At 41.4% G+C, this 60948-nt stretch overlaps 1 protein-coding gene across 3 annotated transcripts; it reads right to left on the reverse strand.

The window, feature by feature from the left end:
* Nucleotides 1–49117: 49117 nt before the first annotated feature.
* si:dkey-1j5.4 (leucine-rich repeat-containing protein 15) lies at nucleotides 49118–60108 on the reverse strand. 3 transcript variants are annotated; one of them, XM_047388388.1, is made up of 8 exons: nucleotides 59719–60108; nucleotides 57806–57861; nucleotides 54769–54957; nucleotides 54459–54643; nucleotides 54121–54377; nucleotides 51085–51205; nucleotides 50770–50905; nucleotides 49118–50686 (listed from the first exon to the last, which is right to left on the reverse strand). In XM_047388388.1, exons 3-8 carry the CDS (start codon nucleotides 54950–54952, stop codon nucleotides 50496–50498), a joined length of 1074 nt encoding a protein of 357 aa, XP_047244344.1. In that variant the 5' UTR covers nucleotides 54953–54957; nucleotides 57806–57861; nucleotides 59719–60108; the 3' UTR covers nucleotides 49118–50495. The 3 variants fall into 3 exon arrangements, with proteins under 3 accessions (XP_047244344.1, XP_047244343.1, XP_047244342.1); XM_047388387.1 differs by lacking the exon at nucleotides 57806–57861; XM_047388386.1 differs by lacking the exons at nucleotides 57806–57861; nucleotides 59719–60108 and adding an exon at nucleotides 57171–57445.
* Nucleotides 60109–60948: the final 840 nt, after the last annotated feature.

Below are 60948 nucleotides of genomic sequence, written 5' to 3' on the forward strand. Positions count from 1 at the left end.
GCTACAGGTGCTGCATTCCCCAGAAGCGCCTGACCTGGGCTACAGAAAAGCAGCACTGGACTGTTGCTCAGTGGTCCAAAGTACTTTTTTCGGATGAAAGCAAATTCTGCATGTCATTCGGAAATCAAGGTGCCAGAGTCTGGAGGAAGACTGGGGAGAAGGAAATGCCAAAATGCCAGAAGTCCAGTGTCAAGTACCCACAGTCAATGATGGTCTGGGGTGCCGTGTCAGCTGCAGGTGTTGGTCCCCTGTGTTTTATCAAGGGCAGGGTCAATGCAGCTAGCTATCAGGAGATTTTGGAGCACTTCATGCTTCCATCTACTGAAAAGCTTTATGGAGATGAAGATTTCATTTTTCAGCACGACCTGGCACCTGCTCACAGTGCCAAAACCACTGGTAAATGGTTTACTGACCATGGTATCACTGTGCTCAATTGGCCTGCCAACTCTCCTGACCTGAACCCCATAGAGAATCTGTGGGATATTGTGAAGAGAACGTTGAGACACTCAAGACCCAACACTCTGGATGAGCTAAAGGCCGCTATCGAAGCATCCTGGGCCTCCATAAGACCTCAGCAGTGCCGCAGGCTGATTGCCTCCATGCCACGCCGCATTGAACCAGTCATTTCTGCAAAAGGATTCCCGACCAAGTATTGAGTGCATGACTGTACATGATTATTTGAAGGTTGACGTTTTTTGTATTAAAAACACTTTTCTTTTATTGGTTGGATGAAATATGCTAATTTTGTGAGATAGGAATTTTGGGTTTTCATGAGCTGTATGCCAAAATCATCCGTATTAAGACAATAAAGGACCTGAAATATTTCAGTTAGTGTGCAATGAATCTAAAATATATGAATGTTAAATTTTCATCATGACATTATGGAAAATAATTAACTTTATCACAATATGCTAATATTTTGAGAAGGACCTGTAGATGAGAAAACATGAGGTGTTAGATATCTCACTAAAGCCAATATGCGAGTAGTACCAAACTGATATGGTATTTTTGAGAAAAATGTTTTTTATGTCTTTTAACAGTTGTTTAGTTTCAGCTGAGGAAAGATTGGATGTATCCAGGACCAGTGGTGACAGGGGTGGAAAAATAACAAGTAGCAGCACAGAGTTGAGCTGTGCAATAGTACAGCTTGACTTGGGGCATCCTAGCCTCCCTAGGTCATAGGCCAGATACAGAAGAGAGAGGCGCTTATAATATAAAATTGGAAAAAGGTTTTCTATATGGAGGAAAAAGAGGCTGGAATGTGTAGAGGATTGGACTGGAAAAGGTATAGGAACTATACATTTTAATAATATTAATGAGAATAATAATAATCATTGAAATTGGCATCTCACCCCCTTTCTGTAACTATTCTAACACCTTTTGCGCTAAAGGATCATAATTAGTAAAAACCATTTTCTTAATATCTGGATTACTTTAAATTCCCAGGTAAATAAAACCTTTATATGTACATGTAAACTGTGTTTGTGTTCGGGCATTATTTCTGTTCAGTAACTATTCTTTTGATTACTTTTGTACCCTGAGAATTCTCTATATATCGTCAGAATTTCACCCTGGACAGATTTGCCTAGATTAAACAACATCGGGGTGCAGCGATGGCGAAGGGGTAAAACGTACAAACCATATTTAGAGGCTTCAGTCCTCAAAATAGCCCGTCGTGGGTTTGACCCACAGCCCAGGCGACCTTTCTGCATGTCTTCCCCCTCTCTCCGCCCCCTTCCTGTCAGTTTACTGTCAAATAAATAAGAAAAGCAAGGCCACTAGTGCTGAAAAAAAAAAAAAAAAAAGAACAACGTCATCTGCAAAAAGAGATAAGTGATGCTGTATATCTCCGATTTGAATGCCGTTACTTTCTGGAGATTTCCATATTGCCATAGTGGCTTGATGGCAAACAAGAACAGAAGGGGGAAAGCGGGCATCCCTGTTGTGTCAATCTACATAGGTTTATAGGTCTTGACAACTGGTTGTTTGTTACAACTTTAGCTATTTTAAGTAAGTAATATAATCCATTTCAAATATTCTTATCCCAGGCCCAAACTCTTAAGGGGAGTATTCAGTGCTGGTAAAAGCCTTGTCGGCATCTAATGATTGAAAGGCTTGGTCCATGGCAAACTGTTTTTCATATAATATATTTAATAATCATTGGGTATTGTGAAAGGCTTGATGGATGAGAACAAATACATTTTAGACATTTAAAATTTCCTTAGGAATATGTAAATCAGTCATCCAAGCCAGAGCTTTGCCTAATATTTTGGTGTCACATTACATCAAAGATATGAGTCTTCTGTTAAAGCCAGGGGTTTACAGAAGAGAGATGGCTGCCAACCTTAACGATGGGGATAGGTTGCCCCTTTCATAAGTCTGATTTTATGTTGTAAGTAAACAGTTATCTGAAAATCTTTTTTAAAGATCAACTGGTAAGCCATCGGGGCAGGGGGCTTTACCAGGATTAATGTGGCTGAGTGCAGCTTTAAGTTCTTGAATGCTCAGATTTTCATCTTGATTATTTCTAGTCTCTTCTGAAAAAATTGTAAATTTGATTTGTTCCAGAAACTGATCCTGTCCATTTGTGTTGTCTGGGTACAGGGGTTCATATAACGTTTTTAAATGTTCGTCAAAAGAATCATTTTTACTTTTTGGACTCACTAAATTCTCATCTTTATCAAGTGCAGCTGAATTAACGGCCCTATTTGTTGGTACTTTTTAAGCCTCCAAGCTATGAGTTTTCCTGCTTTCTCACCCTGATCATAATAGGATTGTTTCAACCAGAGCAGATTAGTTGCTATTTTGTTCGTAGTGAGTTCATTATATTAAGGTTTTAATATAAAAAGCCTCTTATGTTTGTCAGTGTCATCTCAGTGATACAGCTGGTCATGCAGTTTTTAATTTGCTTTTCAGTGTCTTTCAATGAGTAGCTCATTGTTTACCTCCTTATGTAGGCTATAACTGCTTTCCATTTTATTGATGCTCTGGTTTGGTTTGGTTTGTATTCAAATAAAATACTCACTTATTTCCTCAAATTCAGCAAAATTCAGTCATTCACCTTGAAATCAAAATGGATGTGGAGATAAACAGTAATTGGGATATTTAACTGATAAAATGAATGGGGTATGGTCAGAGAGTAGAATAGCTTCATACCAACATTTATTGGCCAAAGATAGCAGACCAGAGGAGATCAGAAAAAAAACAACTTTTCGTGAGTATGTTTTATAGGTGCTAGAAAACAAGCTAATAAAGAAGGCAGGCTCTGTTCTGGGGACTCCTCTGGAAATCATTGTACAATGAAGGATTCTTCATAAAATTAAAAACATTATGGAGAACCCTGAGCATCTACTTCATTAGACTGTCATACAACAGCAGAGTGTCTTTAGTCAGAGGCTTTTTTAGGTTTGCTGTAAGACAGCCTGCTAGAGGAGATCCTTCCTGCTCACAGCCATCAGCATCTACAACGGCTCTTTGAAGAAACCTTCATAGTGAGCTACAACAACATTTAATTTCCCTTTGGGATGAATAAAGTATTTTTGAATTGAATTGAATTTAATTGAATTGAGAAAAACATAAGAAATCAGTATTATATGCATAAAGTTGTCTTCAAATCTCCACTAAATTAAGATCCTTCCTAAATTTTCCAATAGTTTACCTGGCTTGTTTGTAGGGAGTATAAGAGCTATTGCAGGATTTACACTATTTAAATCTCCATGGCCATCATTGCTATAATCTGCCTGTTCCTCCCTGCTTATGTTCTTTTGGCAGTCTCATTGTTTACTTATTTCAGTTCATTTAGATGTTTTCTGTTACCTCACAGCACTCCTTGCTCATCAGTGTTAATTAGTCATTCTCCCTCAGTTACCTTCAGTCTCTCTCCCACCAGCTGATCCTGATTCCTCTCTGATTAACTCCCTGTGTTCATTGGTCCATTTTCCACCCTACCTCAGTATTTATACTCACTGGTTTCATTATTCTCCACTGGTTCCTCCTGTATACTACCCTGTTTGCTACCTGGCTCAGTTACACAGTCTGGCTTACCCTTGTATGTTGTTTCAGTTTCTTCCATTTCTTATTAAAGTAAAACTTTGCAACTCACCATGCTACTCCCAAGCGTTGATCTGCACATTGGTCCGACAAATACACAGCCTTATACGACAATTTAAGCTGACGGTCAAAAAGAGACGTTGGTAAAAGGCAGAATCCCCCCTTGGAGGTATATAAATATACCAAGTTGATCATTGTAGAGATTGTCAAGTGAGTTGTAAAACTAGAGAACACCTGACCAGGCCACCTTGGTCTAATTTTATTCACATCTTTATCTACTAAGTGTGTCTCTTGCCAGATACACACTTGTAGTCTTCATCTGTTTAATTCTGCCCAGCACTTGTTTCAGCTTGACAGTTTTGTTCAGGTGTCTAACTTTCCAATTAGACACATTTACAACAGAGCTATAAGATAAAATAATATGTTATTGAATATGTTGCAAAATATGAAAGAGGTTGACCCCTTCTTATTTGAATGTTCAGGGCATGTAAAGTGATCAAAAACAGAGTACCCAGACAGGGCCCCTAATCCCAAGACCCCACACATTTCTCCAAACGAAATGTTAGGTTAAACCTAACAACATGGGTTAAATAAAACGATTCATCCACAAAGTGGGTAACATGTAAATCTGCACACACCAGTAGCCACACGTGGGCTAGATGACAAAAAAAATAACCCAACCATCAAAAGAGTTGAAGCAAATAAGCTTAATATGCAACACAGCGCATAATGTCAGGATCTGTCGCCTTTTGGACTCTGTGGTGGCTTTGTGTTATTTTGAGTGTTTGGTTGTTTTTTCCCCCTTGTTCATAGCTCCCTTAGTTACTGTTGTTTTTCTTATGACTTAATATGGTTTTCTCTTTGTTGTAATTGTTGCCATTATTATTACGATTGTTCTCTGTTTTCCTTGGGTTCTTTAATTAGTTCTCCATCTGGTTTCTCTGTGTTTTTATTTGTGGTTATGTATTTGTTTCTTCCCCCTTGCACTCTTCTGCTTATTAGTTTCTTTTTCTGTTACTTTTCAGTTATACCGTATTCGGTCTTTGTTTCCTAGTCCTCCCAGTCTGGTTCTCTTTATCTTAATTCTCCAGTCCCTCTTTATAGGTTAGCTTTTGTTATTGTTTATTTTTATTCTTGTCCCCGCTTCCTCTGCCTCATTCACAGTTTGTTCTTTCAGTATTGGTTTTTAGTTTCTTTTAGGGTCGGCTCACTATCTTGTCTAAACTTGCCTAATAGAACTAAATGAGTCCTTTTCCTCATTTAGTTCTATTAGGTTCACCTGCTCCCTCTGCCTTCCTGCCTCCTTGTCTCACCTGTTCTTTGTTCCTTTGATTACCTGCCTTTGTTGTTTTTGTTTCTTTGTCCTTTGCTGGTTCCTCCAATCACATTACCTGATTTTGCTCAGTGTTTGCTACGTTCCTACAGTACAACGCAGAAGTTTCGATTGTACTCATGCCTTGCACCTGCGGTGAGTTCTGCTATGTTTTGCTTGTTCATGACTTGTGAAATAAACTTAAGATCATGATGAAGATGCTGCTGCCAAGCTCTTGCCTGCGCTTCAGTCCACCCCAAAACCACAATGTGACAAATAAACACATAACAGTACTGTATATAAAATAAAGCAAAATATATTTTAATCACTCAGTTACTTTTAAAACCATCATGCCACCAAATAATTTGGATATAAGAAGGCAAATCCTCTGCTTGGGGGGTGATGTGTCCCGGGGTCTTGGGTCTCTGGGTCTGTGCCTGGATGTGCCCCGGCCTACACGGCTGCCAGCAGGACCTGTGGACTTGTCACTTCAGCTCCCTGATGCATCTGCACTGTAGCTGCTGGGTGGTTTCCCTGGGGCTCTCTTCTGCTCTTGACTGGGGGGTTGTGGTAGTCCTGCCGGTGGTTCTCCCGGGGTTCCCGTGTTCTGGTGGGCCTTTGGATGTCTGTGGCTCAGATCTTCTCCGTGTCTGTCCCAGGTCCAGGGGGGCAGGTCTGAGGCTCCTCACACTCACTGTTGCATATTTTTATGGAGAAACCTTGTATACACAAGCACGCTCACAAAACACCCACAGATGTTTAGATTCAGGTGTTACCAGATACATAAATGTTCTATATTAAGCTGCAGTTACCACTAAATAAATCTTGCATTCATTAGTACCGTGCATGTGTAGAAGTGTAGAAGCAGTCTTCTAGTATCCTCTTCATCCTTCTCTCTCTCCTCTATTCTTCTCTCCCTTTTTCCTTTTGCTCCACCTCTCTCTCTTTCTTGTTTCTTTTTTTCCATTTTCGTTTAGTTCTCCGTGTCCATTGAAATTGAAATAATCCCAAAGTGCAGGGGTTGGACAATGAAACTGAAACACCTGTAATTTTAGTGTGGGAGGTTTCATGGCTAAATTGGACCAGCCTGGCAGCCAGTCTTCATTGATTGCACATTGCACCAGTAAGAGCAGAGTGTGAAGGTTCATTTAGCAGGGTAACAGCAGAGTTTTGCTCAAAATATTGAAATGCACACAACATTATGGGTGACATACCAGAGTTCAAAAGAGGACAAATTGTTGGTGCACGTCTTGCTGGTGCATCTGTGACCAAGACAGCAAGTCTTTGTGATGTATCAAGAGCCACGGTATCCAGGGTAATGTCAGCATACCACCAAGAAGGACGAACCACATCCAACAGGATTAACTGTGGACGCAAGAGGAAGCTGTCAGAAAGGGATGTTCGGGTGCTAACCCGGATTGTATCCAAAAAACATAAAACCATGGCGGCCCAAATCACGGCAGAATTAAATGTGCACCTCAACTCTCCTGTTTCCACCAGAACTGTCCATCTGGAGCTCCACAGGGTCAATATACACGGCCAGGCTGCTATAGCCAAACCTTTGGTCATTCATGCCAATGCCAAACGTTGGTTTCAATGGTGCAAGGAGTGCAAATCTTGGGCTGTGGACAATGTGAAACATGTATTGTTCTCTGATGAGTCCACCTTTACTGTTTTCCCCACATCCGGGAGAGTTATGGTGTGGAGAAGTCCCAAAGAAGCGTACCACCCAGACTGTTGCATGCACAGAATGAAGCATGGGGGTGGATCAGTGATGGTTTGGGCTGCCTTATCATGGCATTCCCTTGGCCCAATACTTGTTGAACATCTCCCATGGCCTGCACAGTCACCAGATCTAAATATTATTGAACCACTTTGGGGTGTTTTGGAGGAGCGAGTCAGGAAACGTTTTCCTCCACCAGTATCACGTATTGACCTGGCCACTATCCTGCAAGAAGAATGGCTTAAAATCCCTCTGACCACTGTGCGTCACTTGTATATGTCATTCCCAAGATGAATTGATGCTGTATTGGCCGCAAAAGGTGGCCCTACACCATACTAATAAATTATTGTGGTCTAAAACCAGGTGTTTCAGTTTCATTGTCCAACCCCTGTAGTTTCTAATAAAGTTTTTATATATATATATCAAGCAGAGCATTTTAGCACCAGCCATAATGCTTCACTTGTGAAAGTAAGTCTGTTTGGCTTCTTCTTGGCACTCAGACAACAATTCTGAGTGTTACTGTGCCGGACAGGACACGGTAAAAAATAAAAATAAAATAATTCCAAATTCATTTAATCTTTAGATTGTTATCAAGACTACTGGAATGTTCTGTTTATGCTTTCTTCATTTATATACTATGTTGCCAAAAGTATTGGTCCAACAACTAAATCAATGAATTCCAGTGTTACAGTCAGTTCCATGGCTGCAGGTGTTTACAGTTTGGTCTGAAGAAACTTGGCCTGCAGAGTCCTGACCTCAACCTTGATTTTTATTCAGCAGTGGAGTATTGAACAGTGAGTGGGCATAGAGGCCATTACATTTGAATGCATTTTTATTATTTCCATGAGGAAAAACTGAACTTGTTATTTCCAGATCCATCTGAAGATGTCTGCGAGTTGTCCTTGGCTCCTGGACTCTTTTGATTTATTATTTCATTTTCTCTGTTTCAGTGGAACCTTTAACATAAGTATGTTTTCCATCGTAAAACTGTTTTGGCCAGGTTTCATTGCTTTTACCTCTTTTTATGCTTTTATGCAATACTTAGCTTTATTTATGGAGTAATTTGTTTTCATTTCTTTGTATGTGTGGATTACTTGGGTTATGTGGTGTGAATTTCTTGCCAACAAATATGTTTGCAATATGTTTACTGAGAAAAATGTTTATGTGTTCAATACTTATTTTAGCAGTTGTACCAGTTTGATTAATCAGATCAAATAAAATGTATCTTACTAATACCTTTTATTCTTTATAGAATACCAAGAAAAAACGAGGTCTGACATCTTGTCAGTGTTTGGTTACTTTAAATTGCAATAGACACATACTGTTGTCATGATGTGTTAGAGGAAGGACCCAAGTGCATAGCGTAATTGGCAAAAATAAAATTTAACAGTAACAATAAAATACACAACTTACAAGCAGGCTTGGGGAGATCAGAGCATGGAGAGAGGAAAAATTGGATAAAGTAACGAACCATAAGGCTATGGAAGGATCCAGTGAGAAATTAAGGTAAGCCTAAATATACTGAATCAGGGGTAGATAAATAACAGGTACACCAGATGAACTAATTAGAGGAAATGAGTTGCAGCTGAGGCAGAGAGACAAAAGGCAGAGAAGTTGAGGCTAATTAACACGAATAGAGCAGAAACACGAAGAAACCCTCAAACAGAAATCTAACAGGAAAATAACGTCTAGATATATAAAGAACACTAAGCAAAAAAACACGAACTAATAACAAAAATGCCTAACAATATTAAGAATATGGAAATAACGTAAGAAAGACCTAAAGAACATAATAAACAGCAAAGAGTCAAAATGTCAAAATACATACACAAAAGAAAATCAAAACCCAACACCTCAGTATCATGACAATTATTTTGATATTTTACCTGACCAGCTTTTAACAAGCCGTCAGAAGGTTGATCATTAATAATTTAAAGCTATTGATAATAAATCTTTAACTTGAAAACTACAGTAATAGATGGGTTGCATTCTCCTCAAATGTAGAGGACCTAACTTGTATTTGCAGACCTTTAGTTAGAACTCCCATCCTGACAGGCAGTGTGATTACCTAACAGCCTCTGACTTCAGGAGTTGCATGTTTCCTCAGTGCTTTAACCCAAAGGTATGCAGGGCGTGATGCGAATGCAAACACAGACAACAGTGACTGATTGTAGCTGTGCCAGATCAGCAGGTCTGTGTTAAACCACAGTCTGCTGGAATCTCTAAGCAGATGTTCATTGCTGTATGCCTCTGTCAACACTTTTACTTAGCTTAGCATGTTGCATCTCACACTTTATGGGAAAGCTGGTTTTCTGCTGCTGCAAAGGTTGATGTCGAGTTTACTTAGGCATACCTTTCTGTTAACTTGACCTAAAGGACATCAAACACAGACAATAAAACTTGCAAATCTTTATCGCAGCAATAACTCCTGCAAGACCAGAATCCCTGCCTAAAATTATAGGCTGCGATTCTGTGCACATATTCTATTATACTAACAGAACAGAGATCTCAATCTAAGTAATACAGTTAAATTGTAATGGGAACAGCCAAGGTATTTCAGTGTTTTACAGGAAAAACAAATGAAAAGAGGTAAAAAATCTAAATTTATTAAAGACTATTTATCCATTAGAATTAAAGAAAAATTTAAGCATTACATAAACCAAAAACCTTTTTGATGCAAGGTAATACATGATAAAAATGAACTGGTGAAGGACGGCGTAAATGTAGCCTTAAAGGAAGGGCAGTGTCCCGTGTACTATTTGTGCCAGTCCCAAGCCCGGATAAATGCAGAGGGGGTATCCAGAGTACACATTTGCCACATTTACCATGCAAGTCAAGAACTCTATCTTACCAGATCTGTCAAGGCAACTAAATGCTGTCTTCCTTATTTAGTTTTGGTCCTATTTAGCATTTAGTCTTTGATGACCTGAAGGTCTACATGATTGATACCTGATCATCAAATCGGAAACATATTTAGGCCTGACAGCAATCATTGCTCTATAGTCCAGTAACCTACACATACAAGTTTAAAATCCATCATTTTCTAAATAAGAAGCCCTTGCAGTTATTTAAGGACTGTTTCAACATGATCCCTTTTGGTGGTTTTGGTCAGGACTCTGGCAGCAACATTTTGGATGAGGTACAGCTGCCTGATTGTTTTTTGTTTGTTTGTTTGTTTTAAGCAGGTTAGATTATTTAAATGTAGGTCTCTGTAGTGAAAAACAAACAAAGGTTTGACCCAATATTTCTGTGAACTGTTTGAGTTCTCTCTGCCTTCATTGTTCTCAGCTGCTGCTCATTTCCACCTGACTATGTGTTTTGCCATGCCTTTGTCCACTTTTCCACATGTTTATAAGCTGTCTTGTTGTCATTGTTCTTGGTTTCTTCCGTTACACTGCTCCATGCAGATGTTTCTTTATCTGTCTACCTGCTTTTTCCATGCCACATTTCCTGGTTACTGTTGCGCTACCATCGGTACGTTTTTCTGTTTCATTTTAATAAAACTGCCGAGATGCTTTTCCCAAGTACCTGTCAGCAGGTTGGTCTAAAACTTAACATGCATAACTTGACAATTGCAATCGTACTGTGAATTTTGGGGAATTGCAAACTTCATTATCCATATTTTGTCATTGCCATAATATATCAAAACTCTTATCAAAATCTATTTTCCCTTGTAATGATAAACAACTGTCAGGATGTGAGATTTTGGACTTTGTTTGTGGTTTGGTGTTTTTGTTTTACTAGATGCTCTTGTTTGAAGTTTTGTATTCTTGTTCATCACTTTGTGTTCTGAAAATTCTGGTTTCCTTTTGCCTCCCTGTCTGTTCTCCTCTCATCATTAGTTTTCCTCTTTTAGTTGTTAATTACTCAGTTTCTGTTCCCTTTACATTCATTGTCCCTCTTAGCTCTGTTTCTTCTGTTTATCTTATTCTCCAATTCCTCCTTTAACAGTTTAGCTTTAGTTACTGTTTACTTTTATTCTAGTCATCATTTCTCCTGTTCTGCTTGGGTCTGTTTCTCCTTATTTGTTAATCTGTTTCACCTGCTCCCTCTGCCTCCCAGCCTCCTTGTGTCACCTGTTCCCTGTTCCTCTGATTACCTGCCCTATTGTTTCTTGTCCACCTTTGTCTGTATTTACGTTTGCCTTCGTCCTTTGTTCCACGCGGTGTCGTTATGTCTCTTTGGATTTTGTTCTTGCTGCGGATCCTGTTAAGTTCTGTTTTGAAGATGCCTTGTAATCAGGATCATCCTGTCATCCAGAACCTCGCCTGCATGTAAGTGGACTCGCTTTAAATTAAAGGAGTTTTTGACCACCTCTCTGCTTTTCTCCGTGCTTGTCTGCCTTTTGGTCCACCGCTAAATAGAATTATGACAACAACATGATAATTCTAATTCCTTTAACATAGTAACTACCCATCCCTAGTCACTATCATACATATGGTAACCAATGTGGCCTCGACATGGAGTCCTGAGAAAAGATGTATGGTAAGATTTGTACTTATTAAATTACAAGATCCTGGTCTGCCAAGCAAGATCTGATCCAATCTAGCAAAGTACCACTGAATTCCTTCCACCTTTCCAGTCTATTAGTCAGTATGTTATGATCAGCTGTGTCAAAGGAAGTGCTGAGAAGCAGTAAAAGCAAGACAGATGTTTTTTTAAAGGTTTCCTTAATGAGACGTGTAATTTATAACAAAATGTAGTTTTCGTGTTGTGGTGTAGTTAAATGAAATAAAGCTTTTTAACAAAATGCAGCCTGAAAAACATCAAATGTTTAATATGATGCAAAAATAAGAAAAATTAACTGCAAGCATCTTTTCTGGGTCAAGAAGAGGGTGGCATTGTCCTCCAAACATCCCACAGTGTGTCCTAGTTACCTATACTGCATAGCTAAGGAGATGGCTCTGTGGGCAGACACAGAGGAAATATTATCACAGGAAATAGTGGTGTAAAATTTCAGACTCCCCACAAATTTAAAAAACATCTCACAATTCCACTTTTACATTGTTAAAACAGTTTGGCAGTACGAGTTAGAAATAGCTTTTATTTTCTTTATAGTTTATCCCAAAAAGAGATGTTGTCCTGTTCTTTTTTAATTGCTTTACTGTTTTGGAGGAAATGCGCACATCAGAATTTACTTTTATATCTTTTCTCTGGCATAGAGTCATAACTATACATGGTGATAAGCAGCAAATTTATTTCCTATATTCTGTGCCAGTGGCTAAAACGTATTGATATATTTTTAATATTACACACTAAGGCCCTGATACATCAAGATGTGGTAATGGTGCCGTGGTTAAGTCTATTGTAGGAGGGCTTACGCTGCCATAAAATGTTCCTAAGCTCCTCTATAATTTTAGCAATAATAATATCTATTCAAACAATAAATAAATGTAGCTGTGTACCTTATAGAAAAATTGTATAAATCTAAATTAATAACAAATTATACAAATTATTTGAACAGATTACATCATTATTAATCATTAGCACAAGCGCTGTATTTATTTTAGAGCTGGGCTGTCAAAATGTGGGTTTCTGTTGGACCAATATGTGGGGAAGAGCTCTTGAAGCTCGAAGTTTGCAGGTAAGACGACACTTTATTGCTCATGGCTGGACACGGACAGGGTACCAGGCGAGCACACAAACACAAACAACACATAAGGAACCAGCCAGGACCAAAGGGAACAAACGGGCTTAAATACAAAACTGGACAGCAGGGGGAACCAATGACAAACGTGACCAGACAATCAGGGGAAAACACAGGTGTGGGCTTGGGGTGCAGGGAGACAGAAAACAAAGGACCAGACAAGGTAAAATAACAAAACACAAGCAGGTATGACATGGGGGGGCTATGAAGGGGTTGCATCGCCTTGCACTTGAATGACTGTCAGGCGTGTACACTCAGTTTTGTCATATGGTTATATCATATGTTGGTGGATACTTTTAATTCAAATCATCAGTGTGGAAAAGTAGCTTACAACAAGAGCCTGTTTGTTGAAAACCAAAAAAATGTATGTAGCGAACTGCAGCACTCATTAATATTAGATACTCTTTATCCACAGAGAGGAGTAGATAGGTATTTCTCTGTGTTTATCAGTGGTAAATATGTTATTAGTGAAATAAAAAGTTTCTCTCTGTATGTTGTTCTCTCATCACAACAGCTACTTTTCACCTGTCATTTATTTTTGTCAAGCCATTTAGGAATTATGATCATTGGTAAAACCAAGTGCTTTATAAATGCTGCAGGTTCTGACCACGTAAAAAGTGAACACAAGTGAATAATATACACCAGCAGGAGAACATGTGGTGACACAGTTTGGCTCAGCGCTGCAGAAGTAAACTTGTGCCCTAAACCCTTTCTTTTTACATGGGAGATAGTGAGTAAAGAAAACAATTCAAGTAATGTAGCTAACAATAAACTTTACTTTGAGGGGAAAAAACAAGGAAATGGACACAAAGAACATTGGCTCATTTAAATAACAGTTCAATCCTGTAAAGACTCACAATAAAAAGACAAAGATGCTGATTAGAGAAGTTAAATAGCAGATGTTTTTTTCCCCAGAGGAAGACATGAATGCTATGAATGACATGAGCATGAATGAATGATTTAGGATTAGGATTAGAGATGTCTTCCCCCCCGTGATCCGATACTGGTGATGGAGTGGAGGCCCGATAATAAGGGAGTTGGAAGGAGCTAGAAAGCCAGATGGTGGTGATGGGGTGGAGGAGGGTCAAAGCTCGGCGGGTGAGCAGGGAGATCCATGGTTGGAGGTCCTTAAAAGCGAAACCTTGAAGGGTGATTGGCTGAGGAGGAATGCAGACTTGACGCTGATTGGTTGGAGCGGAAACGCATGATGGGGTTATAGTACGGAGCCAGTGGTGGAGGTGAGTCTCCCAGATTGAATTTTTGTCAAAACTCCATTTCAATCCTATAAAGACTAGAGAATAGATTAGAGAAGTTCAATAGCAGATATTTATTTCTTTGGTGCTCGGACATGAATGCTATGAATGACATGAGCTTGAATGAATGATTTAGGATTAGGATTCGAGATGTCTTTTCCCCAAAAAAGGGCAGAGGCTGGGCCGAGGCTGAAATAAATGATATGCTGTTCTGGTAGTTTTGGTCTGACAACTGGGGATGTATAAGATGAATCGAGTTGAATAGATGAAGGACAGAGTTACAAAGGTGGACAGGGGATGATGTTGAGCCGCGAAGGTATTGAGGAAAATGAGACAGCAGAGGCACAAGAATGATAGGTTGAGGCATGAAGGCGTTGAGGATGATGAATGAATTGTGCCGCGAAGGCAGGAGAGTGCTGAATGGATGCTGATGAGTGAGCCTGCGAAGGCAAGAGAATGATAGATGAATCTACATAGGCAAGAGAGTGGTGACAGAGTCTGTGTAGGCGTGAAATGATAGATTATGCAGCGATGAGGAATGTACTGAGCCACGAAGGCATGAAAATGATGAATGGATGCGGGTGCTGACGTGGCGGAGTTGGAAGCGAACTCCCGAAGAAGCTGAGTAATGGTGTCAAGTAATGGATGATATTGAGTGCTGGAGAGAATCTATGCACGGAATGAACGAAGCAGGGAGGATTGAGGGACAACCGGAGTAGAAGAAGACGTGGAAGCCTGGGGTGCTAGATGATCGCTAGGAAGAGAAGCTGCTGCCAGAGACAGCCGGGTGATGTGGTGGCAGGAGCCAGGTTACAGGCAGGACTATCTCATTGATGCTTAGAAGGAGAATCGAATCGGCAGGAGAGCAGGGACATCCATGGTTGGAGGTCCCTTAAAAGCGAAGCCATGAAAGGTAATTGGCTGAGGAGGAATGCAGACTTGACGCTGATTGGTTGGAGCGGAGAGGCATGATGGAGGCAGAGCCGGTGGTGGAGGTGAGTCTTCCAGGTTGAATTTTCGTCAAAACTCCATATTTCCTACATAAATCAGGGCCTGTATTCACAAATATTCTCAGAGAGCTCCTATATTTATGGAAGCAAATGTGTCCCAATATTCAAATTAAAAAGTATTATTAAAATGCTTTTTTATTTTCAAAATGAAGCTGCATGTTTTGACTCATAATTAAAATTAAAAATAAATCATTCAAACTGCTTTTTCATTTTCTTCTCCAAGACTGCTCAATTTTTAAATTAATTAAAATGATAAATAAAATAGCATTTAACATTTCATTTTCAAAAGATGTCTCAGCAAAAAGTGACCAAAAATTATTTTGAAATGTCAGATTTGAAAATTAAAATATATTAACAGAAATGCTTTTTTCATTTTAAAGTCATAGCTGCATTTTTTGACTTGTAAATGAAATTGCTAATAAATAATCCAAACTGCATTTTCATATTCTTCTTCAAGACTGCTTATTCTGTTACTGTCATAGTTTGGTTTTTTGATGGACCAATATGCGGGGAAGAACTCCTGAAGCTCTAGGTTTGAAGGTAAGACGAGTCTTTATTTTCCATGGCAGGACCCACACAAAGTAACCAACACACGAGATCGTACATACTCATAACATAACATAACATACGGAAACAAACGGGCTTAAATACACAAACTGAACAGCAGGGGGAACCAATGACAAACGTGACAAGACAATCAGGGGAAAACACAGAACAGGTGTGGGCTTGCAGGGAGACAAAAAACAAAGGACCAGACCAGGTAATAACAAAACACAAGCAGGTATGACAGTTACTTGTCCCACCAAAAAGTGACCCAAATTCATTTTAAAATGTCAAATTTGAAAATTAAAATGTATTAAAACAAATGCTTTTTCATTTTAGATAGTTTGCTGTATCCTGTTGACTCTAATTGAGAGGACACTCCAGTTAAGAGGAAGTCACGTTTTTGGACGCGCTTTCAAAATAAAAGCATGACTCAATGACGGACTGCTTTCACAATCTAGCCGGGGGAAACATTACAAGAACTTCAACGTTAAATGTCGATGTGCCCCTGGGCAAGGCACTCAACCTCAAGTTGCCTACCGATCTGCGTTTCGGTGTATAAATGTGTGAGTGTTAGCGAGTGCGATTGGGTGAATGTGGCTCTAGTGTAAAGTGCTTTGAGCGGTCTGTATGACTGGAAAAGCGCTATATAAATTCAGTCCATTTACCATTTAAATTAGCATCTTTAAACATTTATGATGATGCTTCCTGAACAATATTAAGATGTACATTTTTCAAAAATAAAGCCTGGTAAATATGGCCAATATGATTCAACATAAAGTAAACTGTCAGGATGATTTCTGTTCTGATTAAGAGTTTATCTTAATTTATATTTCATGTGGGATTCCTAAATTAAAGCCTCATAAATATGGGACAATTACCCAAATCAGCATTTTTTCTAATAAATTAAAACTGTTTTTTATTCCAGGAAGATTTTTGTCTCAATTAAGAGTAAAAAGTTCACACGTTACTCAAAAGTATTATTCAAATATGATGTGGAATTTCACAATGAAATCTCTGGATGAGGACATTAACTATGAGTCACTATATTAATAATATTCTTTAAAGAAAATTGTTCATTATCACAGGGCAATTTCTGTCCAGATTAAAAGTTTAACATCCACAGATGTCACTCGGTGAGTTTCATCCACACCTGATGCGGAATTTAAAAAGAAAGTCCCTCAACATGGGAAATTTATGTATTCCCCGCCATATCTATAATCCTTTTAAAATGAATCTGTCTGATGTCCAGGGCTGATTCCTCCATGTATTAACATTAAATTATGTGTTATCAACATCTACTGTGGGATTTCAGAATTAAAGCAATACTAATATGGCTTCTAATATTTTAGTGTATTCATAATGCCATTAAATGAAGACTGTACCTTTGTAGAATCAAGCTACATCATCTCTATATGTCACTTCATTCATATCTGATGTGGAAATTCAAAATTACACCTCCCACATTCATTCATTCAGAAATTATTGGTTTTGTAATAAATGTTTTTTGCTCACTGATTTGATTGAAAACAGTAAAATATGCTATCTGATATTCAGAAAAATATAAATGGATATTAATGGATATCTAAAGAAGTTACACAAGAAAAACAAAAACAAAAATTCCCAGGTAAGTTATTCCTCTTCGCCATTAACATTTGTCTTCTCACAGTGAAAGCAAATTTTGGAGATTGAAAACAGTTGCATCATCTTTATAGCCTTTTATGAAGTGAGAACAAACAGCAGCTTTCATTCATGTAGACATACAATATAGACCAGACGCCTGAACACTGCTGGTGGATGTCTGCCATCATCGAATGTTTACGTCTTTTACTGTCGCTCAGAAACGGACCTCATTCTTCATTAGGATTTTTTTCAATTAACTAATTTGCCATTTTATAGCTTCAGATGACAAACACAAATAGATCTCAAAGTGTTTCTTTTCCATGAAATATCGTTAAGGACTAAGTATGTTCACACCTTTATGGCAAATACACCACAGGAGGCTCCATCAGGCCTCATGATGGGGGTGAGCAAGTGGATCACTGTTCCAGCGTTACACATTCATACCAAGTATCCTAATTAGAGCTCTAAAGAGAACAATGAAAAACCTCTACGTTAAACCGGCATTGATCTATGTTTTTTATAGAGTGTCAACAACTGAACAGTACAAGACAATCCAAACACATAGAAAGAAAGGTGGAAATCTGTAAAAGACCTCCATGTTGTGTTTAAACCTTGGTCACATGCAGCAGTGCAATGACATTAGACAGCCTGTAACTTTTCAGGCTTATTGCACAGGCCATTTAGCCCAATAAACACCCAATCCGTTAATTTTCACTCCGTGTCTCCCATAAAATATAGTTTGTGATCATGACAACTTTTATTTTATGGAAGACACTGAGTGAACCATGAATGTTCACTCAGTGTCTCCCATAAAATATATTCAATTCTTTGTCTTCTTCTTCTTCAAATAGCTTTGTGGCGCGTCACAGCCACCTCCCGGCGTGGTGCCGTAAATGCTGGCTCACAAATTTAACTTCACAGTGGAAAATGCACTTTCTAAAAATGGATCTTTGGTTATATGAATCGATCTTTAGGAATTAATCTGAGAATTGATTGAGAATTAGAAAATAGATTTTATAAACAGCCCAATTCACGAGCATAAAAAAATCAAAACAAAACAGCCTGAACCGAAGTTCAGGTGTTTACAAGTCTGTGTGCTATGCTAAAATATGTGCTTAGGACTAATCATTGATCATATATTAATCATATATTACTAGATTAGACATCGCCTATTAGGCGGTAGACATAGTGAGGTGCGCACGCAGGCGCCCCTATGCATTGAGTCATGTCAACAAACCATGTTGATCTGATGCAGGACGAGCATGCATTTGTCACAAAAATGGTCATTACGCTCTTCTCTCTTATCTGATTTTTATTAAATATGGCTCAAATTAAACTCTCGTAAACATAACTCTATAAGCAGTGTGCGAACTGTGCATTATAGTGTTGTCAGGTATACCCACTGTGCTTTAAAGATCACCATGAGGGCAATTGATTTTTAACAGCTCAAGTTGCATAGTTATGATTATTGTATCACAGTTTGTTGTTTCTGTCCTTGATGCTGGAATTTCTAAACTGATATATTAAAAGAAGGTACATGTGACCTAGGCCATTGGTAGCAAAAGGACATTTCCTGGTGGCCTGGTCGCTGGCCTGGCCCACTCAATTATCCCCAACAGGCAGGATCAAATGCTCGGTTCAGGCCACGCTAGATTTTTTTAAATAAACAGTCCATGCTGTTTGTGCGGCTCGCTCAGATATCTGCCTTGATAAGGCTCTCAGACGCCCTCTCCTTTCTTTTTCTGAGGTTGTCACACAGAGACAGCAAAAGAGGAAAGGAGGAGCAGGGAGGGAGAGGATAAAAAATACGAAAGAACTTGCCGCCAATGCAGCAAAGTGCTGTAAATTAATATTTGTTTGTAAGGGAGCAAGTTAGACATCAACACTAGTGGCAAAGAGTAAAGCATATCCAACAGAACTAGCTTAATGATGAGGTTAGTTCCACTTTGATGAACCAAAGGGGGCCAAAACAAACTTAATACAACAAATCTTTTACAAAGGACATTGCAAATGTTTTAATATGTTAACAAACAGAATCCGGGGAGAGAAATGTGTTTAATGCTAAAATGTCCAGGAATTCAGATTATGTGTACCCTTCATAACCTCCACTTAAAAAAAAATTGTATATGAATATTGAAATCCTTTTATTATTTTATTGCATTTAAGCTTTTATGTAACCAGTTAAAATGTTTTGTTTTAGTATTTTAAACACTGCACTACCTTTCATGGCATACCTGTGTACATGGCTTATTTTTTCTAGAGATTTTCGCAAATTACATTTCATATCAATTACATCTCAATTAAATTCAAGTCAAACTGTCAAAGCAATGTGTCATTGTACTCCTAGAACTGTATTGGCATTTTAAAAAACTGTTTTGTGTACTTCTGACGCTGTTTCTGCAGCAGCCCCTACTCAATGCATTGCAATGGCGCATGTGTCTCATGGATAATCACGTGATATCCAATCCAGTCATATATATCAGTAGAACTAATGCTATGCTGTATTTTGCCCAGTTAGCTTCTCTGTAACCAGTCTGAGAGATGTGTGTTTCTCCTGTTACAAACCTGTTTTGCTCATAAAGGATAATGTTGAAAACTTCACCTGTCCAGTGTGCATCTGATCAGTTCGCTTCTTTGTGTTCTTTGAAGAAGGAACCCAGTCGCTTTGATGAAGACTCGAGCTCTGGGTAAAATTTGTTTTTCTTTGTGTCCAGGGCCAATTTGTAGAAGGAGCTGTCTGGCTTCTGAGGAAACGTAACTCAAACTGGTAAAATAGGAAATGGTGTCACGGCTTAACTGTTGCAGGCTAAAAGTGGTTAGTGAAAGCTTTACAGGAAACTGAAGGCTTGCAGCAAAGTAAAGATTGCTCTTACTCCCCCACCACCACCTTAGGGTATGAATGCTAAACACATATGATGTCCACGCCAACGACTTGAAGAGGTTGGCTCACACTAAAAAGGAAATGAATTTTACCATGGTTGTTATGACATGAATTCCCCTTTAACTGAACAAGTCAAATGAAAAAAAATAAATAAATAATAATAATATATATATATATATACTGTACTACTATATACTGTACTGTAATGCACTTCGTGTCTTTATTGTTAAAGCTGTAGTCTAACCTGGAGGATAGGAGAGAGAATAAGTATTTTTGTAAAGCAAAATACCAACTGTAATTTTCACTAACTTGGGATCTTTTGAAGCAGTTCATTAATAATCTTAAATTTCACTTCTTTCAAATTACCCTGCAGAGCACTTTGCAAGAAAGATGGATTAATGGATTAGGCTAATAAAGTTATTGTTAGTTGCATAATATGTCTTAATATTTTAGAGACATTTATATCAGAGAATTTAAGTGCACCCTTCCATCAAACATTTTGACAGGTGGGCGGGACTTCCGGTGAGGGCGGGACTTCCGGTGGGGGGCATATGGGCGCCATGTGGTTGCCATGTGGGCAGGGGGGGTGTGTCCAAGGGGCGTAACAGTGGATGTTGATTGGTTGTCGTCATTAGGGGCGATACCTTAAATGAGTCAATTAAAACACAGGGGTGTGTTTAAGGGTGTTACGGGGAAGGCCTTAAATGAGCCAATTAAAACACACAGGGGTGTGTTTAAGGGTGTTATTAATAATCTGTATGTTTTTTCAGGCGTTAATACATCTAAAAAACAAAACAATAAAAAAAAGACATGCATCCTTTTATATTTTTAAAGGTATAATCAACTTAATGTTGACCTATCACGTGAAATCCTAATAAAGGAACTGTGTAACCTGACAGAATTGTAAGTTAATTTTGCTTTACAGCAGGACCTATTTGTTGAATATATGAGCCAGTCTAAATCCGTTCAAAATAGAAAAGACCTAAAAAAGTAAATAAATAAAAAATTGTGCTTCACTACATCGATGGAACGAGAAAAACCTTCAGCTTCTGCGTCAACATACTGGAAAAGCAGCTGAAAATAGGTAAGACGAATATCAGATTAACAGAAAAAAAAAGAACATCAGTATACTGTTTCCAAGTTACAAATTGACTAGCAATGATGTGTTTGTTTTTGAATCATGAGAGACTCCATTTTAGGAAAAAAAAAAAAAAAAAAAGGAATGATAATTTAAGTTACCTGTAGCTTTTCTAAAAAACATTTTTACTTTTTCATCTTAGAGTTACAGGGTTACAACTGTTAGGCGCAATGTCAGGAAAGGGGCAGTTACGTCTGTTTCTTAGATAACATATCACCTTTGAACTCAAGAAGGGTTTTGGTCTTAAAAACATAGGCAGCTGAAATAGGTAAGACGAATATCAGATTAACAGAAAAAAAAAGAACATCAGTATACTGTTTCCAAGTTACAAATTGACTAGCAATGATGTGTTTGTTTTTTGAATCATGAGAGACTCCATTTTTAGGAAAAAGGAATGATAATTTTAGTTACCTGTAGCTTTTCTAAAACATTTTACTTTTTCATCTTAGAGTTACAGGGTTACAGTTATTCTATATCCCAACTGTTAGGGGCGATGTCAGGAAGGGGCAGTTACGTCTGTTTCTTAGATAACATATCACCTTTGAACTCAAGAAGGGTTTTGGTCTTAAAAACATAGTCTTTGCAGTTGAGATAACACTGTCATGTTCTGGTATAAATACTGTGTGTAAATGTTGGGGCTCTGTTTCATTGGTTAACCTCAGTGTCAGGGTCTTCAAATGCTGAATGTCTTTGAACCATAACACTTGTTACATTGAAAAATACCAGTACTGACAAGAAAAAATGTCGGTAAATATTTCAGGAAACCCGGAAATTGTGGCTTCTTCTTCTGATAATTCACAAAAGCACAATGACATCTTAAAACGTAAGTAAGTAAGTAAGTATCATTAAATGCATGTGAATGTTCTCAAATTTTGTTTATATATATTGTTTATATATATATATATATATATATATATATATTTGTTTCTTTGTCATAGAACCCACCGCTGATGACCTTGATGATTTCATCTTGACACAATCAGATTATGGTAAGTAAATGTTAAATGCAATAATATATATATATATATATATATATATATATATATATTATAGTTAACCCTTGACAATGTTTCAATTTATAGATTTGATGAGAGAGGTAAACCCGAATGATCAAGTTGGAGGGTTCAGCGGCTGGAATCGACACTCCAAATTAAGAAGGCGAATTATCTCCAAACAAGAAAAACTCCCAACTACATCTGAACTTTCTTCTAACACAGAAATTACGACAGATTCTTTGAATACTCCTCCGCCAATTATCATCATTTCCCCTGAAGACACACCGGATAAGTTACCGGCACCTCCAGAAAGTAAGTCCTAAGAACTAACTGTTTTTCTTTGAGAGTGAATGTATTTTATTTATGTGTTATTAGAGACTTTTGTTTTAAACCTCAGATAAAACTGTTTACAGATTCAACTGAGAGCTCTGTGGAAGACATAGTTGTCGAGCAGGAGCAAGGTAAGGAAATAAAAATTAAATAAAAACAATATATATATATATATATGTATTTTAAGCATAGTTCAATAAAAATGTCATATAAACCTGTTTACAGATACATCCAAAGATGCCACATTAAATCCGCCCACCAGAAGGTCGCTTTTCAAAGATCAAGACAGCTTTCAGCAGAACGGCACAGTTTCAGTCCAACAAGAAGTGAAATCTGGAGGTTTTACCGCAAAGAATCGGAGTAAGATTTAAAAAAAAACTTGTGTATTTTAAAAACTATTTTCGTTTTATTTATGAACGCTGTGCTGCGCAGCGTAAGATAACTTTTTATTGTCTTCTGTTTTTACAGAATATTTAACCCCGGCCAAAAGACAGCGACTCTTTGCGCTACAAACCCGAGCAACGCTAGTGAGTGGTTTAATGAACGGTACGTTTTAATTCATACATACATACTGAATTAATTTTAATTCCCTTTTTTTTTTTTTTTTTTTTTTCAGCTTTAATGTGATTATTTCAATATATATATATATATATATATATATATATATTTATTATCTATTTATTTATTTTTTGTTCATTCTCCTTACAGAGGTTACGTTGATGGTAGGACAGATTGGTCACAGAAACGGACAGCGCAGGAAGACAGTCTCTACAGCCTCACGGAATCTTCGTAATAAGACCTCATCGTTAACGCTTCTGGCTGCATGTCAGATTCTGTTAAAGAAGCATTTTGGTGACATCAAGGTGATTTTAAACTGAACTGATCACTGTGTTTTTGTTTTTTTTTTTGTTTTTTGTTTTTTCTGTAGGTTAGTTTTTTTTTTATTTTCGTTTCTTATGTTCATAGAAAATGGATAACCGAATCAGACTTGCCCTGGATGAAATAAGAAATTTAGTTAATGAACTTAACGAAATTCCCGTTAATGCAGAAGAAAATAGCACACCGTCTCCACACAGCATTGAGCAAAATGATCCACCTGACACTCATCATAACCCCTCTACGACACACTCCGCAGATCATCACGGGGGTCATTTCAATACGGGAGTAGCGGTTAGTTCTGATCAAGTAATCAGACTTGCCCTGGATGAAATAAGAAATTTAGTTAATGAACTTAACGAAATCCCCGTTAATGCATCTCCTGCTAACAGTGAAAATTTAATAAATGAACATCAGCACGGTGACGTTTTAAACGTAATCAATCAGGCTCTTTCCGATTTGAACAGCGAACCGTCTCCACACAGCAGCATTGAGGAAAATGATTCACCTGCACACGCCGCAGATCGGCACGGTGACGTTTTAAACGTAATCAATCAGGCTCTTTCCGATTTGAACAGCGAACCGTCTCCACACAGCAGCAGCATTGAGGAAAATGATCCACCTGACACCCATCAGAATCCTTCTACGTCACACTCCGCAGATCATCACGGGGGTAATTTCAATACGGGAGTAGCGGTTAGTTCTGATCAAATAGAGCGAGATCCTCCAGCTGTGGTTGAACGTGAACATTTTAATAACCATGAAATAAGGAGACCTTTTACCATGCCGCCGCCCTGTCCAAGTAACGTTCCAGATTTAGCAGCATTCTATACAGACATCATGCGTATTATAATTGAATTAGCCGACGCTGCGAGATCGTTAACCAGACGTAACGACGTTGTGCAGCTGGAATTAGTGGGTGAAAATCTCAATCGTCACATCACATTTACTGTTACAGATGATGGAAATATGATCCTGCCTGCTTTCGAAAACTTCCTCGACGATTTAGTACAATCGAATGCAAATATACCTGTAGATAATAACATGGAATTTGTTCTTCAGGTTGTTAATGACCCAGCAAGAGGTTCTAAGCGTAAAGCTGCAGGAACGTTAGACTGTGAACTGTTTAATAAGAAAATGCGTCATTTGTATATTATAAACAATACCGGTAATCAGTTATGTTTTGCAATCAGCCTCGCACACGTCTCTGACCCTGAGCTCACGGATCACCGTGCTGTAGAACTGGGGAGGAGATGGCACCATCAGGCAGGCCTTGACGAGCAAACAGCAGTTACTTTTAGTGATATTGGTAAATTTGAAACCATTCTGAAGAGAAAAATTGTAGTGTTTCACAGAACCACGGGCTCTACTGCTCTGTGTAAATTTGAGACCAGTTTCCCCGATCGTTCAAACCCTCTGTTTTTGCTGTTATTTCAAGGTCATTACTATGGGATAAAAAATCTCAAAGGTTTTATGGGGTGCAGATATATTTGTAATTACTGTTACGCCAGCTATCAGAATGCCAATACACACCATTGTGAAGGTTATTGTCCAGTGTGTCGAACATATAAATGTATGCAAGAGATTAGCAATCCTGTAAGCTGTGCAGGCTGTCAAAGAATCTGTCGTAATTCTTCATGTTTCAGCAGACACAGGGAACCGCGCATCAGAAATAGTGCTGAAAGGCCTATGAGTGACTGTGAGTTGGTAAAACTCTGTAAAGTATGCAAACGGATATACGTTATTCCAATCAGTAAACCGAATAAACCACACGTGTGTAATGTAAAATGCAGTATTTGCGGTGAAAATGTACCCCCCAGCCTAGACATTACATGCGATGATGCAATTAATCAGCTTGATGATAAACTGATTTTTTATGATTTCGAATGCCTCGTCAATGAGAGCGGCGTGCATACCCCCTTTCTGGTCTGTGCTAAAACATTGAAAGGTGATGAATGGTACGCTTATGGACTGAATTGCACCCAAAAATTTCTCCTGCATTTCAGGAGGCCAATGTACAAAGGTTACACCTTAATAGCGCACAATGCGCGGGGGTACGATGGTTACCTGATTCTCACAGCAATGCTGCAGTTAGGCATTAAACCACATATCGTCATGGTAGGGAGTAAAGTTCTCTGTTTAACCGACCCTGATTACAGGTTAAAATACATTGATAGCCTGTCCTTCATGTGCATGAAGCTTAGTGCCATGCCGAAAGCGTTAGGCTTTACCGATCAAAGCAAGGGTTTTTTTCCCCACCTATTTTCCTCTGAACAACATCTCCAGTATGTAGGGGCTTTTCCTCCTCCATCCTGCTACGCTGTAGAACGCATGAGTCTTCAAGAACAACAGGTGTTTAGCAGCTGGTACAGAGAAGCGAGCAAAGAGGTCTTTGACTTTAAGAAAGAAGCAATTCGTTATTGTAAAAATGACGTTGAAATTCTTTTTCAAGGATGCTTAAAATTCAGAGACGAGTTCTTTAAGGAGACAAGTGTGGATCCGTTTAAAAGTATCACAATAGCATCAGCCTGCATGAAGGTTTTTGTAACCAATTTCCTTCCTCCTCAAACCTTAGCCATTCCATCACCTCTGGACTACAGACGTAGCAGTAAAACGTTCTCCAGCGCGTCCATTCAATGGCTCGGCTGGATTGCAGACAGCAGAGCCATATTTATCGAGCATGCATTAAATAGGGGTGAAAAGAAAATCGGGCCATATTCAGTGGATGGGTATGCAGAGATTAACGGTGTCAAAGTTGCGTTTGAATTTTATGGCTGTTTTTTCCACGGCTGTAAAAAGTGTTACATGCCTCATGACAAGTGTCCGTTGAGAGGGGTCGCATTTGAACAGTTTTACGCAGCCACTGTTGAGAGAAGCAAGGTGTTACAAACTGTGTACGGCCTTCGTCTCGAAGTCATATGGGAGCATGAGTGGATTGAAATGAAAAAATCAGACCCAGGGGTGATCAGCTTTCTTGAGAAAGTTAATGCACCCGAACCGCTATCCCCCCGGGATGCGCTGTATGGTGGACGCACCTGTCCTATGAAGTTGAGGTACACAGCGGAACCGGATTAAACTGTACACTATGTGGATTACACATCTCTGTACCCTTATGTAAACGCCAACTGCGTTTTTCCCCTCGGACACCCCACCATCATTTACAAAGATTTTGATGACCCCAGCAGCTACTTCGGTATAATCAAAGCTGTGGTCTACCCACCACGTAACCTGTTGTTCCCTGTTTTACCTTACAGAACATCCCAAGGTAAACTTGTGTTCACTCTCTGCCGCTCATGCGCTGAATTAAATTACCAGTCAGGCCCCTGCATGCATAATGATCAAGAAAGAGCTCTGACGGGAGTTTGGGTGACTGCAGAACTATGTAAAGCTTTGGAGTGTAGTTATCGTCTTGCTAAAATCACAGAGGTGTGGCATTTTGAAAAGAGAAGTGATACAATCTTTAAAGGTTACATTCATTGCTTTTTAAAGGGTAAGCAGGAGGCTTCAGGCTATCCGTCTGAAGCAGTGGATCAGGAGAGTAAGTCAAAGTATATAAGCGACTACAAACTGCATCAGGGCATCCAATTAGACCCTGAGAAAATCGAGATGAATCCTGCCAAAAGGCAGGTTGCAAAATTGTGTTTAAACAGTTTTTGGGGGAAATTTGCGCAAAGAAGTGATCTGTCTCAGACCACAGTCATCACTAACCCTGAAGACTTTTTCAGCTTCATGTTCTCGAGTAAATACAGGGTTAACTATTTTCATTTTTTCAACCCTGAAATGTGTGTAGTGCAGTGGAATTTCAATAAACATGTCATATATCCACCAAGTAAGACAAATAATGTGTTTATAGCAGCATTCACCACCGCTTATGCACGTTTAAAACTTCTCAGCAGCATGGAGAAGTTACAGGACAGATTGATTTATATTGACACGGACAGTTTGATTTGTGACAAAAAGTGGTGAAACTCCTCTGGAATTGGGGAATTATCTGGGTGATCTTACTGACGAGTTAGATGGTGACAGCATTTCGGAGTTTGCATCGACAGGACCCAAGAGTTATGCATACCAGACCAAAAACCGTAAAAATGTAATGATACGTGCTAAAGGCATCACTCAGACGCATGAATGCAGCGAGAGGGTCAATTTTGACAGCATCAAAGGGCTGGTCGAGGGCTACTTACAGGGGTCAAGTGAGGGTGTCATTGAAATCCCTCAGCACACGATCAGGAGGGATAAAAAGAGATTCCGTTTGACAAACGCGACATTTCTTAAAAAGTTTCGACTGGTGTATGATAAGAGACGTCTTTTTTCTGACGGGACAACTCTGCCTTTCGGTTATTAGAGTTGAAGAAGAAATAAAATAAAAAGTCACATGGATTTACAGGAGATTGATTTTGATCCTAGATTTAGAGTCCCTTTCTCATGTATGATAGTTGGACCCAGCGGCTGCGGGAAAACTTTCTTTGTAAAAAGTATTTTACAAAACTGTAATCATGTCATGGATATTGTTCCAGAAAATATTGTATGGATTTACACATCTTTTCAACCCATGTATGCTGAATTGCAGAAGATGAATAAAAATATTACCTTTGTGGAAGGATTGCCTCATTCTTTTGAAGATGAAAACCTGTTTCCTCCTGATCAGAATCATTTGATCATTCTAGACAATGTTATTGCTCAAGCCTCAGATGATGAAAACGTGATGAAAGTCTTTACCCAGTTTCGTCACCATCGTAATATGAGTGTTATGATGTTGACTCAGAATGTATTTCATCAGGGAAAGTTCAGTCGCACTATTAGTTTGAACTGTAATTATATGGTGTTGTTTAAGAACCCGAGAGATAAGCTGCAGCTGAACATATTGGCCCGCCAAATGTTTCCATCTCAAAAGGGTCTCTTCTTGGAGAGTTTTGAAGACGCAACGAGAGAAGCTCATGGATATTTAATCATCGATTTTACGCCTACCTGCCCAGAACATTTCAGACTGAGAACGGGGATACTTCCTCAGCAGTGGCCTGCTGTGTACGTACCCAGAACAAAGTAAGTCATCATGTCAGCGCGTATAAAAAGGAATTTACCATTATTCAGAGCTTTGTACCAGGCCTGTCCACAGAAACGTAAAGATATTCTCGCACACTGCTCTCCCGACTTTATTCAGGCTCTGTGCGAGATTGCACTGAATATCCTAAAAGGTAACATTAAACTATCACCCTCTCAACACCGACAATTGAAGAAACAAAGAAATATCATCAGATTGTTGGGTGATAAAAGAACCGGGATAAAAACTAAACAGTTGGCTCTCAAAAAGCAACGAGGTGGTTTTATTCTGCCCATCTTAACAGCTCTTGCACCCTTGATCGGTGATCTAGTGGGTGGAATCATCAGGAGATAATGTCTCTCAGAACATCGCAGAAGATGTTTCTCATTTCCCCTCATCAATTCAAGCGTCTGACCCAGTCAGACACGTCCATCAGACAGACGGCGGAGGAGAATTTGGATGCTGAAATGAGAGCGATATTAAACGAGCCGGGTTTGACTTCTTATGAAAAAATCAAGAGATACGATGCTCTTCTCCAGAGGTATCTGACTTTACTTAAGCAAGGTGTCAAAGAAGAAAAACAGCGGGTCAGTTTAACGCTGCAGCGTGACACAGAGGTTCCTGAACATGAGCGGTCCCAAGAAAAACAAGGCCCAGGGCAGGACGAGGCCCCTAAGGATCAGGTTCTTACGGAAGTACTGAAAAGCCTTCCTAAACACAATCGTAAAAATGCCGAGTACATTTTGAAGAAATTATCCGAAAGAAGTGAGAGTTGGACTTCGCGAGGTGAATTTGTATTTAACGGAAATATTATAAAGGGGTCCCACATGATTGATTTGTTGAAAAATCTCATGCTTCCGTTTAAAAAATCTGGAGCATCACAAACCCGAGGATGGTCTGACTTTCTACACACCTTGTCAGAGGTAAACATACCTATATCTTCAGTCATTAACCCTTATGCTCGTGAAGAATATAGACGTTTCAAAACAGAGGGTACATCGATTGAAAATGGGGGTACACCACCCAGCGTTAAGCAGAGAAGAAAAAGAAGAAGAAGGCAGATAACTCATTCTCCCCACTGGTCGAGATCTGAGCTGGAAGATCCAAAAAATGCTGATGGGAGATCAAAAAAGTCTCTTCGTAAGACGACACTACCACCCCGATGGATTACATTTTCACCATAAACCGTTATAAGAAAATGAAACATGTAGCCTATTTCTTTTATTCAATAAAATATTTATTGATTATATTTTTCAAGTCTAACTTCGTTCTCTACTTCACACACTAACATATGATATCATTACACAAATATTAAATCATAAGAAGAAAAAAAAAACAATGAAAAAAAAATAAGACATTTTAAATTCCATAACAATCCAGAAACATCTCCAAAGAGCATGTTCCGTGAGTATAAAATGTACAACTTTGATTAATGACACATTTCTGATATTTGTTCACAAAGTTAGATACCATTAAATCATTCTTAATCACATCTCCGGTGTATTTCGACAACACTTGCTGCATTGATAATCCGCACGCTCTATGACATAGATAAAAAATGCAATGGTGACCGCACACAGTGGACAGAGTGTTTTGAAGCTGATTATTATGATACAATATTTTTGAGGATCTGTCTTCTAAAAATGTTACGATGCTTGACGGGTAGAACTCGAAATCCGGAGAGAATCCATAAGAGTCAAAAAAGCTGGATTGACCATTCTCATCCAATGTCAGAGCTAGCCAGTGTTCCCCCGGCATGTGTGAAGGATGTGTATTCACGATAAAGTAGGCCGGCCCTGGGAATTTGTCAGCTAGCAGCGGCAGCTGGTCGCACGGCCACACACCGCAAAACAAATCTCCCAGCAGATGACGCATCAGGCTCTCAATTTCATGATTATTCATGCCTGATTAGATTAATAATAATCCACCAGCACACGCCTCTTTGAATCAATCTCTAAAATAGAATCATAACAAGCGTAGATGATCAGCGTGGTGGTATATGGCAACGGGTTTCTGAAGCGCATTTCCAATCTTAAATTCCCACTGGAAACTGGAGATAGAGCATCTGTGTCCTCACCCGGGTTAAGATTAAATGTGAATAGAGAGTATCCTTGATTAAATTCCTGACGTGATATACTCAGTGGAAGATCTTTTAGATGTCGTCCTGTAGCCGTAAACAAGTTGTAATACTCTCTCACTGAATGACCTTGGTTAAAATTTGGCTGGAAGGCTTTAGCAGGAATTTGTCTGCCATCCTTACACAAAGCTAAATATTCCATATCAAAATGATTAAAGTCAAACGGATTGAGATTGCGTGTTCCTGTAAAAGCGTCATGATCCAGTAACGCAATCACCACATACTTGGGAAAGATGCCTAAGAAAAGATTCTCTTGGTTGCATACCCTTGAATTTTCAGGGATGGAATATGTTTTTACATTCACACGTGAAAGTGGATACAGAGCATTTGCTTTCATTAAAGCTGAAGCGTGCCCCAGTCGTACAGCTGGAGAGACAGTAACTTTTTTGATAAAAAGAGATGCTCCTAATATCCTGAGTTTGTAAGTGGAGTCTCTTGCGGCCATGAGACAAAAGGCATCGTTGGCTCTTGTAAGTTTAATTTTAAGGTCAACAGAGTTTAAAAGAAGTCTCTCGCAGAAAAATATGTCGGCATGCAGGGGGCCTAGGAGATGTACCTCCCTGGAATTTGCCGTAAAGCCTGCTCTGCTGTTAAGACCTTGGTTAGGGCCGATAGTTGTAACAATAGAGTTCAGAGCACCTGCAGTGTCTTTATAAAAAAGACCGGAGCTAAACTGGGTTTTTAAAGAATCCTCAGAAAAGTTTAACAATGTCTCAATCATGGCTCTATATGGATGTGTAGCGCTGGATTGTGAAATCATTCGATCTCCGAGAGTGACGTCACACTGACTGAAGATGGTGTTTAACGGGTAGTTGATGAGCCCTACAGGTGCATCATCTGGCAGGTTTGTTCCATTCTCGTTAGTAATTTTCACTCTGAGATGCAACAGCGTATCGTTGAGATCCAGATACTTTTCTCCGTCTCCCGGAATGAAAAACTCGATCGGCCCTCCATCAGTGATTGCTGATAAAGGCTGGATCTCGGTGTAAATTTTATCTTCGATCGATAGCTGCGTCATCGGGGCAGAAAATAAGTCCAACTCTGCCAGCGTGCACTCTGATGATTTGTTATGTAAAAGAGCCATTATTTAAATATATCAAAACTTGCGGATGACTTCCTTCCTCTTCGTTTGTCAGCTGCGACTGATCTCCTTTTTCGCGTTTGTCGTTGTTTTTTAACCGTCCTTAAACGATCACCAGGGGGTCTTGTTCTGGGTCTTTTGGATAAAACCATAATTCCTGAACCTTCTTGACCGTCGATGTGTGCAGAACCACTCATTTTACTCACGGCTCTACCGATGACATCCGAAGCGATATTTGATGCAGCCGTTTTAAGATGGGGTTTTGCAATTGCAAATCCTTTTTTAACCAGAGGGGATACGAAGCGGAATAATTTTGAAAATAATGATCCAATTCCGCGTCCGTACATGACCGGGGCCCCATAAAACCCTGGCAGATTACCGCCTGATTGACTTACATAGTAATTTACAAAGCGATTTGGATCACGTCTCAGACTTAGATGTGCCATGTTCTCTCTTGCCTGCTTGATGCAGTGTTGAATGACCAGCGTAATATGAATGATAACCAATCAATCTTAGAGGTTATATACATATCTCTGGAATAGTTTATACAAATAAAATTTATCTCAGGCTACGTTGTGATATCACCGGTCTGAAGTGTAGTCTTATGACGGTCTTTCCATAGACGAAATTTACAGGAACGTTTTGGTCCGATTTAATTTCTATATTGATATTTTCAATATGTCTTCTGGAGACTGGAAGGTAGTGGGCGGGGTTAAACGTCTGAGTAATCATATCACTGAATGTGCCTTGTACTTTGACGGTCCGCAGTAAAGGTGCAAAAGTGTCGCCTACTATTTGTGGGCTGACCACGTCGCTGTAACAGTATAGGTGATAGAAACCAGCCTTTATATCCGCCGGAAAAGGAGCCAGTTTTGGTTCAGAAACATGAATCCATTCCCCTGGTTTCACGCCAATCATATAAGCTAGAGTGCTGAAGAAGCGTATTTCATACGGACTATTTGCTTGAAATGCAAATCTCTTTTGAACTTTGCTGAATTTAATGCGTAAACCCGATTTCAATTTTTTGAAAAACATTTCCATCTCTGTCTCGAGTTGAACAACGCTGTTATAGTAGCCACTTCTGATCCTTTGCGTATTGATCTCCACATCACCAACCTTCCTCCATTCAAAGTAGGCATCATAATCCGGTAAATTATGCCATGTATGAGGGTATGAAATCTCGGCTAATGCAACCATCCATTGGCCTTCTAAATCAATATGTTGAGCTAAATTTACACGGAAACTTGAACTGGTATTATTTTTAAACACTTCCATGCTAGCATTAGATGGAAGAGTAACGTAAAAGCCATCATCCTCTACCTGACGGTTCATGATGCTGTGTCAACTGTGAGGTTTAGTGCAAACCTTTTTTATACGTTTCGAAGTTAATCAAACTTGATCCAACTGTTGAATTTCTCAGGCCAGTTTTTCCAGCTTACAAAAACCTGTTTGACTCCCTTGACCGTACGTCGTTTTAATATTTTTTCCACTTGATACATCTTGTCGTTAAATATTTTTACTTTTTGAAGTTCCTCAGCGTAAAAGGAACCCTCGATAGGTTCTCCATCCAAATCTTTGAGTTTGTATACAGGAGGAGAACGGGGTATCCGGTCATAGACTGTAAACACTTCATCCGTAAAACTCTGTTCGTATTTTTTGTCAAACACTCCACGGACCTTGGATATTCTGACAAGATCCCCTTGTTTAAACGTTGTCACTGAGTCCTTGCAATATCTGTTGGACTTGACATCATACAGATTCTGAAACACTTGAAAGGCATTTTCAGGGGTCACTTCCATAGGGCTCATTTTAATGCTGGAGTGGTAGGAATGGTTGTAGCTTCTAGCTAGGTTTTGCAGTACATCAACGTACCGCCGGGTATTGTTAGCTGTAAAATATCTCCACATCCTTGTTTTTAATGTGCGGTTAAATCTCTCGACCACTGAAGCTTTTGCTTCACTCGCTGTGGCAAAATGTTCAATACCGTGTTTCTCCATTAAAACCTTAAATTTCTTGTTAAAAAATTCTTTACCGGCATCAGTCTGAAGTTTTTTGGGGATCTGACTTTCTGTAAAAACTGATTCAAATGCCTTTACCACCTCAGCGGCTGTTTTCCTCTTCAAAACTCGTACATACGCCCTTTTTGAAAAGATGTCAATGACTGTTAATAAATAATTATAACCATCATTTTCCATGGCCAGAGCTTGCATGTCACAGAGATCAGCCTGGAACTGCCTCAATGGTCTGGTGACAAAAACTCTGTTTCTCGGGAACTTTATTCTTGCAGGTTTATGTAGAGTATAGGTATCTTCTCCTGATAAAAAATCTTTAACTTTTTCAACCGCAACCTTCTTTCCCGTTTCATCTTGCATAACCCTCCTCAGCCTATCTACACCCCCAAAACTTCCCGGATTTGAAGGGCTATAATATACTTTCTTCATCAGCCGTCTTCCTGCCATCTCTGCCGATTACTTGTTAAATAATGAGAAAAAACACACAGGAGGGTAGATTTATCCTTATTTTTTTTTATTTTTATTTTTTTTTATTTAATATAAACAAAAAACAACCAGAAAACAAAATCAGATAAAATGCAGATGAATTCAAACACTACTAGCTTTTTTAAACAACACTTTTTGGGAAAGGTTACTATGTTCCTACTTTAATTGTATTTAATAGTAAAAAAGAAAAAAGAAGAAAAATCATATAATGCAGATTAACTAAAGTACTGGAATACTAAAAAAAAAAAAATGATACAACAACAAGTCATCAAACATGTGAGATCAGTTTGTCAGTCCATAGCACTCTGAAACAGAGTTAAGTTGTTTGAGATGTTTCTCATCGACCATGCGATCATAAACGTGCGCTATTGCACTGTGGATGCCTTGTACCGATTTCAGTTCATATAAAACCGTCTTGGCAATCGTCTTCACTCTGAAGTCATCCGCTTGTATGCTTCGAAGTACCAGAAGATTCTGAATAGCAGGAATGAGTTTGGGGGTTACGAGTCGTCGTACGATGCGTTGAAAGTTGACTTGGTAATAATCCTCCCCCAGTACCTCCAGGCAATGGTGTTGACGCTGGCTTGGGTGGTTCGTTATACATCCATAGCAGGTTTCTCTGACATAGTTCAAAGAGGTTATGTTGAATAAATGAAGTATCGCTGTTTTCACCGTATTGATGAGGGTGGTTGAGAACCAACCGTCAATTTCGTCCTCCTGGTTACTCTCATCCTCTGCTGAAGGCTGAGGGTCCTCCATCGGTTCCAGGGTTTGTGTAGGGGCTTCGGTAGAGGGTGAGTAGCCGGTGGCTACCTCCTCCTCCACGACCACCTTCATGTCTTCAGGCAGGACATTCGCGTCTACAGACTCAGCCATGAATAGCGGTGATGGTGAGCAGAGGTCTGGAGAAAGCGGTAGATATTTCATGTTGTATCCTGTAGGTGATGCAGGACTGTAGTGGTTCTCTGAGAATGAGGATGTTGAGGTGGATGGTGAGAAGAGGTCAGGGGAAGGCGGATGATATGATCCAATGTTGAAGCTTTCATCGTGCTCAGGAGAGAAGTGGATCTCTGCTCGGTGGTTGTAGAGATCCCTGTATGGTGTCGGTCCACTCATTCTCATGATACGATTCTCAGTGTCTGTGAGCTTGCAGTTATCCCCCCCCGTATATATATCATAGGAAGGGGCGTGTCCTCAGAAGAGGGTTCGTTCTAAACGTAAAACAGGAAACGTCAGCGTTTTTTTCACTGACATGACATCGATCCAACATCGTGACTTTTGGAAAAGGTCGGAAAGACGATGTCCAATTTCACTCATCTTCTCTGCCCAAGCTTCAAACGGCAGAGCCAGCATTGTCTTGAATACGCCGCAGTCCTGATTGAAAGCCTCCAACACAAACAGATCTGAGGGACTCGTCCGGTTGTTCCTGCGTCTGCTTGCCCGAAAAGACCAGCGGCCATTTGCTGTGGTTTTTGACCCCCACACTGCGCTAAAGAGAGGTTCTCTCTCAGCTATTTCAACATCGGATGGTATATGAAACATTCTCGCCCGTTTTACAGGTCGAGGAGACAGTTCATTTTCTTCTTCTTCTTCTTTCTCCCTCTCCTGCCTTGAGACTGTTTCAGGGCTATCATTAAGGTGCGGGATTGCAAGCTTTAACACAGCCCAGTCGCTGTGGGTGAGTGTACACAGAGCCAGTGATCCATTAAATACCTCGTCTTGATCCAATTGATACAGGCAAAGCTCTCCTATTTCATACATGAAAATATAACCCCAGCTGCCAACCAGGCCATATGGCTCCAAAGACCATTCTTCCTGCAGAGTCTTGAACGGGGGTCTTTGTACCCTGCAGATGTAGTATGTTGATTTCTTAGGAGCATTCAATTCACGGGATGAATACTGGTAGACGGTCACTGGGGTTTCGCACAGAACTGACATACCTCTTGGCCGAACCGAGGTCTGATTTTCAACCATGGTTGTTGAAGTTGATTTTGGATCCTCATCATCGGTAGAGTATGTCACGACGGGAATTCCGATAGGTATCTCCGTTGAGGAAGTATATGATGCAGTTGCTTGTTCATCATCATCATCTTGGCACGCGTTGCGTTTCTCCTCCGCTTGACGATAAACTCTCTTAACTCTAGCCATTGTTGAACGGGTGTCCTTTTTTTTCCAACGAATGCTGCATGTAAAGTGCAGAGTTTTATCTCTGTATTTAAAGTAAACACTAAGGCACGCCCTATTGTTTTCATTGGGTTATTCAAGGTTTAACGATGCTTACAAACACACCCCCTCTATTTTTAATTGGTGCTGATGCCAAACAGTTTCCGATAATACCATATTTGTCTTGTTCTATTTATAACAAACACACCCCTGTGTTTTAATTGACTCATTTAAGGTATTGCCCCTAATGACGACAACCAATCAGCATCCACTGTTACGCCCCCCTTGGACACACCACCTGCTTGACCACGTGACCTCCTGCCCACGTGGCAACCACATGGCGCCCATATGGCCCCCACCGGAAATCCCGCCCTCACCGGAAGTCCCACCCACCTGTCAAAAAGTTTGATGAAAGGGTGTACTTAAATTCTCTTATATCAGAATACTCACCCACCTATTCATATTTACTGTCATTCCTGGCCTGTAAAATCTTTTGTAAGTCTCTCGTCTTTAAATTGCCAGTGTCCTGCAATAGCACAGGCATGGAATTCTTGGAAGAGACAATACCTTCATCTTTGCTAGAAACAACCCTTACCCTTCTGTTATGATTCTGGCATGTCTGCTCTACCCTGTCTCCCTGGCTGCAATCAGCAGATTAGATGCACCTGGTGGCTGCTGCAGTGTAGTGCAATCTGTGGAATGCCAAGCACCTGTGTCTTCCCTGATATATACCGACTCTGACAAGCAGACGGTGCCAGATTTTTGAAAGCCATTGTGTGAGTAGATATCCAGCGTTCCTTCTTGTCTGATCATTGTTCTTGACCTTGCCTTGCCTTTTGGATTTATGCCTCTGCCTGCTCCCCGTCGGACTATTTGGATTTTGGTTGTCGACCTTGTTTCCTGTATCTGGTTTATGCCTCTGCCTGCCCCTTGCCTGACGCCTCTTGTTCCGATCGTTGACGCTGTTTCTGTCCTTGGATTATTGAGCCAGCCTAGCCCTCGGATTATTCAGCCTGGAGTCACTTCTTACCTGTCCTGTGGAGATCACCGCCTGCTGCCCACTGAGGTTTCCCCTCTGGGTTTCAAGTTCCACTCAAGACAAAAGCAGGTTAGTGGCTTTTCTGATCCCTGCAAAATCTGGAGAGACTACAAGTCACTAATTCCTCTTTCTGCCTCAGTGATTCCTGGAAGCTGTGAGGAGTTTTACCTGTGTGATGTTTTCCTGTGGCTGAATAAACCTTTTAAACTTTCAGTACTGTGTCTGGCTGAATCTTGGGTCTGCCTTTTTCTGATTCATAGCACCTTTTCATTGTGTCTTCAATAATATAATACTCCATCTGTAAGATAATAAATGCACAAATGAGTAAGGGTGGTGGTATTTGTGACAGCTTTCTATTGGTTCTGGAAGTGGATGACTACTGCTATCAAAAACACAGGTCATCTTTAAGTTGGATCTCTACTTTACTAGAGGATAAGAAATAAATGATATCCTGGGCAAACACAGTGTCCATTGGCCTTGCAAGAATGAATATGACCGCTATTAGTAATAGGAATTCTAATAATTTTAAATGGAGATAAATGCCTTCTCATTACTATATTTTTCTTAAAATATGAATGTATGCACCCCTCTGTTTTAGGATGTTTTGGGTTAACCCCAATTTTAGTTTAAGAGAGAACAGTCCCTTGAAGTTACCCCGATGCAAGCAGTTGTTGGGGTCATCCATTTTGGTCGGATAGACCATTTGGGCCAACATGTGCAGCGATGGACATCGAAGCTGACATCATCATATAAAAGGCTGAGGAAACAATAGGCGAACTTTTCCTCCACATGGCCATTCCCGGAAGAGCTTAAAAGCTGGGAATCTGTCTGATACAAGAAGGTCAGAAGATTCATAACCGATTGAAGACCCCGCCGACACTCCATTGCAGATGAAAACCCTCAGATGTTTGTTGCCAAGAAGATGAGTTTTCCTCCTTGTTGATTCAGTCGACTGCAGTTCCTCACAGTTCCTTATATTTTCGCCGTTTCGGATGGATGAGAAGTTACCGTTTTTGAGTTGATCACAGACTCGTGACACTGTCAGAGGCGGTGCTTCATGCACTGAATGATCATTCTTGCGCATGCGCAGGTCAAGAAATTAATAACTACATGGTCACCTGTGACCTACCAGTGGTTCACGTGAGTCTATATAGTCACATGACACCGGGAGCCCAGTCCCTTCTTTCTTCTCACGTGCAGGTTGATGAATGCAGGTGTTGACTTGTGTTTGTCTGTTCCTCGTTCCTCTTGCTGCTTGCTGCTGGGAGCCTCGTGATCGTTTGCGGTCGGAGCTGCGGATGATTCTGCCCTCCAGAGGTTGCACAAGCTGCCTTTTATTCCAGGGTTTCTGGTAAGTTTATCCGGCTCGCCGGTAGAGTTTTCTGCTCGTGCTGAGTCCGTTTAGTTTCGGCAGTAGTTTACTGCTCGCTTTTGTTTATTCCTGTTTGTCCGACCAGCCGGTAGAGTTTTCTGCTTTTTAGAGTCTAATTACTTTCTTTGGCAGTGATTTACTGCTCGCTTTGATTTGGCTCGCCAGTGGCGTTTTCTGCTCGTGCTGAGTCCGTTCATTCATTTATTCGTTACTATTTCTGATTGTCTGACTCGCCGGTAGCGTTTTCTGCTCGTGCTGAGTCCGTTCATTCATTTATATGTTGCTATTTCTGATTGTCTGACTTGCAGGTAGCGTTTTCTGCTCGTGCTGAGTCTAATTACTTTCTTCGGCAGTGATTTGCTGCTCGCTTTGATTTGGCTCACCAGTGGCGTTTTTTGCTCGTGCTGAGTCCGTTTAGTTTCGGCAGTAGTTTACTGCTCGCTTTTGTTTATTCCTGTTTGTCCGACCAGCCGGTGGCGTTTCTGCTCGTGCTGAGTCCTACGGCTTGTTGCTGTAACAGGGTCTTGACGGCGTTTTTTCTGTCCGTTCGACCCCATCTGTCCATTGGGTCATGGACAATTTTTGTTGTGCGTCCTGTTCGGCTCCCCTACAGCCGGAGGACGGTCATGACATGTGCCCTCCCTGCCTTGGTGTTGACCATCTCAGGGAGGCGCTTTCAGATCATGCCTGCTCTAATTGCAGCGTTCTGCCCCGAGCGGTGCGGTTGGCCCGGCTGTCCTCGGTGGAGCAGCCTGTTGATTGGACGGTCTCTGTCCAGCAGGATCCGTTGCTGCTTGTACAGGGTGCGGCCTCCACGAAACGGTCTGCTGAGGATGTGCCCTTGGCGTCTGGGAGGAGAGCCAAGTGGCGAGGCCCCCCGGGACTGTCCTCTAGAGTGGACCAACCTTCTACGGAGCTGGCCCAGATGAAGGCCCACCTTCAGTCTCTCCGGGAGGATGGTGACCGCAGTGAGTCTTCCCCTCCTGATCAGGCCGGATCCTCGCATTGCGAGGATGAGGTTATTTTGGTTGCGGCTTTGGGCACCCTCTTTCGAGAGGCCTTTCCGGAATTGGGCTCCCGGACCTCAGGTTCGGGCTCCGTTTGTAGCTGGACGTTCCCCTGGCCCAGCCTGCTCCATCTAGCACCTTCTTTAGGCGCCGTGATGCCGAGGCTGCCTTTGTTGTTCCACCCTCAGCAGAATACGTCCAAGAGCTGCATGCTTGCTGGACGGACACAAGGGCCTTTTCCCGCCGACAGCGGATGGCAGGGCCCTGGCTGCCATGCACGAGGCACCCAAGTTCGGGTTGGGCTGCATGCCCCCTGTCGAGTCTGCCATTGCCTCCCTCATCATTCCTCCCGATGAGGCTCTGCTCTAGCTGGCTAATGCGCCTCCCCTCCAGGAGAGACCTCCTCTCCCAGATGGGAGGCCAGATTCTCCATCCCGATCCGGGCCACCTGAAACTCTGGCTTTGGCCTCTACAGGTGCAGGCTCTGCCTTCTCCCATTATGGAGGCAGGGTTGGACAGACCATGACTGGTGCATGGTCACCGTCCACGCGGGCCGCCTATGGTGCTAAATGGGCAGTCTTTGCCGGCTGGTGGCGTGGTAAGGGACTGGACCCTATTCGCTGTCCTGTTTCCCATTTGCTGTCCTTCCTTCAGGAGTTGCTGGATCTAGGGCGATCCCTTCCACCATTTCCCGTTGGCATGTTGGGTTTGGTGGTTGCTCTGTTGGCCGGCATGGGGATGTCCCGCTGTTCCTGAAGGGTGCCAGGCGCTTGTGTCCGCCCAGGCGCCCTGTGGCCCCTTTGTGGGATTTGTCGTTAGTGCTTGTGGCTCTTCAGTCCCCCCCTTGTGAGCCCGTTACAAGGGCGGATCTCAAGTGGCTCTCCCTGAAAACCACCTTCCTGTTGGCCATTGTTTCTGCCAAACGGGTGGGGGAATTGCGTGCTCTGTCTGTGTCTGAACCATGTTGTCGGTGGAACCCGGATGGCTCCGGTGTTACACTGTGGACTAATGCTTCCTTTGTGCCAAAGGTGCCTGCAGTGGCTGGCAGTGTGCTGCCACTTCGGCTTTCCCGATTTAATCCTGGTGCCCCCTCCGAGCCTCTTTGACCTGTCCGAGCGCTTGAGGCGTATGTCCGCTCCACGGCACCCATTTGTCAGACTGACTGTCTCTTCGTTTGTTATGCTGGCTCTCGGAAGGGCCAGGCCCTTTTTAGACAGCGGTTGGCACGTTGGATTGTGGAGATGATCTTTGTGGCTTACTCCTTGCAGGATCAGCCCCCGCCAGGCGGCGTGTGCTGTCACTCCACTAGGAGCCTCTCCACCTCGTGGGCTGCCATGACCGGGGTGAAGCTGCTTCCTGGACGGCGCCAAGCACCTTTGCCAGGTTTTACAGGGTGAACGTCGCCATGCCGCATCCCCTGCAGGGAATACTGGAGCAACCTCCTTCTGCGTCTAGCTGAGGTTAGTGGTGTTGATGTGTTCCTTGGGGCCTCCATAGGATCCCTCGGAACCCTGTTGGTATGCGTCATCCAGTGCTTGAAGCACCGCCTCTGGCGGTCAGTAGGGATGAAACAGAATGAAAGTTACGTATGTATCTACGGTTCTATGAATCCCGGATGACCGCCACAGCGCTTGGTACCTCGGTCTCCGCGTGCTCGCGAGAAGATTGTTGGGACTGGACTCCCGGTGTCATGTGACTATATAGACTCACGTGAGCCACCGGTAGGTCACAGGTGACCATGTTGTTATTAATTTCTCGACCTGCGCATGCGCAAGAATGATCATTCAGTGCTTGAAGCACCGCCTCTGGCGGTTATCCGGGATTCATAGAACCGTAGTTACATACGTAACTTTCGTTAGAAGTTTGACTTTTAAAAGTACTCGTACTCTTCGTCTTCCGCTTTATCCAGGACCGGGTCGCGGGGGCAGCAGACTCAGCAGAGACGCCCAGACGTCCCTCTCCCCAGACACCTCCTCCAGCTCCTCCTGGGGGAGCCCAAGGCGTTCCCAGGCCAGCCGAGAGACATAGTCCCTCCAGCGTGTCCTGGGCCATCCTCTGGGCCTCCTCCCAGTGGGACGTGCCTGGAACATCCCCCGAGGAAGGCGTCCAGGAGGCATCCGGTATAGATGCCCGAGCCACCTCAACTGGCTCCGCTCGATGTGGAGGAGCAGCGGCTCTACTCCGAGCCCCTCCCGGATGGCCGAGCTCCTCGACCTATCTCTAAGGGAGTGTCCAGCCACCCTACGGAGGAAGCTCATTTCAGCCGCTTGTATCTGGGATCTCGTTCTTTCGGTCATGACCAAATGTTCATGGCCATAGGTGAGGGTAGGAACGAAGACCAACCGGTAAATCGAGAGCTTCGCTTTTCGGCTCAGCTCTCTCTTCACCACAACAAACCGGTTCAGCGCCCCCATTACTGTGGCAGCCGCACCTATCCATCTGTCGATCTCCCGCTCCATTCTTCCCTCACTCGTGAACAAGACCCCGAGATACTTAAACTCCTCCACTTGAGGCAGGAACTCCCCTCCAACCTAAAGAGGACAAGCCACCCTTTTCCGGACAAGAACCATGGCCTCGGACTTGGAGGAGCTGATCCTCATCCCAGCCGCTTCACACTCGGCTGCGAACCGCCCCAGCGCATGCTGTAGGTCTTGGCTAGAGGGGGCCAGCAGGACCACGTCATCTGCAAAAAGAAGAGACAAAATCCTCTGGTCCCCAAACCAGACCCCCTCCGGCCCTTGACTGCGCCTAGAAATCCTGTCCATAAAAGTTATGAACAGGACCGTTGACAAAGGACTGCCCTGCCGGAGTCCAACATGCACCGGGAACAGGTCCGACTTAGTGCCGGCAATGCGAACCAAACTCCTGCTCCGCTTGTACAGAGACCGGAAGGCCCCTAGTAAAGGGCCCCCGATTCAATACTCCTGGAGCACCCCCCACAGGGCATCACGAGGGACACAGTTGAATGCTTTCTCCAGGTCCACAAAACACATGTGGACCGGTTGGGCAAACTCCCATGAACCCTCGACTTTTAAAAGTTTTCCATTCAAAGCAGCAGAGGTCTGGGCCTCGTGGCCTGACCACTCCCTTATCCCAGTTTTATTGCTGGAGTTTTTCCACCGAGTTCCCGCCTCAGAGTTTTATGATCCTTTTTTTGAGATTTGTGGCAAGGTCAAAGTTCCCCCACCGTTCGGCTGGGCAGCTGATTAAACAGTGACATTTAGTGTGGTTTTGGTTAATAATTATCAATTATTAATGATAATTAACTAACTGTATTATTAAGTACTTTGAGCCCATAATCACAACACCAGAAGACAGCTCTGATTCATATTTGTAAGCAATGATTTTTGCTTAAAAATGGTGTGTGTAAGTTGTTTAGAATTCACAAACTCCTAATGGTGTGTGTAAGTTGTTTAGAATTCACAAACTCCTAATGGTGTTAGTCCAAACTATCAGATTTACTGTTATCCCACAGCCCTTTAGACCCCTTTGGTCTGCTAGACAGGATTGGGTTTTATGTTATATGTTTAGGTGAGTACTGAAACTCACAATAAGGCATTGTTCTCTTCTTCTGATGTTCATGTGTAGGACAGGCTACTTGAAGAACTGAGATCAACTGAGAGTGTTGAAAAGACAATTTTAAAACTGTAGCCTAGATTTTAGTTAAACTTTAAATCCGATTAATTAAACATGATTTAACATTTTCAGCTCTGCACTGATAAGCGGGTTTAGACCATTGATTAATTGCAATATGTTTTGCAATAGCCATCTATTGTCGATGCTGCTGCCATTAGCTGTGGCCGTAAGGTCTGTGGTGCCTGTCGCGGTAGCAATCCCCGAACCCGGTGGTGGACACTGGCAGTAAGGGATGCTGTCAAGCTGAAGAAGGAGTCCTATCAGCTGTGGTTGGCTTGTGGGACTCCTGAGGCGGCTGACGGGTACCGTGAGGCCAAGCGTGCCGCGGCCCAGGCTGTGGCAGAGGCAAAAACTCGGGCCTGGGAGGAGTTCGGTGAGGCCATGGAGAAGGACTACCGGTTGGCCTCGATGCAATTCTGGCAAACCGTCCGGCGCTTCAGGAGGGGGAAGCAGTGCTTTGCCAACACTGTTTATAGTGGGGATGGGAGGCTGCTGACCTCGACTGAGGATATTATCGGGCGGTGGAAGGAGTATTTCGAGGATCTCCTCAATCCTGCCATCACGCATTCCCTGGTGGAAACAGAGGCTGGGGACTCGGGGTAGGACTCTTTCATCACCCAGGCTGAAGTCACCGAGGTGGTTAAAAAGCTCCACAGTGGCAGGGCTTCGGGGGTGGATGAGGTCCGCCCTGAGTACCTCAAATCTCTGGATGTTATGGGGCTGTCATGGTTGACACGCCTCTTCAACATTGCGTGGCAGTCAGGGGCGGTGCCTCTGGACTGGCAGACTGGGTTGATGGTCCACCTTCATAAGAAGGGTGAACAGAGGGTGTGTTCCAACTACAGGGGGATCACACTCCTCAGCCTCCCTGGTAAGGCCTATGCCAGGGTATTGGAGAGGAGAGTCCGGCCGATGGTCGAACCTCGGCTTCAGGAGGAGCAGTGTGGTTTTCGTCCCGGCTGTGGAACACTGGACCAGCTCTATACCCTCTACAGGGTACTCGAGGGTTCATGGGAGTTTGCCCAACTGAAAGCATTCGACTGTGTTCCGCGTGATGCCCTGTGGGGGGTGCCCAGGAGTATGGAATCGGGGACCCTTTACTAGGGGCCATCTGGTCTGTGTACAAGCAAGCAGGAGTTTGGTTCGCATTGCCGGCACTTAGTCGGACTTGTTCCCAGTGCATGTTGGACTCCGACAGGGCTGCCCTTTGTCAACGGTCCTGTTCACAACTTTTATGGACTGGATTTCTAGGCGCAGCCAACGGCGGGAGGGGGTCTGGATTGGGGACCAGTGTATTTCATCTCTTCTTTTTGCAGATGACGTGGTCCTGCTGCCCCCTCTCTAGCCAAGACCTACAGCATGTGCTGTGGCGGTTCGCAGCCGAGTGTGAAGCGGCTGGGATGAAGATCAGCTCCTCCAGGTCAGAGGCCATGGTTCTTGACCGGAAAAGGGTGGCTTGTCCTCTTTAGGTTGGAGGGGAGTTCCTGCCTCAAGTGGAGGAGTTTAAGTATCTCGGGGTCTTCTTCACGAGTGAGGGAAGAATGGAGCGGGAGATCGACAAACGGATCGGTGCGGCTGCCACAGTAATGGGGGCGCTGTGCCGGTCCGTTGTGGTGAAGAGAGAGCTGAGCTGAAAAGCAAAGCTCTCAATTTACTGGTCGGTCTACGTTCCTACCCTCACCTATGGCCATGAACTTTGGGTCATGACCGAAAGAACGAGATCCCGGATACAAGCGGCTGAAATGAGCTTCCTCCGTAGGGTGGCCGTGCACTCCCTTAGAGATAGGGTGAGGAGCTCGGCCATCCGGGAATGGCTCGGAGTAGAGCCGCTGCTCCTCCACATCGAGAGGAGCCAGTTGAGGTGCCTCGGGCATCTATACCGGATGCCTCCTGGACGCCTTCCTCGAGAGGTGTTCCAGGCACGTCCCACTGGGAGGAGGCCCAGGGGACGGCCCAGGACACGCTGGAGGGACTATGTCTCTCGGCTGGCCTGGGAACGCCTTGGGCTCCCCCTCGGAAGAGCAGGAGGAGGTGTCTGGGGAGAGCGACGTCTGGGTGTATCTGCTGAGTCTGCTGCCCCCGCGACTCAGTCCCGGATAAGCTGAAGACGACGAGTACGACTACGAGTACGAGATGTTTTGCAATTAAGGTTTTATTTTTAGAAGTTTAGAGTTTATAACTAAAAATCTATTATTTCTGTCAAGATGTGTTCCCCGACAAATTGTGACCCTATGTATTGCCATTGTGCTTCTAAATAGTTTTATGATTACAATAATAAACTTTTGGTGGACTTGTGGGTTCAATAAGCCCATAAGGGCCCTGGGACACCGCCCTCCCTGATAAAAGAGGGGGAAATATAAAATATATTTTTACAAAATCTGTTATTTATATTTATCAGTTTTACTTACTAAAGTGTGCCTCTATGTAATATGAAATATATATAAACTACATTTCCCACCTACTGATATTTATTCACCAGTGAATTCCCACAGACAGACTCGTATGATTCTATCATGGGGCACTGTTCAGAGTGCCCCAGCGGTGCAGCTGAATAGCCAATCGTGTGCAGTTGCTAGAGCAAATGAATAAATATATGTCCAATCAGTGTCGCGGAATTGAAAAGCCTTAGGGCACTGAAAATATCACCCCAATATCGCAGGTAAAAAAACACTTGAGTGGCGCAATCAATCAAAGGGATGATGGCGAACTTAATGAGTGAAGTGCATCTTCCATTGAATTCGGTGAGATCCTTATTTATCTACCAGTTCGCAAGAAGGACAGTGAAGGAGAAAATCCAGGTTAAGGAGATGGGACCTGACATTATCGTCGACCAGCAGACCAAAGAGAAAAATAATGTCTACAACCGGAGTTTTTGCAAGAGTTGGTACGAGCGCAAGTTGTGGCTGACCGGCTGTGGAATAGCCAATGCACTTGTTTACACAGTTTTTCCTGCATGCTTTTTAAAAGTGTCAAATGTGATTTAATGTGGACACAATCAGCACAAACCAACTTGAAGCATCTCTCCAAACGTATTAAGAAGCATGAACAGTTAATATGGAAAACTGAGTCGAGCTAGCTGTGCTTGGAAAGATTAGCATAGCGGCGCAGCTGGTCATAATTTGTCTAAACTCACTGACTGTATTAAGTTTTGTGGTGCTTTTGAACTGGCATTGCGCAGGCATGATGAAAGGGATGCTGTTTAATTGTATTCGTCATCTTACTGTTGATTTCATTTCATATATTGGAGTAGGTAGAGAAATGTATTGTTACATCAGCCCCACCAAGAATATTTTTCATCTGCCACCACTGAGGGGGAATGAAACTGGACCACATGCCCCACTGCTAATAAATACAAAAATTAAGCCTCTATGAGGCAGGGTTCACCACTCCCATCAAAGACTAGTGCAGAGACTTACCAATTATTTGTGAAAAAATCTGCATCATCTCAGTGTCTCACTCACAAAGCTAATAGCTCTGAATACTTTCCACATCTGATATCATCAAGGAGGATGTGGTATTTGTTCCAACTTTTTATAAAGTTAAGTTCCCATTTTCCTCATGTCTTCTCCTGTATCAGAATCAATATCTTTTAGGAAACAATACATACTGTATTTCAAACTCCTGCCTCAAATTAGTTGACTAAAACATTTCATGGAATGAATTTTTGTTCTTTTCTTATGTGGGAAGTTAAGTAGGTTTTACAACAACCAATTAAAAAACACATCCAAAACAATAGAAAGGCATGAAGAAAAGAAGCGGGCAATCATCCGACTGCTGTATTATTTCCAGGAGCCAGCAACAGAACAATAAGCTACAAGTCAGAACAAAGCCTAACCGTCACGTTTGTTCTTAGGCAGTCTCTCATAATTGCAGGTTTAATGCAGGTGGAAATTATCTCCTCCGCTGGTGTGAGAGGCTGGCATTTTCATGTCAAAAGACATTGCGTACAGGGAGTTCAGCTCTCAATTATGTGAAGCGCAGAGCACTATACCAACCTTATCTCAGAACAACTGGCCTCCTTTCCTATCTGTATCTTTCCTTTTTCTTCTTTAGGCTGGTATCATAATGTCTGCATGCTCTGCCTCTTTTCCTCCCATTGATGGAGCCTGAACAATGTCTGATAGTGTCAGTGATTAAGAGGATTGCAAGAACAAAAGAAATAGCAGTACACAGAGAGAACCAGTGGAAAGAGTTACTATAGCAGCAGAACCTGCAGGACATTCCAGTTTGGCTCGGACTGGTCATTACTGTGTAAATAAAACACCATGTCATTTCTTGTTTTAATATGTTAATGCATTTTGCATTGAAATGACATCTGTACTATAGTATTACCCTAATCATGTTTAACCTTTTCACCTTTTTCAGATTTTTACACTGGTAAATCACAAACTTAATTGTATTTTATTGGATGTAATATTGTTGTATTGTCATTTAATATTTTAAAGTGGAAGGAAGATGATAAATTGGCTTTCAAACTTGTTTATACATAGAACTGAGTAGTGAAGATCTGTGTCTGTATTTAGTCCCCTGAGTTAATACAGTTAATACATACGCATTTTGCCTTTGGGGAATGTCTCCAGCAGCTTTGAACACCTACACACTGAATGTTTTGCCATTCTCTTGCTACAGATTATCAATGGTATTAAGGTCTCTACTTTGACTGGGCCATTCTAACTCATGAGTATGTTTTGATGGAATCTTTTTGATAGTATCTCTGGTAGCTGTCATATTGGAAGGGGAACTCGCCCCAGTCCCAAGGTTTTCTGCAGCCTCTAACTGGTTTTCTTCTATTATTATCCGGTGTTTAGCTCCATTTATTTTCAAATAAACTCTTCTCAGCTTTTCTGTCCCTACTGGAAAAAAGCATCCCCACGGCATAATGCGGCCACCATCATCATTTATCATGGTAGGGATGATGTGTTCAGCGTGACATGCAGTTAGCCCCTGCCACAAAGAGTCTTTTGCATGTAAGAAAAAAAGTAACATTTGCTCATAACTTCTTCCACATACATTCATGACTTGTGGTGAAGTGTGAACTGGACTTTGTGTTGCAGTTGCAATGTGAGAAAATGTTCAAAGTTAAGAATGCTGCAATTCTTAACTTTGAACATTTTCTCACATTGCAACTGCCAAAAATGTTGCAAGGTGCTAGATTTTGTGGGTTTAATGTATCCATGTATTGTTTTGTTTTTTAAGCTTGTAAAGAATTCACATTAATACCATATTTTAGGTTACCGTGTTATAGTCCATGAGAAACAAGAGCTGTGTGAGTCCAGTGAAAGCCTTGTATGAGATCCTGTGGACAAGAAACATGATGCTGCCACCACTGTTTCATGATGGGGGTGGTGTGTTCAGGTTACATTATAGAGTTAGTTTTCCACCAGTGTTCTGCATATCACCTTCCTTCATATTCCTGCTGAAGAAGATTGATTGAACAGAGCTCTGTGAGATGTTCAAAGCATGGAATATTGTTTTATAAACTAACCTGCTCTAAAGTTCTCCACAACTTTCTCCATGACCTGTCTTCTGTGTTTCTTGGTCTTTATAATGCTGGTTGTTCACTAATGTTCTCTAACATACCTCTGAGGCCTCTTTACGAGGTACGTGATTTCAGAAGGCCACTGGTTGAACTGTGTTATTTTGGGGTATCAAAGTAAAGTCGTTTGAAGACAAATGTATGCCGAGCTTTTTAGATTTTTAGTAATAAAAAATGGCATAAATCCAGGCAGATAGGCAGATAGGCAGGAGCAGGAGCAGACCCGTGAATTCAAAAGATTTAATCACAGAAATAAAAACTTATAGTTTGACATGAAATGGCAGGATATAGCATGGACATGAACATGAGCAACTTGGCATTAGTATAGCAGTCTTGGACAGGTGTGGTATGGTAAACAGGATACTCCAGCAAGGAGTAAACAGAACATAGGTGTACATGTAGAGCATGGCACAGGTGAAAGCAGTGAGACTGATTACATGAAGCAGGTGGGCTGAATGAAGCTGATTGGAGAGAGTAAAATCAAAACATGACTGGATTTATACAGAAATACAAGGACACAATGTAACCTAAGGAAGTGTCTCACAGATAAAGCAGAACTCAATTGCACCAAGAACAAAATACAAGAATGAGTAAGAAACTAAAACTAAGGAATAAACTAATAAAGTCCCACCTGGGTAATAAAGAAAACCATGAGCAAGATTTAAAAAAAACTCAAAAACCTTCAAATCATGACAAAAGAAATTAAAAACATTGAATCGTTTTCTTTCCGCTTCACAATTATGAGCTACTTTGGTCTGTTTCACAAAATCCCAGTAGACTACATTAAAGGCTCGGGTTGTAATGTGACAAGTGAAAAAGTTCAGTCTGATTGACTTAACTTAATAATTGTATTTTTATGCTGTATTCACCTCCCTTTTCACTCTAAATCATGGTTTAATTTGCAAATAAATCCCATTGTCAACATATTTGCTTGGTGTCCCTTTTCCCTTTGTTTTTAATAAAAAAAAGAAACAGATTGAACAACCTTACATTAACTGTCTCCATTTTTATTTTAGTTTTATTTCCCTACAGCAAATAAGTAGGCTTACTTCCTTAACTTCCTGCTCCACATTTAAAAAATTTAAGGAAATCTTCTCAAACGTGATTAATGTAATCCTAGTGCATGTAATCCCTCACTTTCCATACTTGCATAGATTCTTTGGGAAATATGAGATTATGAGATTAATGTTCCGTCTCAGAGCTGAATTTAAGAGATTAGGAAACAGACTTGGTATTCATTGGTGGAGAGTGTCCTCACTTTGTCCAATTAAAACCTTATTTATTATTGGAAGCCAAGAGAATTTAATGCTATAAGAGAATGTGTCTGAAACATTCCCCAAGCAGAAGCTGCTGAAAAGCAATAAAACATACATGGGATCTGAAACAACGTATTATCTCAGAGGTTTTAGATGAGAATATAAATATAACAATCTAAGGGCACATACGAAACATAGAAAATACATTAGATAGGATCCTGGTATATACATTCCACACACCCTAGCTTAGTACAGGAAAGAAAACTAAGTAGTAAATTAGTTTTGATGAAATAATTTATATCTGTATCTCCTCGGATCAGAGCTGATGCTGGGGTCTGTTTATTGACGTTAAGCATTACACTGCAGCTTCCCTGGTTGAAGGCTGCTGAGGCTCTTGTTTTTCAGCTGCGGCGGGCTCACACATTTCAGGGCATCCCGTGGGGACATGGTAGCCTTGGTCTGTCCCATCCACCTCACCAAGGAGATAATATTACAGTCACACTGCCATGGGTTATTGTGCAGGTATAGATTCTTCAGCTCTGAGGTGAAGCAGAAAAGAGACCTGCTCACAACTTTAATCAGGGTGTCTGGAATGAATGAAAAGGAATTGGGGCCATCTAACCTGGCATATGGCTGAACATGTTTCCATCCACTGTCTTCAGGCGATTTCCACTGAGTCCAAGCTGGGAAAGATTGGGCATGTTGCTGAACACACCAGATGGCAGCTGCTCCAACTCGTTGTTCCTCAGGTAGAGTTCCTGGTTCAGTAAGAACCCAATTTAGTTTGCTTTACTTAATGAACTTTACAAAGAAAACCTAAAGTCAGTTCACTTTAACAACATGAATTGATCACATGACAAGACCCAGAGTACTGTATGTGGTCACTTTCTTTAGGTATTTTTCAGGCTTTGTATGTGAACCACAATGCCGTTGTTACCTGCAGGTTGGTAAGGCCATCCAAAGCTGACTGACTCAGTGTTGACAGGAGGTTGTTGTCCAGAACCAGCATCTCCAGCGATCGCAACGGCCGGAATGCTCCAGATGGGACAGTTTTCAGACTGAATTTGGGGAATCAAATTCACTAGTTATGTGCAGTATTAAACTGCTGCTTATAGCACTGTACAACCATGGAGTGCAGTTTATTAACACCCAACATACTGTTACTGCCCACTTCAACAGCCTACTACAAATTTAGAGAAATCAAAAGTTATGATAGTATATGAACATAAAATTAAGCATTTTAGTTTGATACCGTACAAGCAGTTCCTTGAAAACTAATTATTACACCTTGACCTTTTCCCCATCTTGTAACAATGTAGCCACCAACTTCATGTGTTAGACAAACACATATTAGAGAATTATTCTGTAGTGGAAGTCCAATAAAGATGCAATGAGATGAGTTACTGAAGGAGGATGTGTTTAAGCACAGTGCATTTGAATTCTTGACCCTCAAATTATTTCACATTTGTCATTTTATGGGATTTGATGAGATAAACAAACAGAAATGAGTATTACTGTGACATGGAAGTAAAATGATAATGGTTTTCAAAATATTTCTAATTAAAGTTTAAGTCTCTTTTGTATTTGTATTCAACAGCTCTGAGGTAAAACTTAGTGGAACCACCCTTCTCTGAAATCCTTCAGGGGCATGTCTCTACCAACACATCTGGAGACTTAATTGTTTTTTGTAATTTGCTTTGCAAAATATCTCAGATTCAGTCCAAATGGCTGGAGAGCATCTGTGAACATTTCCATACAAGTCTTCAATTGGATTTAGGTCTGAACTTTGATGTACCATTCTAGCTCATGAAAAGGCTTTGATCTAAAACATCTCATTGTAGTTCTAGCTCTATGCTCAGTGTCATTGTCCTGCTGGAAGTCAGATCTTTCGCAGCATCCAATATCAAAATACAGGGCAATGCTGGAGGCAACAGTTGCGTCCAGCATTGCCCTGTACCTATCTTTATCTGTCTTAAAATCATCTCTGACCAACTACCTTCCTTCCTTTCATGATGGGGACAGTGTGTTGAGGATGATCTGCACAGTCGGTCCTTGCTACACATAGTGCTTTTGCATGTAAGACAAAAAGTTAGATTTTGTTTGCACCTTATAAGGCACGAGCAGGATGGCCTGTAAGGGCCGTGCCTGCAAGGACCAGGATGGCCTGCAAGGGCCGTGCCTGCAAGGGCCTATTGTAAGTGTTGCTCCATTTATTATTATTCATCTGGGAAATGAACCGGCTTTTTGGAGGCCTTAACATATTCAAAAAGTCACCAAACTTCTCTGAAAATTGTCCCCCTAGTGAAATTTTCGTATTCTAATGGATTTGAAAATGGGCGTGGCCAAACGGCTCTACAGCGCCCCCTAAAGTGAGATAGGCCAACTGGTAAGTCCTAGAGAAATTTGAAATTCGGTACATAGCTAGATCTCCCCAAATCATGAAAAAAGGTCTCTTGGAGGTATGCCCTAAAACCAACAGGGTCAAAGAGTCATTTTTGGACGTTTTTCACTTTTCTTACATGTTGAACTTTAACGAACTACTCCTAGGGATTTTGAGCTACCGGCTTCATATTTGGTCAGTATGTAGTTAAAGCATTGGGGATTAAAAGTTATCAAAATTGTGAGTTTTTGAGCATGTTGAAGGGGCGGGACCAGGCCTCAAAGTTAGCCTTCTCGCCGCATATTTCGAACAGCAATAACTTTCACATAAATTGGATGAAATACACCAAACCAGGTATTATTGATACCTCTCAGGTCACCAACATTCCTATCTGGTCAAATAATGACATCATCAAAGCCACGCCCCCTGAGAACAGGAAGTCACTTTTTTCACTTAGAAAGGTGCCTCTCTAACCCTCTTGACCCAATCAACTTGAAACTGTGTCAGAAGACAGATAACTAGTGGGTCTAACTTCATTTGAAGCACAGAGACTTTTCATAAAAGGGCGTGGCCGTGGTGGCGCGGCGAAGTGTGACATCACGCCATGGTCATACGTTTGGCTTTAATTTCCACATACATCATCTGATCTGCACCAAATTCAATGTGATTGATCCTAGTCCAGTCCCCAACAGAGATCTGATGACATATTTGGTGGGCGTGGCCTAATTCGTCCACAGCACCTCCTAGAAAATTCATTCCAAAATAAATATGGTTGATCTTTGTCAGCCCCCAAACAGCTCTATTGGATTACATTGGAATTTGGATCAACAGCGCCCCCTAGGGCTCTTCAAGGGCTATATCTCCCTCATACATCATCGGATCCACTTGAAATGTGGCATACATGATCATGAGTTAATGATGGACATGTTGACACAGTCAATTGATGACATCACTTTAGCCCCGCCCACTAAGAAACAAATGAGTGCAGCTTCCATTAGGAATGTCCGATTTACTCCACACCGATTATGGTTGATCTTTGTCAGGCCGCAAACAGCTCTATTGGATTAAACTGAAATTTGGATCAACAGCGCCCCCTATGACATTTTAAGTGCTCTATCTCCCTCATACATCATCAGATCCATTTCAAATGTAGTATACATCATCATGGATCAATGCTGAACATGTTGGCACAAGCTATTCATGACGTTGTTTTAGCCCTGCCCACTAACAAACAAGTGAGTGCAGCTTCCATCTGGTAGGTCTGATTTACTCCAAATTTTGAATGCTTCTCGCCAGACCAATACTGTGCATGACCGAAGATCATTTGACCTGTTGCTCACAGTGCCACCTAGTGGCGACATGTTGAAGTGAAGCAGTGTCATCGTAGGTGGTGTGTAGGAGGCGATGCCAGACTCCCGCAGTCGTTCCAAAGGCCAAAGGCTTTCAATGTTGCTTGCAGCTTTAATTTTGTAATTGTAATGTGACATAATGTGAAAAACCGTGTAAAAATTGTGTTGCAAGGTGATGTATTGTGTGTTCATCATGCCCATGTATTTGATTTTTTTACACTTATATGCCATACATCATAGTGACCTGTTATTGTCCAAGTTGAGGAACAAGAGCTGTCTGAGTCCAGTGAAAGCCTTAGGAGAGATCCTTTGGATACGATTCAGAGAAAGGTCCAAAACTTTCAGGGCAATCAAAGGTTTGAAGACATTAGATGGAAGTGCTGTCAGGGCATTATAAGGTAGGTCAAGATCCGAGAGGTTCCTCATGCCAGCAAACATCTCAGGTTTGAGAATGCCAATCTGGTTCTGGCCCAGCATGAGAAAACGAAGGTTCAGGAGGTCCTACAGAAAAGGTTAAAACAGATTTTTGGTTAGATCACAGTGCAGAAAGGAGGAGCACACTGTCTTTTTCTTTCTTCTTACCTGAAACCCCCGTGGAGGGAGGACTGTGATGTGGTTGCCATAAAGATTGAGTAGCATCAGTTGTTTTGCACCAGAAAATGCTTTGGGGTGGATGGATTTGATTGTATTTTGCTCCAGGTTGATGCTCTCAATCTTGGGAACTGATTTTAATGAATTTGCCTTTAGTTCTGTGATGCCATTCTCACCTTTTTTGCAACAATGGGAAAACAATATTATTCTTACAAATAATAAATTACTTAAATTTCAGATAAACTCAAGCACATCTTAGACATATTCAAAAGGACAACCTGGTCACCCAAAAGGTATTTACCCAGTTTGAGGATCCAAGCGTCAGAAGGAAGATTGGAGGGAAAGGTACGAAGGCCCTTTTTGTGACAGTTGACTTCAGACTTTTCTGGGCCAGATTTCCTTGAGCATTTGCAGACACCAGGGCAGTTTGCCACCGCCTGCACCATACTAAGAATAACCAACATCAACTGTGTCAAGGGCAGCATCTTCACTAAAGAATGAAATATAAACACATCAACAAGAAAGTAATATGAGTCTCTTTGAGTACATTAGACACAAACAAAAGTATAGTGCTCCAATCAGGTATTTTAGCTTTATGTGACCTAGAGAGCATTCTATATTTCTACAGCACATTTTAAAAAGCAGTTTCTTTTCCGGGCTGTTCTCCTTACAGCTGGTTTTAATGCTCACAGAGAGGTTCTTAGGCTTTTTGAGTTAATACTGACTGAAATATACAATCACAGACAGGAAATACTGTAAAGAATCTCTTGAGATTCAGATGTATTGTCTATTGCTAGATACCAATCAATAATGACCAGCGTTTGAGTACAGTTGGACACAAAGGCATCAGAGGGTAATCAGCCTTAATGGCTTCTACCTTATGCCACGGCAGGAGGGAACATAGACAGGCGTATGGTATTTACTGGAACAACATAAAGACAGCAAAATAACACAATGATAACACCTTTAGCACAATATCATCACTTGAAGAAAAAATGGTGGTACCTTTATAATGTGGGGATGTTTTATTTCAGCAAGAAAAGAGAAGCTGGGAAGATGGATGGAACTAAATACAGAGCGGCACTGGAGTGAAATCTGCTGAAGGCTGGAAAAGAGGTTGACCTCCAGTCTCCCTTCACACTAATGTGAACTTGAGAACATCCTATTCTTAATCCATAGGTTGTATGATGTCAGCCCACTCTGTGCATCTATAACAGTGCAACTCTTCTGGTAAGTCTTTCCACTAGGTTTAGGAGTGTGTTTGTGGGCATGTTTGACCATTCTTCTAGGCGTAGGAGGAGGAGGATCTGTGAAGTCAGACATTGATGTTGGACAAGACCTCACAGCCTCCATACCTAAAGAGGTTCTATTGGGTTAAGTTCAGGACTCTGTTCAGAACAATCAAGTTCTTTCACATCAAACTCGCTCATCCATGTCTTAGTGGACCTTGCTGTGTCTACTGATAAACAATCATGTTGAAACAGGAAGGGACTATCCCCAAACTGTCTCACACAATTCGGAGCATAAAATAGCATAAAATATCTTAATATGCTGAAGCATTATGAGTTCCTATCTTGAGCTAAGGGGCCAGTTCCAAACCCTGAGAAAAGAGGCAAAGCATAATCATTTCTGTAGCAAACTTACCACAATTCAGGCAAGTGCAGCTCTCTGAAGCCAGTCTTGTACATTAGACTGCCAGATGGAGAAGCCTGATTTGTCACACCAGATAACACCGCTATGCTGTTCCAGAATTTAGTGGTGGCGTACACTCTCTAGGCACTCTTCTTGAGCTAATCTCATAGCCACTAGATGTTTGGAGGTCTGTAGCCACTGACTCTGCAGAAAGTGGGTCACTTCTCTGCAATGTGCCCTTCAGCATTCTCTGAACCCCTTTTTTATTTTGCATTACCTACTATGTGCTGGATTCTATACACCTGTCTCCATGGAAGTGACTGGAACAACTGAATTCGATGATTCAAAAGGGGTGAAGCAATACTTTACAGCATATGTTGTTTATTCTCTATGATTAGAAAATAGAAAAGAAATATTCTTCTTTGTTTAGCATATTCATGTGTCAAAATGGCCCAGTCAAAAGTCCAGACTAAAGTAATGAAAACCATGTATCACCTCTCGCTTCATAGTTATGCATTACTTTGTCTTGGTTTATCTTATAGTATAAATGCAAGTACTGTACTTAAAAACATCCTCCTTCAGTGTCTCGTCTTGTTGCAACCTCCTTTATCACGTGTAGAAACGTTTAACGGGATTTCAAAAGCGTACAGAGCCAAATATTAAAAAAAGGTAGCATATGTTTAAAAAGCCATCCAACCTCATAACTGGTAAAGAAATCTGCTCACATTTGGAAACAATTAACCTCAGGAAGAACATTTTAAAAGCTTTCATCTATGCGATGATTACAGTGGAGTTGCACTGATATTTGCCAAAACATAAAACAAAGAGGAAAATCAGTGTGTATAGGGAGGAAAAAAACATTATATAAATGTCAAACGGGTAAAGATGTTCAACAAACTGTATGAAAACCCCTTCCAGGGACATTTTTAAACAAATAAAACACTAATTTCAGAGAAACATTTATACATGGCTATTATTTCAGGTCAGCCTGCACATTTGAGAGCTCATCATAAAGGAAAACATAAACAAACTCTGAGTCGAAGTGTTGTCCTCCTCCTGGGAACTGCTTACCTGCAATGACTGCCATTCTACTTTAAAAACAGCACAGATGTCTGTCCTCTTTGTTATCACAAGTACAACTTCCTGAAATGCTTCCTTAGAGCCGTTTTAAAACCAGCAGCTGACAGTCTAAAAAAAAGTTAGCCCAGCGGTTTGTGGTATTCAAACTCTAAAGTTCCCAACGACACTCCGTTCAGGCCCAGAATTCACAGCATCCTTAGCCGTCTCAGTATTCTGAATGGAGAAGATGAAAATCTGCAGCATGTCAGCTGACCTCCTTCCCCCCCACCCGTTACTTGCCACAACGGTAGTGTGGGAACACAGACTGAGCAGACAGTGAAAGCAAGGTGAGAAACTGCCGGAGTCGCAGGTTCTGTAAAGTCACAGAGTGCAGAGAAATGTGGCATCCACAGATTATGGCACTGATCCATGTTAAACACACGGTTCTACAGTATGTGTGCTGATGGGGGGCTCTGGTTTTCACTCCTTTGCAGCAACAGTGAGCTTTCAAAGTAGAAACGTTTTTATCACAATGAGTACTTTTTGATCTGGCCTGAAGAATTAGCTCAGTAATTTAGGAAAAACATACAAATTTAATGCAGCACACTCTTTTAGAGACGCATCCATAATAAGTACGCTACCCTTACCTTTCTGGTGGTTGATCCACTATGTCTGGTAAGAAGTTTCCTCCATAGGCTTTTTACTAAGTAAAAGGGGAAAGCAAACATGGTCTTGAGGCCTTTCTTCCAATTTTATTCCTTAAGCCCTACTTAAGAAATTAAACCCTTGTTTGTTGAAACAGAGAATGAACCAAAGGTTACAGGAATAATTTCACTTTGGGTGCGAGTTCAACGTACACCTGATGAAACCATATGCTAGGCTTCATCTGATTCTAGATGCTGGCCAGGAACAGCACAACAAGTAGTCATGGGTGGACATGTCTCCATATGTGTGATAATAAAAAAAGACTAAAAAGAAGAAATTCAGCTAAAGCGAAAGGCAGTTACTGTTAAAAAAATGCAGCTTGTTACACATGAGCCACTAAAACAAACTGCTTCACTGTAGCTATGCAGAGGTTTCACGCACAATCAAGAACACCAAGAATAAGTTGGATAGACTCGAAAGTAAGAGGAAATGTGTGGTACTGACCTAAATTGGTTCAGATCTTACTTGATAGTCCTGAACAACTTTGTGTCATTAGACAGTTAAAAATCTGAGTGAACCGAGATAACATGTAGAGTTCCTCAGGGCTATGAGGATGGACATTTTTACTCAATATCTTTAGACTACTCCTAGCTCATAATATATCACAGAATCTATTTTTACACATATGCTAATGAAACTTATTTCGGTTACCACATGACCACAGTCCCTTACAGTCACTGAGTGAATGTGTCCAAAATTTGCCCAAGTGTAAAGGTTACCTTCCTCCTGCTTGTTAAGGAAAAGCCAGAAGATGTTGTTCTTGTCCCCAAATTTAAAAAGTCAAAGATCAACACTTGGTTAAACTCAGTGAGTCAAAAAACTTCAGAGCATGCAAAAAACCTTGGTGTGGCTCTGGAGTCAGACATAAATATTTGCTTGGAGTCTGTTACTAAATCAGCCTACTAATACTTTAAAGATATTGCCAGAATAAAGCCTTTCCAGAATACAGAAAAAAAACTGCCAAATGCCATTATTTCTAGTAGGTTAGATTATTGTAAAGGTGTCTTCACTGTTGTCTGTAAAACTAAATCAGACAGCTAATCCAAAATGCAGAGTCTCAGAGTCCTGACCAACACTAGCAAAATACATCATATCACACCAGTCCTTAAATCCCTGTTTGTAGAAAGAGAGAATTTTACATCTCTCGTTTTTGGTCTATAGGGCACTAAAAGGGATTAGGCCTAAATCCATTTTAGAGAATGGTCAGGTATGACCCATGTAGAACTCTCAGGGTAAACCTGCTAAATCAGTTTTTCAATGGCCAGAATAAAACAAGCAGAGGTGGTATTTACTTTCTGTGCTTCTCATCTTTGGAATAAACTCCCTGAAAACCAGAGAAAGGTGGAAACTGCTGGCTCCCTTAAATTGGGAATTAAAACATTACAGTTTACTGCAGCTTTCCCATAAAAAGATAAAAGATTTTATCTGACTGTTTATCGTGTTTTAGCTTTTTATTTGTTATAAATTAGCAGATTTTTTTTTGATGTGCTGTGTCCATTTTCCTATTATTAGTTAAATAATGTCAAGAGCGTACCCCACTTCTCGTCCAATTGACTGCTGGACAGACACCAAGGGATGTGAATGCTTTTGAAAGGCACTGTGTGTTGTCCTTGTATGTTCGAATTCCAAAACGCTACACTGTCATGATTCTAGAAATGGATCTGACCCACTTGCAGAAATACGCTCAGGAGAATATTACAGATTTTTAATTTTTTTTTAAGAGATTTATTTTCACAGGAATGAGTAGTGACGAGAGAACTAGGACCAGTAGATCACCAACTGCACAGAGAAGGGGAAACAGGCAAGTACTGAGCGATGGGATGACTAGAACAGTAAAGTAATATGAAACGCTTACTGGAGGAGATGATTGAACCGCCAGGAGGAAAGAGATGTGGAGCCTAAGAGCATGAGACCAGAGGAGACTGAAAAGGGTTATGTCCAAGATAAGTAGGTCTATAGATGCTTGAAGGAAGTTTCTGGGAAGTTGTGAGCTCATTGGAGGGTCAACAAGGTTCGCTTATGATTGTGGCCAGCTGATCGCAGAGCCAGGAAGCTGCCAGCTTGGAGTTTGTCTTGAAAAGGTAACTGGAGGCTTGAATCTTAGATCCAGAAGTCAGGAAACAAACTGAAAAACAGAGCCAGGGCTTGAAAGTAACCTGAGAAGGAGGAAAGGTTTGTCAAAGCTCTTAAAAAAAAAAAAAACACAAAAGCTCAATCACTAGAGACTGGCATGAGTCTGTTACCACTGTTGGCTAACACTCAGGCGTCAAATTGCTGGCGGCCTCCTGCTTAAATGGTCCCAGCAGAAATCAGCAGGATTAGCCACACCTGTCACCTGTGAGCCCATGAGCTCCCACGCCACCTATGGACTAAGCAGAGTAAATAGCAGGCAAGAAACAGAAAAACAGATACTCCCAGATCCTGACATACACTTTATTTTGAGACCCTGCTTATCCATAGTTTTAAATGCATTACTGTAAATTACTCTTTCATTTTCTTCTAGGATGACTTGAGATATTTGCAGATTTGTGATCACGGTGATAATATGAGAGCTGTCATGTCTCTGTGCAACATTTATAAACACAAATAGCTTCACATCTTTGAGGATGTCGCAGGGGTTTCATGTAGAAATGGTTCAGGACAGTGATTTCCTATGAGAGGAAAGAGCAGGGGGACTGCTAAACATGTCATTCTCTGTTATGCAGCAAAGAAACACGGAAGGAAGAAGGAGATGAGGCACAGAGGAGGAGGAGCAAAGACCTAAACAGAATGGGGGGGTTGGCTGGTACAGCAATGGGGTGGAGACTGGGAGGCAAGAGCTAGCCAGAGAAAGAGTCAGAGAAGAAAGTGATGATCAGAAGGAAAGGCTAGAGAGCGTAACTCTGGAAAAGAGAAGAGAACATAGCACTGACAGGCTGAGGAAGCAAGTATAAATGGAGTGATGGAAGAGAGTGCAGCAAATGTTCGGATTAAAGGAGACCTGCTGAGGAGGAGAGGCGGCAGATAGGCAGCTGTGCTGACTGGACCGATTCGTTTGTCAAAGGAAGAGGAAGATGAAAGATCTCTTTCAAATCTGGCCAGCACA

Source organism: Girardinichthys multiradiatus, chromosome 15, assembly GCF_021462225.1.
Source record: "Girardinichthys multiradiatus isolate DD_20200921_A chromosome 15, DD_fGirMul_XY1, whole genome shotgun sequence".
Taxonomy (NCBI): Eukaryota; Metazoa; Chordata; class Actinopteri; order Cyprinodontiformes; family Goodeidae; genus Girardinichthys; species Girardinichthys multiradiatus.

What these genes read in the sequence shown, in the direction of transcription:
- si:dkey-1j5.4 (XM_047388386.1), bottom strand. An exon ending in CGCTTGGATCCTCAAACTGG is followed by an intron (nt 54,644 to 54,768) that starts GTAAATACCTTT and finishes GTTGCAAAAAAG; the next exon opens with GTGAGAATGGCATCACAGAA. An exon ending in ATGGCCTTACCAACCTGCAG is followed by an intron (nt 50,906 to 51,084) that starts GTAACAACGGCA and finishes TTACTGAACCAG; the next exon opens with GAACTCTACCTGAGGAACAA.